At 40.4% G+C, this 69,442-nt stretch overlaps 7 protein-coding genes and 1 pseudogene across 7 annotated transcripts in view; 2 read left to right on the plus strand and 6 right to left on the minus strand.

Moving 5' to 3' along the window:
- The window catches only part of tmem14a (transmembrane protein 14A), a 1,675-nt gene extending 936 nt beyond the window's left edge, over window positions 1–739 (plus strand). Inside the window, exons 3-5 of the mRNA XM_085369346.1 lie at window positions 1–94; window positions 191–278; window positions 386–739. The exon at window positions 1–94 is cut by the window's left edge and continues 8 nt beyond it. Of these exons, the coding sequence (XP_085225472.1) occupies window positions 1–94; window positions 191–278; window positions 386–425 (222 nt within the window). The 3' untranslated portion in view covers window positions 426–739. The remainder of the gene's footprint in view (window positions 95–190; window positions 279–385) is intronic.
- Window positions 740–798: 59 nt separating this feature from the next.
- LOC146620066 (glutathione S-transferase 3-like) lies at window positions 799–2,645 on the minus strand. Its single transcript, XM_085369348.1, has 7 exons — window positions 2,560–2,645; window positions 2,345–2,474; window positions 2,217–2,268; window positions 1,710–1,842; window positions 1,489–1,624; window positions 1,289–1,414; window positions 799–1,189 (listed from the first exon to the last, which is right to left on the minus strand). The coding sequence occupies exons 2-7, from the start codon at window positions 2,429–2,431 to the stop codon at window positions 1,055–1,057; spliced, it is 669 nt and encodes a 222-aa protein (XP_085225474.1). The 5' UTR covers window positions 2,432–2,474; window positions 2,560–2,645; the 3' UTR covers window positions 799–1,054.
- Window positions 2,646–4,957: 2,312 nt separating this feature from the next.
- On the minus strand, window positions 4,958–6,682 carry LOC146620067 (glutathione S-transferase A4-like; annotated as a pseudogene).
- A 5,192-nt stretch (window positions 6,683–11,874) lies between these two features.
- Window positions 11,875–13,790, minus strand: LOC146620068 (glutathione S-transferase A2-like). Its single transcript, XM_085369349.1, has 7 exons — window positions 13,741–13,790; window positions 13,530–13,656; window positions 13,323–13,374; window positions 12,954–13,086; window positions 12,701–12,836; window positions 12,484–12,609; window positions 11,875–12,174 (listed from the first exon to the last, which is right to left on the minus strand). The coding sequence occupies exons 2-7, from the start codon at window positions 13,614–13,616 to the stop codon at window positions 12,046–12,048; spliced, it is 663 nt and encodes a 220-aa protein (XP_085225475.1). The 5' UTR covers window positions 13,617–13,656; window positions 13,741–13,790; the 3' UTR covers window positions 11,875–12,045.
- A 1,777-nt stretch (window positions 13,791–15,567) lies between these two features.
- LOC146620069 (serine/threonine-protein kinase ICK-like) lies at window positions 15,568–24,474 on the minus strand. The gene is made up of 14 exons (XM_085369350.1): window positions 24,352–24,474; window positions 21,807–22,075; window positions 21,590–21,644; window positions 19,004–19,125; window positions 18,825–18,904; window positions 18,574–18,706; window positions 18,302–18,473; window positions 17,755–17,922; window positions 17,290–17,673; window positions 16,932–17,146; window positions 16,704–16,846; window positions 16,417–16,533; window positions 16,221–16,328; window positions 15,568–16,105 (listed from the first exon to the last, which is right to left on the minus strand). The coding sequence occupies exons 2-14, from the start codon at window positions 21,905–21,907 to the stop codon at window positions 15,954–15,956; spliced, it is 1,950 nt and encodes a 649-aa protein (XP_085225476.1). The 5' UTR covers window positions 21,908–22,075; window positions 24,352–24,474; the 3' UTR covers window positions 15,568–15,953.
- A 1,569-nt stretch (window positions 24,475–26,043) lies between these two features.
- Window positions 26,044–34,884, plus strand: fbxo9 (F-box protein 9). The gene is made up of 13 exons (XM_085369351.1): window positions 26,044–26,188; window positions 26,942–27,013; window positions 27,964–28,095; window positions 28,193–28,250; window positions 28,412–28,511; window positions 30,363–30,493; window positions 30,583–30,697; window positions 30,851–30,969; window positions 31,977–32,067; window positions 33,172–33,267; window positions 33,354–33,447; window positions 34,241–34,395; window positions 34,483–34,884. Exons 1-13 carry the CDS (start codon window positions 26,186–26,188, stop codon window positions 34,589–34,591), a joined length of 1,275 nt encoding a protein of 424 aa, XP_085225477.1. The 5' UTR covers window positions 26,044–26,185; the 3' UTR covers window positions 34,592–34,884.
- Window positions 34,885–38,967: 4,083 nt separating this feature from the next.
- Window positions 38,968–53,310, minus strand: elovl5 (ELOVL fatty acid elongase 5). Its single transcript, XM_085369960.1, has 8 exons — window positions 53,174–53,310; window positions 48,042–48,106; window positions 47,547–47,734; window positions 44,442–44,519; window positions 43,771–43,942; window positions 43,281–43,405; window positions 42,034–42,168; window positions 38,968–40,761 (listed from the first exon to the last, which is right to left on the minus strand). The coding sequence occupies exons 2-8, from the start codon at window positions 48,097–48,099 to the stop codon at window positions 40,633–40,635; spliced, it is 885 nt and encodes a 294-aa protein (XP_085226086.1). The 5' UTR covers window positions 48,100–48,106; window positions 53,174–53,310; the 3' UTR covers window positions 38,968–40,632.
- A 4,287-nt stretch (window positions 53,311–57,597) lies between these two features.
- On the minus strand, window positions 57,598–69,231 carry gclc (glutamate-cysteine ligase, catalytic subunit). Its single transcript, XM_085369352.1, has 16 exons — window positions 68,625–69,231; window positions 67,232–67,344; window positions 63,617–63,799; window positions 63,360–63,473; window positions 63,036–63,094; window positions 62,689–62,825; window positions 62,500–62,574; window positions 61,844–61,960; window positions 60,565–60,703; window positions 60,354–60,466; window positions 60,159–60,251; window positions 59,938–60,042; window positions 59,750–59,831; window positions 59,557–59,666; window positions 58,102–58,222; window positions 57,598–58,002 (listed from the first exon to the last, which is right to left on the minus strand). Exons 1-16 carry the CDS (start codon window positions 68,772–68,774, stop codon window positions 57,821–57,823), a joined length of 1,893 nt encoding a protein of 630 aa, XP_085225478.1. The 5' UTR covers window positions 68,775–69,231; the 3' UTR covers window positions 57,598–57,820.
- Between the last annotated feature and the right edge of the window lie 211 nt (window positions 69,232–69,442).

Here is a 69,442-nt window from a genome sequence, read left to right on the forward strand (position 1 = left end):
ATGTCCCTGATGGCTGGTCTAGTTTTTGGCGGATTATCCGCTTTCGGTGCCTACAACATAACGAGTGACCCAAAGGACATCAAGGTGTCACTGCGTGAGTATGGCTCTCTATATGCAGCCCGGCTACAATCAAGAGTGTAGAGGTTCAGTGTCCAGCTAGTGTCATAACAGGGTGTTTTCTTTCTTTCAGTGTCCTCGGGAGTTCTCGCAGTCATCATGGGAATGAGATACAAGAACTCTGGGAAATTAATGCCAGCTGGAATAATGACAGGGCTAAGGTCAGAGTCAGACGTGCTACCAGACAGTACAAATTGTTGCACAAATCAGGGATTGGGACATTTATTTGTTAAACTCGCTGATGCAGTTGCTTTTGTCTGTCTTACAGCTTGTTGATGGTGTTTCGCCTCTTACTTCTGATCGTCTGACCGGGAGAACATCAACCTTTACCCTGGAAACAGGAAACATTCCCACTAAGCCGACTAAATCAAATTTTACTGCAGTATTATTTTTTAATACATGCATATGAGCAAGTGTATGAATGGGAACTTCCATGATTTCTTAACCCACACTACAGGAGACGACTGTGAGCTCTGGGTGCTGTTAGGGCTCGGATTTATTTCTAGAACTTGAGAAAAAGAACAAGTTGAAGCATTTTCATTTGTATTCTTGTCCGTCTATGATGGGGAAAGAGTTTTTGTGATTTTTTTCTAATAACAGCAAATTAAAACAAGTTTAATTCATTAAAAACTGTTGTGTTTTATCTAGAAGAAAAACAGCAGCTTCGAGTGTTTTTGTCAAATGTATTTATTGCTAAAGAAGATTACAGAAGTTCTTTCCATGTTGTTGTGTTGGTGCCTCGTCTATCTTCACGTATTTACTTGCCTCTTAACAATAAGAGTTAAGAGGCTGGTAAATGATTATCTGCCTCTTAACTCTTATTGTGTTGTTTGTCCTTTAAACTAATTAAGATTTTAGATGTAACTGATTTTTGATGTAACTGATCATAATCACGCTGCCTAATGAGGAATGTAATAGATCTTTTGTAGTGTTTTTTTTAAGGTGGCAACTTGAGGTTTAAGACTTCCACAACATTCTTCAAGTATTTTTCATCTGGCGGCGGCTTCCTCTTGCTGCCCGGCTGCAGAAACCTGCTGATGGCGGGGATTTGTGTCATCCTGCCCTGAAAGGACTGGAAGGAATAACAGAAAGATGAGCGTTTCACAGCACTGGGCTTTGGCTTTCTCATTGAACTTGTTGTTGATTTATTTTTTTGTTGAAACACGTTTACCTTGACATTGGGGAAGTCTTTCAAAATGTCTGGAAATTTCTCCTCCAGCATCAGGGTGCATTCAAGAAGCAGCACATCAGCAAGGCTTAGTTTACCTCCCACCAGGTACACGGGTCCAGTCAGAGCCTATTTTATGACACCTATTTTAGCAATGATCAGCAGAAACTCAGGTTTTTAAACCAAACAATCAGTTATTTTACCTTTTCATACACAGGAAGGTAGCGCTCCTTTGCTTTGCTTTGAATGTTGTCCAATTTGGGTTTGGGATCTGGGGTGAAGGGGAGGATCATAATCATTTCCATGAGGTCTGTCAATCCCTCAGAATACATGTTGATCCTGAAGGAAAGCATAATAACCTATTTAAATACAGCTATGATGTAAGACAAAAACTTTATTACACTTTTTTTTTTAAGGACCATACATGACTCGTTCTTTGGGATCCTTTGCATGCAGATTGTACTTCTCTGCGATGTAATTCAGGATTGCTTTTGTCTGAATGAGCTTCATGCCATCCATTTCCACCAAAGGGACCTGTTGAAACATGAGCGCCCCATCTTTGGAGCAAGCACAACAGCAGCAGGTAAAGCAGGTTTGCACTCCCAGTGGAAAAGACCAACACAATTTGTTTTAACGTGCATCTTTGACTGTAGATGAGAAGATATTAAGAGATGTTTGCATACAAGCTGCTGTCTCAATCTAGATTACATAACGTGGCTCTAAGACCATGGGGTGGATGGGAGGGGGAGTTAAAGCATGACTTGGAGGCAAACCACAAAAACTCCACCCACAGTCATGAGTTCAATTTTAAACGATTTAACAGATTTAAAAAAAAAACCCAAAACTTTTAACCTTCCTTGTTTGAACCTTTAGTTTAATGTTTACCCAGAATAATCCTATCTCTTGCATTCCCTGCATGCACCCATCTCACCATCAAGGAGTTTTTCATACTGCTCCCGAGTTGTCAGAAGCACTTCATCGAACTGCAAAGAAAGTATTTCAAATCAGATTTGCACAAAAGCCTGCAGTTCTTCAAAAACTCACACCTCCTTCACTTACCTCGACTTCTGCAACAGTTAAAAGCCAGCGGATTGACTCCATCTTCCCTCTCCCATTAAAATAGTACACCACAGGTTTTTCGGACATGGCTGTTGTCGGTGTTTTCTTTTTGTTTTTCAGGGCCTAAAATCTGTGAAGCAAAGTGAAATCACAGTAAATTCGCAAGCAGCTGCATAAATGTGGAAGCTGTTCCCCTGCGTGTGTAGTTTTCATACCTGTGCGCACTCAACCTCTACGCAGAAATGCAAAAGAGTGGAAGTAAAAGTTAATCTTACGTAACATTCACAGCGCTCAGGGTTGTTGAAGGGGTGGAGTAGGCGGGGAAAATGCGTGAAGGCGCTGATTGGGCAGCTTCAGCCAATGCAAGCATGCTTATTTGCATTTTGTCGCTAACCATCATGGGTAAAACAGATACAGTTTTCTGTTTTACTGTTTAAAATAATTTTACCGATGCAGCTTCTATTTATAAGATGAACCAGACAAACTGTACGGATCCCGACCAGGACTCTGAGTCTTTAAACCCTCATTGTGAACAGGTTTGTTATGCAGGGCTATAAAATATGCTAAACGACCGAGCGTTTCTGGATGTGAGGGCGATCTGGCTGCGACATCTGTCACCCCATTGATCGCTAGGGTTGATTCGGCTGATCTGGCTGGCTAGGCGGGTGTCCCCTTCCTCCCTCACCGGTCCATGTGTGTCCCTCCCGACGCCCAGCGCTCGGTGGCAGCGGACGATGTCCCCCCCCGGCGGACGACCATCCATCGGTATACCAGTAGCTGCGCTCCCCTGCTAGAACCTCCAAACAAGCTCAAGGCCCATTTGTAGGAGAAACGTAGGGAAGTCAAGCTCCAAGCTTCAGACACATCCAAATGCGGCGCTGCACGTGGCAGTCTGCCTTCCTTTTTTAGTTTTTGTTGAAAAAACAAACTTTTTATGATCTTTTTTTCTTAAAAGTTTAATCATTTTATTAATAATTTCTACTTATTTAAAAGGTTATTTGTTTTGTTATTGTTTTTTTAATCACTGTTGTATATGTTAAATATACAGTATGAGGGCCTCACTATGCACCTGTGGCACTTTTACTTTATCTATCTATTCAATTTTCATAAAAGCATTTAATCCAACAAACAAATAACTGAGTGTATTTGTGTGTGCACTCATCCATGCTTGGGCTGGTCTTTATGTGATATTGCATGTTTGTGTGTGTTTAAGATAAGATAACTCTTTATTGCAAATGAATTTAAATGTGTGGAACTTTATAAAACAGAGCTGGGTGTCATTTCTGTCATTTGCCTTTTGGACTACCATCCCGGTACCTTCCAGCTCCCTTCATAAAGCCCCCTTCCAGCTCCCAACACAGGCACACATCATCATTCATATACACACACACTATTGGTTACCCACACACTTGTACATGAACATGTGTGTCCTTTAACTGACCCTTAATCTCCTAACTGTTCCTCAAACCTAATTCTCACTTTCATCTAGTTCACTTTCCTCACTGAGGGAATGACCCCCAACTGTCCAATCACATTTTTTCCTCCCATAAAAAGTTCTTGTGCCTATTTCCTGCAATTTGGTACAAGTTCAGTTGGTTTGGCTGCTTATGTATCACTCAGTGCTCTCAAATCATTTCCCCAGAGGTTCTCCCTGTGACCCAAGTCCCTGCAGTTATCCCCATAAAAACCTTTCAACAAACCTAAAACAGAGTCACCAGGATCAGAGTTCAGAAGCACTGCTTTAGCGTTGCTGCCCTAAGAAAGGCAGCCTAACTGCATAACATTGCTCTGAGGCAACAAACTAAAAAGTGTTGTGTTAGAAGACAAAATTCAATCAAAATGTGTCTTTAAACAACCAGCGACACTTCTTCAGATGTTCATATAAGTGCACATAATGGTTTTAGATCTCACCCGGGCGATCGTGGCTCAAGAGTTGGGAGTTCGCCTTGTAATCGGAAGGTTGGCGGTTCGAGCCCCGGCTTGGACAGTCTCGGTCGTTGTGTCCTTGGGCAAGACACTTCACCCGTTGCCTACTGGTGGTGGTCAGAGGGCCCGGTGGCGCCAGTGTCCGGCAGCCTCGCCTCTGTCAGTGCGCCCCAGGGTGGCTGTGGCTACAATGTAGCTTGCCATCACCAGTGTGTGAATGTGTGTGTGTGAATGGGTGGATGACTGGATATGTAAAGCGCTTTGGGGTCCTTAGGGACTAGTAAAGCGCTATATAAATACAGGCCATTTACTATTTACCATTACCCTGTTTCAACACACCTGAATCGAATGATTAGTTCATTACCAGGCCTCTGGAGAACTTCAAGATATGTTGGGGAGGTCATTTAGCCATTTGGTCTAGAACCATCTGTAACACAAGGTGGTCTCACAGTTTGGGGCTGCATTTGAGACAGTGGCGTTGGGGATGATGTCAAAACACAGAAAAGGACTGTTAGATTTTGATCCACCAAGCATCTGAATGAGTCCTTTAATATCAACATTTATTTAGTTCACATTGTTAGAAAAGCTCACATACCTTCTCATCTATCCTGTTAGTGCAGCATTTATCGACACGTAGGCCTGCAGATATAAATGATCACAAACATGCTGCATGATAAGGAACAGATTTTACTGAGATGGTAATTTGGACTGGGAGACTTCCATGATAGCCTTTGCATAGTTTTGTATCCGGCGGTGGCTTCCTCTTACTGCCTGGCTGCAGAAACCTGTTGATGGCAGGGATTTGGATCATCCTGCCCTGGAAAGACTGGGAGGAAAGACTGGGAACTGACTAAGCGTTTCACAGTACTGAGTTTTAATAACAATAATAATATGAGTCATTCAATATGAAATTCATCAAATCTTAAAAAAGCTTCCACCTGAATCCCTGAGAACCAGCTGACGTTTTTTTAACCTCTGCAATTGTGTTTGTGTCCTTCTGTCATGTTAACCACCCATTAAAATTTGGGTTACATCCACCAAGGTCTTCAAAGTGTACTTAATGGTATATTAGTGGAAAGCCCTATAACCTAGAAACATTAAATATTACAACTGTGGCATGTACTGTCAACATATAGAAAATACCACATAAAGATTTAAGATATCATGTCACACTTGACCTCTGACTTTTTAACATCAACAGAGTGATCTGAAAGGTCAAAGTGATAATAATCCTATATAGAGCTATTTAAAACATGTTTCTTACTTCCATTGTTTTTATTGACAGCATATAGAGAATAGTTTAAGGGAATTTTAACTATCACATTACTTTGGATTTCTGACCATTTCAAGGTCAAATAAGGTCCAATTTCTATCTTCAAAACTGCACTTAAAAGTCTGCTGCTTTTGTTTGTATTGGCAACATTTAACAAATACCTGACCTTTGATCTCACTTTTACATTTCACCAAATGCATTATGTCTTTAATGAGCTGTACATTTTTTTCTTTTAAAAGTACATTTTAAAAGAAAAAAACCAAAATGATTGCATACAAAATACAATACGACTCACTTAAAAGTAAATATTGCCCACTGAGTGAGCTGCTTTGGCAGAGGTTTGCGCTCTGGGAGTGCTTCTCATTGTAACTTTGGTTTATTTAATGAAAATATGCAAAATTTGACATTTATATTCTGACATAGCAGAGGGTAACCACCTCGGTGTAGTTAAACGGTCTGTAACTTATTAAGTATTCATAAAATAGAGATACAAATTCTCATGACGTCTCTAAATATACTAAAGTTATTGTAGAAGTTGATTTTGAGAGGACGGGGTGGGAGGCACTGATTTTTCTTGGAATGCCCTGTATGTGCTTCAGTTTCACAAGGACAGGTGATTCGTTGTTTTGTTGAATCATATCCAGCTCTGTCACTGTTACCTTAATGTTGGGAAAGTCTTTGTAAATTCCTGGAAATCTCTCTTCCAGCTCCAGGGTCCATTCAGCCAGCAGCATCTGCGAGGCTTAGTTTACCTCCCACCAGGTAAACGGTCCAGTCAGAGCCTGAGAAATTTGTCCAAAAAAATGCATAATGGCCATTTTGGCAACAATCATGTTTTTCTAAACAAAAAGAGTCAGTTATTTTACCTTTTCATGCACAGGAAGGTAGCGCTCATTTGCTCTGCTTTGAATGTTTTCCAGTTTAGGTTTGGGGTCTGCACAGAACGGCAGTGACAGAGTACATGTTGATCCTAAGGAAAAGCTTAATAATGTATTTAAATACAGCCACGATATAGTATCAGAAGTTCTCTCTTTATTATTCCATGATTATTGAAGTGGAGCATACATAACTCGATCTTTGAGGTCCTTTCTGTGCAGGTTGTGCTTCTCAGCGAGATGGCTAAGGAGCACAGATAACATGACCAAGAAAGTAGACTCTGTGCATTATAATAAATCCTCAAGCGATAATCCCCCCTTGGACTGTCTTGGTGCAAAACCAAGACATAAATCATGTCTCCTGGAAGGGGGAGGACGTATCACAGGCAGGACACAGCGAGCTGAAATCTCTGAAACCGACTGGCCTTCACTTCCTACGAGACAGGGAGGAGGTCAGCGCCCTGACCCACTGGTGTCAAGACAACCATCTCACCCTCAACGTTGCAAAGACAAAGGAGTTGATAGTGGACTTCCGGAGGTGCAGAGAAGTACACACCCCCATCACCATCAACGGCGCTGCTGTGGAGAGAGTGAGCAGCTTCCGGTTCCTTGGAGTACATCTGGCTGAGGATCTTACGTGGTCAGTACACATAAACAAAACAGTGAAGAAGGCGCAGCAGCGCCTCTTCTTTCTCAGGAGACTGAAAAGATTCGGCATGAGCCCCCGCATCCTCAGGACCTTCTATCACTGTGCCATTGAGAGCATCCTCACTGGATGCATCACCACCTGGTATGGCAACAGCACCGCCTACAACCGCAAAGCTCTCCAGCGAGTAGTGCGGTGCTCTGAACGGATAATTGGAGGTGAGCTTCCCTCCCTCCAAGACATCTACAGGAAGCGGTGCCTGAAGAAAGCGGGGAGGATCATCAAGGACTCCAGTCACCCCAGCCATAAACTGTTCAGACTACTTCGCTGCAAAGGGGGATCACGCTTTTCAAACCCTGGCTCCAATACTGTGGAACGGTTTACCCTCCTCACTACGCACCATCGACATCTGTTTAGACAGGCATTTGGGTAATGTTAATGCGTAATATGTTGTTTTATTTTATATTTATATTGTACTATTGCTTGTTTGATATGCTTTTATATTTCCTCTATGTTGCTATATTGTTTGTTTGACATGTCTTCATGTGAAGCACTTTGTAACAGCGTTTTTGTCTTAAAAAGTGCCATATAAATAAATTTTACTTACTTACTTACTTACTTCCATCAGGAAGGAGGTTCTGCAGCATCCGGTCCCGAACGAGCAGACTGAGAGACAGCTTCTTCCACCAGGCCATCAGACTGCTGAACACGTCATAGACACCTCACCTCCACTACTGGAACTTCAACATTATGCACTCCATACTGTACAGTAATGCCACTGTTTTGCACATGTCTCAACTCTGTATATTTTTATATATTTTATTTATTGTTTACTCTATTTAATTTGTAAAATATGTGTATACACACACACACGTAGAAAAACATTTAGTATACACATCCAGAAATATTTTTTTTTGCATATACTATTATATATTGTACATATATTTATTAGTTTCAGATTTAGCCATTCGTATATTTTGCCTGTTTATGTTATTGTATTTTGCACAACTCTGTTGCTTGTGAAGCTCGCACACAAGAATTTCACTCACATGTGCTGTACCAATGTACCTGCACATGTGATGTGACAATAAAAGTGATTTGATTTGATTTGATTTGATTTGATTTGATTTGATTTGACAGAGAAGCTCTTCTACCCCTGTACACGGGAGGAAACAGGACTGGACAACCGTGAATAGGAAGGTTAACAACAAACCTCCAAAACAACTGAATGTGAAACTGCAGAACAGATTTGCTCCACTATCAAAGGACCCTGGATCTATATCGGACAACCATCCATCTAAAAGCAGCGAAGTAAGGTCTGAAAATCTGTTGAAAAGTAAAAGGCCACAGGGAAAGCTAAAGGCTAGGCCTGAAACTCTGATTGTGGGTGACTCTGCTGTAAAGGATGTACAAAGGATGTGCGGTAAGAACACTAAAGTCATCTGCTTTCCTAGGGATATGGTCAACAACCTGAAGGAGAGAATTCTTCAAATTGCAGATGAATATCCAACTGTGACAAACATTGTTCTGCATACAGGGTCAAACGATGTGTCCAAACAACAGTCGGAGGTTCTGAAACGGGACTTTACTGGATTATTAAATACTGTAAACTCTCTGAATGCAGCTGTATTCATCAGTGGACCTGTACCGCCTGTCAGAGGAGGAGACGAGAGATTCAGCAGGTTGTTTGCACTGAATAAATCAGCATGTGCGGACCACTCAGTGCATTTTATCAACAATTTTAATATTTCTTGGGAACGCAGGCATCTGTTTAAAGCAAATGGATTTAATTTTAACAAGTCAGGGGTGAAACTGTTCACCTCCAACTTGTTTTATTCCATACGTCATCCATCTGTGCTTGGTGCCAAGGCTGAGATAAACGAGGAGTTATCTCATAAAGAGGAACAAACAGTACTCCAAGAACAGACAAAACCCAGCAGAAACCTTGAGGAGGAGCTCCATCTGCCCCCACCTGGGATGAGCAAGAAGAGGGGTCCCTATTTGCCTCCAACTCTCTCAACAACACCAACGACCAGGACCAGGACCAGGGACCACGACCTTCCCCAGTCCCCCAAACCCCTGACAAGCCAACACCCTCCTCCCCCTCCCTTTCTCCCTCCTCGCCACACCTGAAATTCACTGAGGAGATGATGGAGCTGGTCAATGTTGGGCTCAGATCTACCCCCCGGCCCAATCCCTTTTTGTCCCCCATAAACCCCCCCACCAGAGCAGTTAAAGGTTCGCCATCGAGCCCCGTCCTCAACAGAGCAATCGAAGTTACATTGCCCAGCCTCGTCCCCCTTAGCTCCTCCTTACCACCTTCATGCTCTGTCTCCGCAGTCTGATGTGTGATGTGTGGAGGGTCCGGGCTGCGAGGATTATGGCAGTGATGACTTTTCCCAGGAGAAGCTGGGACCCTGTTTACTAGAAGGTTTTAAAATTTCTGTACTTTTAGGTGACAGGAGACATGTGGCCTGGTCAAAACACAGAGAGCTGCACTCTAAAAGATCTTTAAACATAGTAAACATACCTTGTGTGCCACAGACTGCTCCCAAACAGGAGGGGACAAGTAATACCTCTAAAACACTTAAGTTGGCTTTATTAAACGTTAGATCTTTAGCTGGGAAAACGTTTTTAATTAATGATTTAATCACTGAGCACAGCCTTGATTTTATGTTTTTAACTGAAACTTGGTTGGACCAAAGTAACAGTGGAGCTGTTCTCATCGAGACGACCCCTCCTAACTACAGTTTTATCAGTGAGGTCAGGGCGAGCAGGAGAGGAGGGGGGGTCGCTGTCTTATTTAATGAATCATTTCAATGTAAGCAGCTATCTCCTGGAAGTTTTCAGTCTTTTGAATATGTGGCTTTACAGCTGAAGGCCCCATCCAAAGTTGTGTTTCTTAATGTTTACAGGCCTCCCAAATACTGCACAGACTTTTTTAATGACCTCAGTGAACTGCTGTCTGTGATCTGTGTTGATTTTGACTGTGTAATTATTGCTGGGGATTTTAACATTCATGTGGACAACCCTCAGGACAAAGGGACTAAAGACCTGAGTAACACTCCGGGCAACTTTGGGCTGACTCAGCATGTAACAGAGGCCACACATAATAGAGGACACACTCTTGACCTGCTGATCTCCAAGGGCCTGAACATTTCGAAGGTTACTGTGTCTGATGTGGGCTTATCTGATCTTTACTGTGTTTTCTTTGAAAGTAAAAGTTCAGCCCACACAAATATATCAACAGCGGTGATCACAAAACGGTGTATAACTGAACACAGTTGTGAGATATTTACCAGGTCTTCCCATTAACACCTGACCTGTCCAGAGGTTCAGTCAATGAGCTCGTCAATAGCTTCAATGCTAAAATGTTAAATGTAATGGACACTTTTGCTCCTGTCAATGGAAAATTGTACTTAGTAGTCAGTATAATCTTTCAGTGATATAAGTTTGCATATGGTAGAATACTGCATGTAATCACTTGTGTGTAGAAGTATATAGTTTGTGGCATATTGAAAGATTGTCTCATCCTAGGAGGTCTGTAACATTCTAGGGTGTTCACCCCCACATCCTAGGAGCATGGGAGAGGTCGTACCTTGTCTTATTGTTTTACGGTAGGATTAACGTAGTTATGTCAGTTTTAGTCTAAGTGCCTTTTGTTTAGATGAACTGCTGGACTTCTTCACTGTGTTATCTAGGGTGAACCATCTAGGGTGAGGGGGAGACTACCCTCTTTATGACCAAGGCTGTTCCTTTTGTGCTGTTATATGACCCTTTGATCAGCAGGACCCCCCCCACACACACACACACACTGAAGTATAAATAAAGACCGGGGCAGTTTCTCAGCGCGAGTCTCTCAGTCTGGAGGCTGCCCTTGCTAGCAAGAAGTTCTGTGTGTTTCTCTTCTCTGAGTCTTTACTGAAGAAGTGTTTTAGAATATATTCCTTAACAGCTCCCATTAAGGTGAAGGTTATCTCTGGAAGGAAAAAGTCTTCCTGGAGAAACTCCACACTGGTGAAAAATGAAAAAAGAGAGTGTAGGAAAGCTGAGCGCAGATGGCGAAAAACAAACCTCCAGGTTCAATTACTTCTTAAAACAGAATAACTGCTATGATGCCTTCCAGTCAGGTTTTAGACAGAACCACAGCACTGAAACCGCTCTGACCAAAGTGTTTAATGACATATGTCTGAACACAGACAGTGGAAAAATGTCAGTCTTAGTTTTGCTGGATCTCAGTGCAGCATTTGATACAGTTGACCACAACATATTACTCAAACGAGTAATGTGGGCAGCATTGTTTGACTTTGTTGTGCATGTTCTTCAACCCTCCTGCTTTAAACCAGCTGCTTGCTCAGTGATGAGAAAATTACACTTCCCTTTTTCTTGCGTTCATGGCGCAGATGTCACTGAAGCAGTACTCGCCACCTATAGCTAGCACTACAGAAGGGTTACAGACTAGTGAACGCCACACTCACTTCCACTAACATCTCTTGGGGCCTCATATTTAAAAGTACAGTGAGAAGCAGTAAGATTTAAGAATCAACTTGAAATGTCTGCAACATTTGACATGAAACAAAAGAACAGGAAATATTGGTTTCTGGCCATAAAGTGCCAGTCAGTCAATTGTCCACTTAATTTTCAGCTCCTGAAAAAGGGAACGGTCTACTGCTCAGTGAGGTGGTTTAGTCAGATTACTAAGAAATGTTTTCCCATTCTTTATTTCTTTGACACAAATTTATTATAATTATTATCTTTTTTTTTTTAAAAAAATCAGAACAAAAACACAGTAGCTTCAAATATTTTTGGAAGATCAACATTTATTTATTTCACATTGTTAGGAAAGATCACACATCAAGATTCATATGCTTTCCATAGTGTTAGTGCAGCATTTGTTTCCACGTAGGCCTGCAGATATAACTGATCCCAGTCATGCAGCCTAATGAGGAATGTAGCAGGAATGTAATGGGTTTTACTGAGGTTATATTTTGATCTGGAAGATTTCTATGACAGCCTTTGCATAGTTTTCACCCGGGGGTGGCTTCCTCTTACTGCCTGGCTGCAGAAACCTGTTGATGGCAGGGATTTGGATCATCCTGCCCTGGAAAGACTGTGAGGAAACACAGAAAGCTGACTGAGCATTTCACGGTACTTGGTTTAATAATAACTGCCATTCCATGTATAAAATAAAGAAAAAACAAAATCTAAAAAGAGAACCTCTTACCTGATTTTTTTTTTTAAACCAAAACTTTATTTATTAAAGATTGAAAAATTGGACCTTTATACCCTGAAATAGCATGCATGTCCCAGAAAAAACCCTGTAAAGGGCCTGTAACTTTAAAGGTAAATACAAACTTTCATGGTGTCATTAAAAAAAACCAAGTGTTATGATAGAAGAAGGTGTTTCTGTCAACGTTACCTTAACAGCAGAGAAGTCTTTGAGAATCCCAGCGCATTTCTCCTCTAGCATCAGGGTGCATTCAACCAGCAGCACATCTGCGAGGCTTAGTTTGCCTCCCACCAGGTACACGGGTCCGGTCAGAGCCTAAGACGTTTGTCCAAAAACACATAGCACATACTTTAGTTGTCAGAAACCATTATAATCATCAACAACTCATTTTATTCTGTTTTTCTACCTTTTCAAACACAGGAAAGTAGCGTTCCTTTGCTTTTTTCTCAATCTCTTCCAGTTTGGCTGTGGGGTCTGGATTGAAGGGCAGCACCATAATCATTTCCATGAGGTCCATCAGTCCCTCGGAGTACATGTTGATCCTAAAAAACAAAAACAACAACAGCAAAAAAAAAAAAAAAAAAAAAAAAATTCTTCAATTACAAGATGGACTATCTTTATTATGTCTGATAAATAAATAAACAAATAAAAGACCATACATGACACGGTCTTTGAGGTCCTTTCCATGCATGTTGTACTTCTCGGCGAGGTAATTTAAGATGGCTTTTGTCTGAACGAGCTTCATGCCATCGATTTCCACCAATGGCACCTGTTGAAACATGAGCTTTCCATCTGCAGGGTAAACACAGAAGCTAGTAAAGCAGGGTGGCACTCCCAGGCATAATAATTCATCTTAGGCTACATCTTTGTAGGTCATGACACTCCTGAAACCTTTTGCCCACAAAAACTGCTGATTCACTTTAGTTAAAAGATGAACATGATTTTAGCTTAAATCCCCCCTTTAATTCATGTCCGTTTCATTCAGTTTTTCATATTTTAGTTACGGGTTTTGTTTTTATTAAACTCACCATTTACGAGTTTTAAATACTCTTCGCGGGTGTCCAAAAACTTCTCATCAAACTGTGAATATAAACATTTAGATCAGTTTCTGGGACAGTAATAATATGTAAAGCCTGAACTTTGAGTGCATTTTCATTATTCAGCTGTAACGTTTACCATGAAATGACAAATGTTACAGCTGATCAAGTCTGCAGGTCTTCAAAAAAAGCACTTACCTCGACTTCTGCGACTGTTAAAAGCCAGCGAATAGACTCCATCTTCCCTCTCCCATTGAAATAGTGCAGCACAACTCTTTCACCCATGATTGTTGGTTATTTTTTCCTAAACTGATAACCCGTGAACCTACAAGCAACAATGCAATCACAGTGAAATATGAGCTGCTGAATAAAGATGGAAGTGATACTACTGGATGTGAAGCTGCGATACCTGCGATCCTTCCGGCACTCGTGGAGAAGTGACTGAAGCGAAGGGAGAAGTGCAAATAAAAGTTCAGCTGTTATATAACACTTATTGAAGTCCAAGGTTTGGGCGGCTGGAGGATGAAGGCGGGGAAACATGTGAAGTCTGTGACTGGTCAGTGCCCACCAACACAGGCTGTGAATGTGCTTTGGTAGCAAAAAAAGAAAAAATTCCCAAGATGTTAAGATTAGTTCCTCCCTGTTAGCGGTCCATAAAATATTGCGTGAACTCTTAGTCAGCTTTTTTTCTTTCCAGTTTCTTTAAGTAGTCATCAGGAATAGTTCTCCAGGCTTCTTCTTCCTCATTCAAAGCTCTTCTTTGGATGTTGGCTGCCTTTTCTTTGGATCTCTGTCAAGATGAGCCCATCACTGCTGTTGAGGTCTGGGCTTTGGGGAGTCCAATGCATGACTCATAGTGCTCCAATGTGTGTTTTTCTTTGGTGTCAGTCTCCACATTAATGCTGGTTGTAGCAGTGCATGCTGATGATGAGTTCCAGTCCAGCTCTTCTGTAATTTGGCACACTTCAGCTTTTTCTTCCCGTTTTCTTTCCTGAGAAAGGCTTCTTGCCACCCTTCCACTGAGACCATTTCTGATGAAGCTTCATTGATTAAAAATTGGCTTTTTACAGAGTTGTCTGTTATATGTAGACAGAAATCTGGCTTATCCCTCAGCTATGTCCCTTTTTTGATGCTTTAATGATTCATAGGTCAGTGTTAAAGTGGCTTGAGAAAAAGAACATTCTTGTTAAAAATAAAATAAATAATAATAATCAGCCAAATCCCAAAGAAAAATTTGGAAATGCCTCCAGAAAGCCTGGAGAACTATTTCTCAAGACCACAATAAAATAATAATAACATCTGGCTCCTTGTAAGAAAATTATAAAGAAATGAAGGATGTTGCAAGACGTTTGCACAACACCGTACTACTTGCTATTAAGCCGTTTGCCAAAATATATTCAAGTTACAGCTGAATAATGAAAATGGGCTCAAAGTGCAGAATGTCTACTTTAACATGAGGCTATTCACATGTAGACTGGAGCAAAGGTTTAGGACATGCAGTTCTTCAATATCCCGCCTTCTTCCTTTTAAAGCAAGAAAACAGAATTTGACAGGTACAGCTGTGAGCTGTCATACGTTGAATAGGCTGACGATCTGAAACAACAAGGAGTCAGAGGAGCTCTCTGTGCAAGCGAAACAGGTCATCCTTAGGCTGGAAAAATAAAGCAAATCCATCTAAGAAGGTAGGAGTATAAACTAGTTACACCAACTGATGGAATATTTTAGTTAAACCCCTTGAAAGCTTCAAGCAGAATCCAATTTTGAGTTAAAATGATGAAAACTGTGTCACTTTCCAAATATTTCCCAACCTATCTGCTTTAGTATTAATAGCTGGATTAATCCCTGACAGAGTAATCCAGCAGCCAAGCTGTGCTCATCCTGCAGCAGCTGTGGGCCTGACATGGAAACTGGGCTGACAGGTAATAGTTCCATTTAAAAGAAATAACAATAAAACGTTTCAATCGACTACAATTGCTTCATAAAAGAATAAACTGTGCGAATACCAGTACCCAGTCAAAAAGTTTAATTGTACTTGATAACCTGCATTTCAATAATTACACTCAGTTTGGCCGAGAGGGGTTAAATGTGTTACTGAACAGAAACGGATCTATACAATGTCACAACCCCTTGAATTGCATTAAAATTCAGTGACATAAAAAAGGAGATAACACATAAATGACAGCTACCTGATTGGAAATGCAATCACTGTAAAACAAAAGAATAATCATGTAAAAAGAAAAACATTACTACTGTACAGAGGCAAAGTAACTTGTCAGCCAAAAAATGTCACAGTGAATAGTTACAGTATGCATATAAAGTGTACATGTGGTAAACAACAGATATGATACAAAACTGCGAATGCAACCTCCGCAGGGCATACGTTCAGCTCCAGAAATACAAAATAAAACACTGATGAGCAAATCTGGGCTCACATTTTGGCAGGTTGCATTCTACCTGTTTACTTAAATATTTTACATATCACAACATCCATGGTGCGCACGACAAAACTGAATTTATTGCTGTGTAAGATTTATGTACACATTTTGATTATAAAACGACTATGCCTACTCTTTGGAGAGAAACAGTTCTTAGGGCACAGATCGGAGCTCAGGGGCGAGGCCACTAGCGGTGTCCGTATTTGGCAGACCAGTCCGTTCGCCCATGAATAGTCTGCAGCGGCGGGCGAGGCAGCAGACCCGGGGTGCTTTTGTTGGTCGATGGCATGTTGGCAGACGTGTTCATCTGGCTCCGGCCAGACCGCCATGTTGCATAATCTGAAACGGCAACAAAGAAACACGAAAAGCGGGTTTTGAAGGCAGTGTTTTTTTCCCCTTTATAAATTCCTTTTTTAAGAACTGGGTATCAAAGAAAGCTCAGATCTGTGCTCACTTGATGCTGTTGTCTCCACTGAAGGACCCTGATGCCCTCTGTGACCGGCAGAGCCGCTGTCTTTTTTGTAAAAAGATGGCATGTATCCACCTGGGACTGTATTTGTGCCTGATAGTTAAAAGCAAAAGCCCATTACTTTGAACCTCTTTAACAACAACAACAACAACAAAGAGTCTAAAGGTTACAGTGAAGTTACCGTGAGCGCCTCTACTCGGCAGAGTCCCTCCGAATGGAATACTACTGCTGCCCCAAAGATGGCTTCCAGTGAAGTCTTTACTGGCATTTATGGCCACGTTCTTCTTTGTACTAATGCCTGAAATGAACAGAAAGGCAATCATAAATATTAGACTCTTAAATGGGCAACATTTAAGAATAACAGAGCTAGGTAAACCTATTAACTGAGACCCAACATTATAGATTTTTTTTTTTTAAATAAAGCCCATCCCTTACTTCTGCTATGTATAAAAATACACTGTTTATTACCAGGTAAATATCTCGACTGCCTCAAGTAATGTTGCTTAGCAGAGGCAGTTCTTGATGGCTCTTGATAGGATGCAGTCTTGTTCAGGTTTAAAGGTGCATCTTCATTTCCAGTGGGTCGGCTAAAATCCAGAATATTTCCATATCTGTGAGACAAAAAAGTGGAGGGATCTGAATAACCAGCATGCACATAACTAATGTGCAAATGTCACAAACAGATCAGAGCCTCACCTGCTCGGCGTGCCCTCTCCCTGCCTCGACTTCTGTGTGGAGAAGTTACTTTTCCCAAGAATACTTATAGACGTCAGATCAGTTTCTTCGTAGTCGTCCCAGTCGTCACCCTTGAGGTGCCCTGTGCCGTGGCCCCACCGCCGCCGCCCTCCTCCTCCTTTAGGTTTCAACTGATAGCTCAGCAGGTTTGCATTTTCTGGCTCCTGCCTCGTTTGCTACACCAAGATTGGCCAAGAATATAAAGACAATGCAACAACTTGTCTCTTTAGCCTTTCACTGATTCATTTTTTCTGTGCTCTACATTTGCGCTACTCAGATGTGGATTACACAGATTTTTCAAAGCATTTAGGAGCCTCACCTTGCACTGGAGAGTCTTGTCAACGATGTAAGGAAGATGGCTCTGCGGCGTTCCCTCAGTCTGCTCCTGCTTCAGGATGTGCTTTGGCTGCTGCTGCTCTCGCACCAGCTCTGTGTGCCGCTGGTACGCTGCAGCCTGGGCGGCTGCCGATGCAGGGGAGTGCTGGACCTGCTGAAGAGGCCTGGAGGGCGAGCAGTGTTGGTTGGGAGGAGGAGGCTGGGAGGGGGGCACAGGCTTAAGCAGCAGAGGCTGCTGCTGCAACATCTGTTGAGACTGTAAAGGAGTCTGCATTGGCACACGGCTCGGCTGAGGCCTGCCCTGCTCCAAGATCTGCTGAGGCGTCCCCAAAGCTTGGCCAACATGGAAGTACGAATACCTGAGAGCCTGTGAAAAAAAAAAGTATTTGTTCTCTTCGCTAAGCTGCACAGAGTAATGGAAATACCAGGACATCAAATCAGACACTACCTGGGCAGACGCTGGTCTCTTCTTGGGATCCCACTGCAGCAGGTCGGTCATCAGATGGATGGCTTCAGGACTTGCATTTGGGATCAGTGTCTTCAGATTACTGGGAACACACTGAGGCCAACGGAAATTCATAGCACTGGCCAGCTGATATCCCTCGGGCCAATCATTCTAGAAGGAGGAGTCAGTCCACGGTTCACGTTTTGAGACTTGAAAAACTCAGAAAGCTTCACATTCTCGCTGCGTTGCCAACAGTAGACATGATCGCGCCCACTCAAGCCTGTCCTTATGATTCCACCATATGCACCGTAGCATGTTTCTAAAGGATCACAAGCAGTTCTCAACACTAATAAGCACTTAGTTTGACAGAAGTCGACTCAAACTGCACACAGCAAATAAGGAGGACTCAAAGAGTCTTTTTAAAAGACCCTTTTTTAAAGATGGCTCCTCACACTATAGAGTTTCAGTGAGGTGGACACCAACTCTTATTAAGTAACACCTTGTTTCTCCCAAACTCAAAATGTTTTTGGCTCTGTGTGTGAATAACTACCTTCTTTGGTGTACCCAAGACTTGGCAAATCTTGAATATGGTGTCTACTTCACTGGATCCTGGGAAAAGAGGCCTGAGGGTATACAGCTCTGCCATAATGCAGCCAACTGCCCACTGGTCTATAGGTGAACTGTAGGATGTGGATCTGAGGAGCACCTCTGGAGCTCGGTACCTGGTACAAAAAGAAGAGTAAGAGGACTTAGGCATCCTTCAAGTACATGAGAACTACGTTTGCTCGAAAACAAACAAACAAAAAAAAAAAATCAAATCACCATCTAGTTGAAACATAATCCGTGTAAGGCGGTCGAGATCTGATCTCTCGGGCAAGCCCAAAGTCAGCTATTTTCACCAGCTCTGGGCCCATGCACAGAAGATTCTCTGGCTTCATATCCCTGTGGAAAAAACCTAACCAGAGACGCGTGCATGAGCATCTCGCCAGATTGAAATGGCAGGGATGCAACATTTAATGAACACCCTGGAGTAAAAACAACAAAAAAAACAAACCAAACCAAACCAGACGTACCATGTTTATGAATGAAGGCGAGCCCCTGAAGTATCTGAAACATGATATTTCTTACAGTAGATTCAGGAAATAACCGGGTCCTGCACAAAGAAACCATTCAAAGCTGGATGAGTACAGAAACAGCAAACCTTACTCAAATACACTTTCAAATATGGAAATACCTAAATCACTGCACACACCTGTCTTTCATGAGCTGGTACAAATTCTCCTTCATGTACTCAAATATAAAGTAGAGGTGATCATTTTCCCGAATTACCTCCTTAAGCTTGATCACGTTAGCATGGTTCAGCTTCTTTAAGGACTGCAAGAATAGACACAAGCATTAACACAATGTGGACTCCATAAAGCCGAAGCAGAGGGAGAAATAAATGAATCTAAACATGCTGGACAACACACAGAGGTCACTGCAGCACATTCAGAAGCACACCCTACAACTACCAAAAACCCTTGTAGGTATAGGTAGGGTGTAGTTTGGAGGGTGAAATGCTGCAAAGGTGGGATTTATGCTTACAATTTAAAAAAAAAAAAGGTGTGGGGGGGGGGGGAAGAGATATGGAATAAATAGAAAGCAGAATGGAGAAATATACACTTTCCCATGCACTGGGATGGTATAGGTTTAACCATGCTATATTTTAGTAAGGGGGAGGAAAGCCATAATGGGTCTCAGATTTCATGATAGCATGCTGTAATTATAAATCTACTCAGCAGGACTCAAAGGAGCAGCATGTTCTACTCGTGTCTGCTGTATCAAGGTTAAGCGCTAGAAAGGGGTGTGTGTAGGCCGGGGTGGGGAACAGAGCTCAAAACCAACAGCACACAAGAATCACCTTCTGCTCTTAGAGCTGGTGTGTGACTGTTGCACTGTGAGGAAATTTAGACAGTAAAATACTGAAACGGTGTGAAAAACAAACAGAAAGGCATTCATTGATTTCCCAAATGGCCTAGCATGTAAATCATCACTACATTACCCATAAAGCAATAGCATATATACACAATAGCATTAAGAGCATTATGAGCTTTCTAAACAAAATAATGAAAAATAATCAACCCAAACTGAAACATTGGCCTTATGTGATAATGCTTTTCCTTATTTTGTGTCATATATGTGCTGGATGTTGTTATTCATACCATAATTTGATAATAATGAGATTTGAAAGTAATCCTAATATGTTTGATTTTAGTTGTTTTTTTTACTCTTGGCTGTACATGACGTCAGAGTGACTGCATTTCCTAATATGGTTCTCTCAGACACACAGCAACCCAAACAACTGCTGTTCAAAGGTTTTTCATGTGGAGCAGCCAATCAGAAGGAGAGTGTCCATAAAAGGGAAGGACAGTAGATGCATTATCGTGGGAGACTGCACTAAAGCCCAGTATGTGGTAAATATGGTTAATTTTTAACTGTAAATCCTGAAGAGCTAGTCACGTGTAATAACATCATACTTTATGGTCACGTTTCCTGTTGCAATCAGTGTTTATTGATGTACCTGCCTGTAGTGCAGAATGTCTGTCTCAACATCATGAATTCAAAAATATTATCATGTTGAATTTCATGAGTGATATACACCCAACTGATACTTTATTAGGTAATCTTATCAACTGCTTATTAACACAAATACCCCTTTGATTCTCAGTAGGATATGGTGGCAATTTATTTAATGCGTTCAGACATGTAGACACAGTTGAGACAATCTGAGCATCAAAGTTACAGTAAGACAAATAACAGCAACTGAGGAACGCAGAAGAGAGTCTCTGAATGCACAAACAGATGCGCTACAGCAGCAGAAGACCACACTGGGTGCCACTCCTCAGGTAAGAGCATGAAACTGACGCAACAGTTCTCATTGGCTCACCAACCTTGAACAACGGCAGCTTGGAAAAATGTTGCCTTGTCTGATAAGTCTTGAATTTTGCTGCAACATTCAGATGGTAAGGTTTGAATTTGGTGTAAACACCATGAAAGCATGGATCCATCCTGCTTTGTACCATAGGTTCAGGCTGGTGTTGTTGGTGTAATGGCGTGGGCGAATCTATACCATGAGTAGTTCTGAGGTTTCAACCTGGTACTGGGAAGGTGTAACTAGTGAAGCCAGTGAGTGCATGTAAGTAATATTTAGACAGTGAAGTAACTTACAGTGAGGTGACAGTTTTAAGTTTTGTTAAGGATAAAGGCAAATGTTTCTTGCTGTGAAAGGGACAACATATATTTTCTCTGAGTATGTTAAATTCTTCAGGACTACTTTGGATGGCACAAGCATGACAGGGGTCAAATGACGTGTTCTAATGCACATCGAGCCAGAACCAGCTGGCCACTTTGGTTTGGCTGACTATTCCTGTGTAGTACAGCATAAATCAGTTTCTGCTGAGAGTCTTCAGTGTGCAAAGCTACCTCTTTCCCTCATCTGCCAAGGAGGACTAGTAGAATAAAAACAAAAATCTTCAGGACAAGCACATTTACATGTTTTAAAATCATAAAAATGACATCTTGTGTCACATATAAATATAATTCTGTGTATTTCATTCAGAAAACAAGGTACTATGTTAAAGCACAACAATGCTGATCAATTCAAGCCTGGATACAACTGAAGAGGCTGCAAGATATCCTTTAAGGATTAAGTGTTTAAAGTAAATGTGGTAGGTTGATTAAATCATTTTTCCCCACCAAGAATGAAGAATTGTGTTAACAGATTCAATGTTAAATTTGGGTTGATTTATTTTCCATCACTCACTTTAAAATGTTAAACTTTTAGAAAATGTAAGCTCACCTTCACTTCACGGAGGTTCATGCATTCTTCCCAGGAGTAGAACTTCCTTTTCATTCTGAAATAACATAACAGAAAAAAATAAAAAAAACAAAACAGCCTGTGTCTTGGCTTACAGTTAGCTTTTTAAGTCGAGACCAAATGAAATCATACTATAGCTAAACCCAAGAAGGAAAAACATCTATCAGATTACAGAGAAACACAATTTTGTGATACTCACTTCTTAATGGCAACTAGTTCCCCCGACTCCAGACTGCGGCCGAGGATGACTGAGCCGTAGGTGCCATCCCCGAGCTGTCTGATGGTAGTGTATCTATTCATTATGCTTGTTCTTCCGTAGCATTGTCAGGGGACAGATAATAACGGGGTGGAAAACAGAGATGTGTTCGCCTCCTACTGCTGAATGCAACCAGATTTTCCTGTGACAACAGCAGAAGACTACAGGCAGAGGTGGAGGACTCATTGTGTCATGGACTTCTGTCCTTTGAGCTGAGAAAGAAAAAAAAAATAAAGAGACCAAGCATGAGTTCACTCAGCAAAGGATCCACAAACTAACCACTGAGTGGGACATTATTTCTTTAAGCCTTTAAATCTTATCAGTCAGAAAGATTTAATATTGTCTCCCATCACTAAGTATATGTTTCCACAATATATCCAGGTACAGATATACTAACCAAAAAGTCACACAGATAGTTAAGAGCCTTGATTGGTTAGTTCTGCAGTAGAGTCTGAACTCTGGAACAATGCTAAAAGGTCGTGCGATCTGATGAATGCTCCAGAGTGATGGATGTGATGCATCGAGGTAAGAAGAGAGGCAGGTGAAGTGATGCGCCCACCATGCATAGTTCATACCGTCGAGTTTTTCAGGTGACCAAAAACTGAGGCCAGCTAACTACTTGAATATATGGATTAAAAAACAAAAAACATGAATTATTATTTTTTCCCTTTCCTGATAGTGCACCATTTTCGGAGATGATAATACTAGGATTTTGAGTAGTTCAGGGGGGAAATTTTGGGATGTGCTGGAGAAGACATTATACAACTGTCCGCCTCTCCCATCATAAACGCAACATCATGGTGAAAAAGTAATGCAACTCTGCATGGAAATAATTACGACACAGCGGAAGTTTGTAGAAACATAAACACACCAGCTCACTCATATCATATCTTTTATTGAATGCATGCAATTTATAGTCACCCTTCCATCCCTTATTTAATAGAATACAGGATTTGGAATAAAATAAAATAAAAAAAATCATAACCCTCGAGGTCAATGTGTTATTACACAGAAAATTTAAGTCCACCTCCATCAAGATGGGACTGAAAGACTTGCATGCTTTGCATAGTGAGTTTCAGTTTCTTACTTCTACACAAAGGCTTTTAGTGCCAAAGTACAGCATAACAAGGTTTAAAAATAGCTTTCTTCCAGCAGCCATCACTCATAGTTTTGCTATCCTAGATGATGCTGTGCAGATTCTCAATATCAGCATCAGAGAACATTAGAGGGACAGCTCAAGTTGAGATGGAGACAAAGTTAGAGTGGCAAGGCTGAGATGGTTTACACATGGGCAGAGGAGGGAGAGTGGATATATTACATAAAGGATGCTGAATATGTAGCTGCCAGGAAGGTGGAAAAGAGGAAGACCATGGAAGGAGTAATGAATGTAGTGAAGCATGACGTGAAGAGGGTTAGTGCTGGGGTGGTAGAGATAGGATAAGGCGGAGGCAGATGATCTGTCATGGTGACCGCGCTAAAGGGTGCAGCTGAAAGAAAAATTTGGGCAAAATATTCTTTGGACTGAAGTAAAACTAACAAAAAAAATTCATAAAAATAACGTCATACCAACAGTCAAACATAATGGTCACAGTGTGATGGTCTGGGGCTGCTTTGCTGCTTCAGGACCTGGAAGACTTGCTGTAATTGATGAGACCATGAATTTCTGATATCTATCAGAAAATCCTGAAGGAGACTGTCCGTCTGTTTTGGAGTGGCCCAGTCATGGTCTGGTGTGAAATCAGATTAAGATCATGCATTTCAAGCATCTCAAATAGGCTGTTCATGCCGGAAAACTCTCCAATGTGGCCAAACTAATGGAAGAGGGGCCAAAATTCCTAGACAGTGATGTGACAGACTCATTGCCACTTATCACAAACACTTGATTCCAGTTCTTGCAGCCAAGGGTGGCACAACCAGTTATTAGGTTCAGGGGGGCAATCACTTTTTCCACACAGTCATGTGGGTTTGGATAGCTGTGCTGTTTTACCCTAAATAAATGAACTCATATTTAAAAACTGCATTTTGCATTTACTCAGGTTATGTTTGTCTAACATCAAGCTTTATTCATGACCTAAAACGTTTAAAATGATAATAAATAGAATACAAATTAAGAAGGAGGCAATATCTTTTTCTTTCTTTGTAACAGCACAGTATCAGGAAACTGATTATATTGGCCAATTTATCACCAATCATTTCAAAAGAGGGGTTCACATTATGTTAACCTACTGGCAAGAGCTAGCAAACCAGCTACTGTTTACTGCTTTGTTCACTGACGTTGTTCAGACTGACTGGATTTAATACTACAACAACCCCCTGTGAGTTTGTGGTTACATTTTAGCCAGCCCTCTATCAGCTAGCGTGGTAGAAATAAACATTGACCGCATTGTGATGCTGCTGGTGGCCCAGCTGCTGACAAGCCATCAGAGAAACAGTGGACAGAATGGGCTTCTTACTCAAAATAAAACGACGAGCAGCACACAGCACTTACCCTCCTCGCGTCAAACCGCCAACAGTTCATAGCCAGTCATTCGTAGTCGATGGTAAACAAATGGCTTACTCCATTAGCCCGCTAACTGTTACCGTTACACTCCGAATAGCCGCAACCAGTGTGCCCAACACACACCGTAAATAAATCTCCAGCTAGGCCCCTTCCTCCCTTCCTTCCCTCCTTCCTTCCCTCCTTCCTTCCTCACAGAGATTACCAAGATCTCGCGTTGCTGTGAAAAGACCCTGCGGTTTAATTTCAACAAATCACAGCAGTCCTCCTCTCATCCCGTCGTAAAGATGCTGGAGCGTAAACACCAGCTTTTATGTATCTATATCGCTTTTAAGGAGTGCGGACTATTTAAAGAAGGGCTTTTACTGTGTTTAGTCCACGCATTGCTAGAGAAGATAAACATGAAGCAGTGCAGTCATTTAAAGTTATCGACATTTTATGACATAATCGTGAAGGGCGAATGGCGAGGTGTAAAGACCAGCCAGTAACATAAAAAATACGCAAAGAGTGGAAAAGATGTTTAGGTGCAGAGCAAAAGCGAAAGTGAGCAACATTTAGTGCTCTTGTTTCGCACTCTTCTTTGATTAAAGAAAAAAAAAAAGAGCCCTTATTATGAATGTGAGGTCATCATCGTTTTCCCTACTCCCTAAATTGTTAGTCCGCATTCTTTTTTACATGTATAAAGTGCCTTTCAGAGACTGCTGTTGCCATTTGGTGCTATATTATAATGAATTGCAAAAATAAATAAGTAAATTAAAAAAAAAGAAAAAAGAATGACATATGTTGACTGTGGAGGCCAATTGAGTACAGGGAACTCACTGACATGTTCAAGGAGTCAGTTTGAGATTATCTGAACTTTCTGACATAGTGTGTTATCCAGCTGGAAGAAGCCATCAGAAGATGGGTACACTGTGACCAAAACTGAGGTAGGCTCTGGCATTTAAATGATTGGTTGGTACTAAGTTGCCCAAAGTTTGCCAAGAAAATATACCTAACACCATTACACCATCACAACCCTGAACCATGGATACAAGGCAGGATGGATTCATGCTTTCATGTTGTTTATGCTAACCATCTGAATGTTGCAGCAGAATTCAAGACTCATCAGACTAGACAGCATTTTTCCAATCTTCTATCATCCAATTATGGTGACCCTGTGCAAACTGTAGCCTCTATTTCCCCTTAGCTGATGGGAGTTGCATTTAGTGTGGTCTTCTGCTGCTGCAGCCCATCTGCTTCAAGGTTCCACATGTTGTGCATTCAGAGATGCTCTTCTGCGGTTGTGATGAGTGGTTAATTGGAATCTAGTTTTAATCAACAACCATGCTACATTCAAAGCCACTTAAATAACCTTTCTTCCTCATTCTGATGCTCAGGTTTAGCTTCAGTGGGTCATCTTGATCATGCTTAAATGTGCCATGTGATTGGCTGGTTCCACCAGCAGTGGAACAGGTGCACCTGTCAGAGTATTTAATGTCCCATAATTAACATGCCAACAATTTGGTCACTAAAGACAGTTGTTGTTATAATATAACACACACATACAGGCCACTCATAAATGACAGCTGCTAGTCGCTGCCCCACACAGGGATGTTTATTTTTCAGCTGATATTGAAGAGCCGGAGTGACACAGGGCGCTTCTCGAGTCTCACAGCGCCTCCTGACTTCCTGTGCCATTGAGGCTCCGGGCTACTCAGCGAAATGGCTGCGTTCCTGCGAGCTCGTAAATATGTCCGTTGTGTTGTCCGTTTCTCCGACCGTGAACTGTAAACGGTAATACTGACCGCCTGTGAAGATAACAAGGAGACTTACTGGCCAGGTTGTCATGGTGGGTCACCGTGTTTTTGGCAGTTATGCAGCGAAAAGTGTTAGCGAGCTAGCGAGCTAATGTAGCTAACGTCACCTGGCTTCTTTTAATGCTACCTGCAGCTCAGCCGAGCTGTAAGCTAACTAGTTTACTAACTAGTTACGAAAGTAGTTGATTTACAACACTTGGCGCCTACATTTAGATGCAAGACCCTCAAATCAACGATATGCAGATTAATTCACAGTATTATACACCGAGGTTAGCATCGCAGACTGTTAAGCTAAATATGGTTGTGTTACCTGAGTTGCTTCTAAATCAGGCCCACAGCAGAACTTTATAGTTTCTATTTTTTGCAACAAGTTTGACCACTTTGACAGTTTGTATGTTAAAGAAAAATGAAACTTATTTACCGCAACATGAACAGGGAAGTGTGCTGTAATAACAAGGAGCATCAAACTGTCAACAAAAAACGGTGTGCAATGCATATAAAGTAACGTGTACTTACAATATTGTTGTTTATTACGTATTTCATATGCATTTTAAATCGATTTTGTTTAGGGAGTAGCAGTGTAATTAACTTCAACCCAAAGTGAGCTAAATGCATATATTAATGTTTATGTGTATTAAGTTTGGTTACATGAGGCTTGCTATTCTAGTCTCTAAATTTATCACCTTATTGACTGCTATATACAGGATGTCTGATAATCTGTTTTTTATATAAATAGTTAACCGTAAATTAATTTTTTTAAATTATAACTTCGGTTTCGTGTGCAGGCTGACGAAAATGCAGATATTGAAAGTACAGTAGAGGATGAAGATGAAAGTTCAGATGATCCAGATCTTCAGGTGAGCAGCATAAATTATGGTTTGTGCAACACTCTAGGGCTGTGCTTCATTAAATTTTACTTCCAAGGAGCCACATTTTCTTGCAATTTATTTATTTAGTCATAAAAGCACACAGTGGTGTTAGTGAAAGGTAAGCGTGGTAAGAAGACATTCTTGAGGGGACACAGGGAGAAAAGACTGAGATGTGTCAGATTACACAAAACTTGCACTGACAATCAGTGACAGCAGGTCTGATGGAGTGATGGGTCTAATTTGAAATTCTTCTTTTAAATTGTCATCAATATGTACAGTTGAAGCCAGGAGAGTGGTACAACAGTGGGTGTCTGCTGCCGTCTATATAACATGGTGGAGGTGCTGTTATTTTGATCCATCATGCAAAACCATCTATAAAGCTTCTGATTGTCAACAGCTTCATTTTTCAGCATAACAATGATCCCAAACACACTACCAATGTAGTAAAAACATACCTGCAGAGAAAAACACACTATGCTATCAGTCAGGGCTGGGGCCTCCCCAGAGCCTGGAGCAGTACATCTAACTTATCTTCTGAAAATAAAACAAAAACTGCAGTGTCATTAATGCATAAAGGTCAAGAAAACTACAATATTCCTAAAAGCGAACCTGTACTGTGCATCAGTGTATCCTTCGAGCTAGCACTGAAATCACTAACAAAAACATTTCTTTTGGCCAAAGATAAGATATGTTATCCCCTCATGTACTTATTTGTTTAAAGTGGCAAAACATGGCAGCCAAATTAATTCTCATATGTTAGGCAGGTACAATGAAAGACGAGGAGGACTTAATTTTGTTTGTTTGCAACGATTATAGCCTGTTATAGCCTATTTGTAAACCAAATAGGCTATAACAGCAGTGTTAAAGTTCAACTAAGCATGGATAAGCTGAAACCTTTCTTTGGCACTCACTCTATTAATGTTGTAATCGAATTCCAGCTGGAGCTCAATGTGTTCAGAGCTCAGTGGATGTCTGAGCTCAAACCGAGCTCTGGAGCGAGTGGAACGAGCAACCGACTGCTCCAAGCCAAAGGTCTGAGGAAGGCTCAAGAAATTGCTAGAGAGGAAAAGGCAAGTTGGGGAATAATTTTTTTTCTAGCTGTAAGCTTGCATGTGTTGTCGATTATTATCAGCTGTTAAATGACTGACGAGAGTCACCTTCCCTCAGGCCACAGAGCTGTTCTTGAGAGCTGCTCAGGAGGAGCAGAATGGAGCTGTCTATGAAGGTATGCGCTACATAGGATACAGATGGCACTTTACCACAAATAAAAATAACTCTTTAGAAGTTAACAACTCTTTATCCTTACCCGCCGTCCATTTAGTTCTGTAATTTCTCTGAGGTTGTTTGATTTGTTTCTCATGTCTAATCTGATGTTTTTACTTGCAGCTATCAAATTTTATCGCATGGCTATGCAGCTTGTTCCTGACATTGAGTTTAAAATCAACTACAGCCGTCCTCCTGATGCAGACAGAGGTGGAGGGAACTAGTAAGCTACTTTATTTTGTTTAATCTTACCGCAGGTCTATTTTGTGACAGCATGTTTTCAGACATTAAGTTGTTCTAAAATTATAGTCTTATGCAAATCGCTTTCTTTTCGGGGATCATTTTCCCCTGTGAGGTAATTAAGATGCTAAACAGAGAGCTGCTATATTAATTATTATTGAAATTATACTAGTAGTATAAAGGCTGAACTACGGCTGCTCAATCGAATTTTAATCACGATTACGATCTGGGCTTTCAACGATCATTAAAAATGACTGAGCCGATTATTAGCCCCTCCCTCGTGCTTTACTCTCGCGCTGCTCCGTGTGGCAAATCGAGCGCACCTCTCTGCATTTCGAACACGTGCCACAACAATTACCGGTAAGAAGACCCAAGGGAAGCTCGGAAAGCTAAGCAGAAGTTACTTGGGGAGGAGAGTGACTGCCGTTGGTTGAAAAGAGAGGTAAAAAAAAAAAAAACTTCAGTGGTGTGGAAACATTATGGGTTCTACTTGTCGTGGATCAAGTAGACATAGTGTGTAAACTTTGCTACGGTGTCGTAGCTGCACCACAGAGCAACACTGCAAAGTTCACTAAACATAGATGTTTACATTTTTCATTTATTTTTTATATTGCAAACATTTGCCCTGTTATCAGTATTTGCACACTATTTTATATTATTTTTTAAAGTCATTATTCAATACATTGTTATTGTTAACCCTTTAAATCCCTGTAGAACCGGAACTGCGTAAGCTAGCGCAATAATTTGTTTTGCATATGAAACCGGAGGAGTTGTACTTATATCTTATGCCATCAGCTTGTCCTCGGTCACGGTTTCCTTCCACATAAAGCTTTGCAAAAATTGCATAAAAAGCGCTTGCAGGAACAAAAACATAATATTCCAGAAACAGCTGTTCGTAACACTTCCCACAATGAAAAAGACGTCAACGCGAGCTATCGTATGTCCGCCATTTCCTGTCCGAAACCGGAAGTGACGTCATTTTCGCGGAAAATGTAGTTTTTTACTTGTAGGCCTTAAAAGCCTATACTGGTGTTTTTATAAGTCATGTTTGACTTTTCTGAATAGTTTCTGGGATGCTTAGAACTCGAATTGCACTGCTGGAAATAGTTTATTTTGATGCACATGCTGTTTTCTTTGCAAATTTGCATCATAGGATTGTTTTTTGTTTTCCCTGCAGTATATAAAAATTGCTATATCCCCAAAATAAAACTATGAAGACACTCAAAATAAATTTCCTGTTCTTCTAAACTATTTTTTGCAACTTTTTTGTATTTAAAGTTTTGAGGGATAAGCCTCTTAAATTTCCCCAAGTAGAAATATATGTAAAAAAAAAACGATTTTCAATTTTTTTGTAGTTTATTGCACTTTTTTGTAATTAATGTAATTACTATGGACTTAATGCATACATATTATTAAAATATGGGCTATAACAGTTGTATTGATGTATAGCAACTTGAAATGCTCCCAAAAATGGCACTACAGCATGTAAAAAAAAAAAAAAAAAAGCTCTGGCGGACTTGGTTCTATGGTAGGTCTTAAAGGGTTAAATAAATATCGTCAAATAATCGAGATCTCAATTTCAGTGAAAATAATTGTGATTATCATTTTTGCCATAATCGAGCAGCCCTAGGCTGAACTTATAATGAGGGTGTGAGGAGGATCACTCAGCTGGATTAAAACTTAAGCTGCCCCATTTACAACAACAACAAAAGCAACTTTTCTTTCTTTGCTTTAGTTTGGTAGGTGAATAATATAGTGTGCTGGCTTGTATGAGAGCAGTGCATAGTCTAATTTCTTAAACTGAGCATACTGTGTTTATTTTTCTTTTTTGCAGCATGGAGGATAGTGATGCTGATGGGGAGATCGAGGATCTACTTGCCTACTTCGAGCAGCAGCTATCTGTGGAAGGCTCATTTCCAAAGATCTGCACTCCTGAGGTTGAAATGACTCAGGTGCACATTTCAGGTAAAAAACTCTAATGTAATTTCATTGTAAACCTCTCGAGTCATAATAAACACATAGCCATTATCATTCTTTTCTTTTTTTGATTGCAGCTTTGCCACGGGAAATCCTGATGTACATATTTCGGTGGGTTGTATCAAGCGATCTGGACATGCGCGCTCTGGAGCAGCTGTCTTTGGTTTGCCGTGGGTTTTACATTTGTGCAAGGTCAGCCTCGCTTTCAAAGAAATCAGCTGGATGACAAATTATTTGTCAGCAAGCTCAGCTTTTGACAAAATTGCCAATTTTATATCAGGCAATAAAGGATCTCATGGTGCTGTGAGCTCTTAATTTTTTGTTTCGCTTTCATTCTCTCTCCAGAGACCCTGAGATTTGGCGCTTGGCTTGTTTAAGAGTTTGGGGACGGAAGTGCACTAAACTTGTACCCTTCACATCTTGGAGGGAGATGTTCCTGCAAAGGCCCAGAGTCCGTTTTGATGGTAATTACTACTGACACCTCAGGTTTCTAAACCCACATTAGTGCAGGAAAATACCAAAGGTACTGTTTTGTAACAGATACAAAATGATTTAAGAGCTAGAGTGTCATAGAAATTTTTTTTTTTTTTTTATCAAGACAGATACCACAAGCGTGCTTATCAAGTAAAATTTTCCACGTAATGTTTTTTTAAATTTTTTTATAGCAGTTTATTTCAAATCACGTTGGCCTAGAGACCTGGCAGCGACCATCTCCCAACCACTGTTGAAGAGGGAAAAGAGCAGTTGCTAGCAATTGCTAACTTGAAATTTGTCACAGAGAAATATGGTGCTGTCGAAAACCACCTCGTGATTGCAATCTTCAGTAGTTTGCATGGAGGCTGATCTGCAAGCATATGTCAGCTACTCGGTGGAGATCATTCACCTTCAAAATAAAAATTTCAGATTTTTAAACGTGTGGTTACAGTGGTAAAACCCAAGTTTTACTGTGAAGGGGAATGTTTTTTCACTACATCATGGAGTGTAACTGTACAGTGTTTGCAGACGAGTCTGTGTCTTCCATGTAAACTATGGGGAATCTGCTAGTGACCCGAAGCAAACGAAAGGAGGTTTTTGGGGCAGAAATTTCTTTGTGACTAATTTCATTTGGTGGGAAATTCATATTTGTGTCGCCAACTGGTCTCTAGGTATAAGGACTTCATGAAAGTTTGCCACCCACGTTTGCATACCTGCTCTTAACTTGCAGTTCACTGTTGCCCCCTGCAGTGTGAGGCAGCTGCTGGAAGGGTACTGAGTTTCAGTACATAAAAAGACCGCAGGAATAATGTTACGGGTGTAATACTTCTTTATGCTGCAAACTTTTAGATGATTGTTACATGCAGCTAACAACAGTTGAGAGCTAAATGCCTCAAATTACCAGCCACTAGTGTTGTTTTTTGCTGATGCTTTTAGAAGTTATTGCTGCCATATTCAATGTAAACGAATTACTGGATGATTCATTTTCTTTCCACAGGTGTGTATATCAGCAAAACATCGTACATTCGCCAAGGAGAGGAATCACTGGATGGATTTTACAGGGCTTGGCACCATGTTGAATACTACAGGTAAATATTTGAGTGTAGTCTTTATTTATTGTGAGTTGTAACGAAACCACAGATGACATTTTTGACAGTGACGACCAGAGATGGGCAGTAACGCGTTACTGTAATCCGATTACTTTTTTCAAGTAACGAGTAAAGTAAGGGATTACTATTGCAAAAACGGTAATTAGATTACCGTTACTTTCCCGTAGGAACACTGCGTTACTAAAACCGTGATTTTTTTTTTTTTTTTTTTTTTTGCAAGAATGTCTCATGACAGTGACGTAAGCAAGTGCAACGTTGGTGACAACAGCTGTGTGCAGATCAACAATGGATAATATATCGAGTGCGGGAGAGAGTATGAGCGTGCAGCGTTTAAAGTGTGGAAGTACCGACCTTACTTTGAATTTGATTCCATAAAAAGTGACAAAAACATTAGCGTCCATCGTGCGTGGGAAGAAAACTTATTTTTACAGCGGAAAAAACCCCTAAACTTCCAAGCAAGCACCAAGTGTGCTACGACGTAATGGGAAAGTCACAGAGAAACTCGCGGATTCTTCCACTGACCGCTGCGGCACACCTGCACCAGGGTAAACCTCCGCCCACCCTACTCCTGCTTTACAGGTGAAAATAGAGCAAAAGGACCGCTAGACCAAAGGACTTTATTTATTTTCTGCTGTGTTTTACTTGCATCTATTTGAAAGAGTGAGTGTAAACACAAAAAATATTTTATTTTATGTGCTGGAATGTGCAGAAAATAGGTTTAAATGTTAAACTAATTTCTTCCAGTCAGAGAATGTTGCATATAATAAAATTTTTGCTTGATGCATAAAGTTAAAAGATTAAAACTAATAAAACAAGTTTTAAAAAGATGCTTTTCCATTTGGTTACATTTTGTATGATTGATTATGTAGAAAAAGTAGAATTGGGCTGAAAGATCTATGGCTTTATCACCTATTCAGGTTGTAAATCGTGTTTTTAAAAAGTAACTAAGTAATTAATTACTTTTGAAAGTAAGTAATCAGTAAAGTAACGGGATTACTTTTTGGGGGAAGTAATCAGTAATTAGTTACTGATTACTTTTTTCACGTAACTTGACCAACACTGGTGATGACATTGTTACCTCAGGTACCTCCGCTTCTTCCCTGATGGCCACGTCATCATGCTGACCACCCCTGAGGAGCCTTTGTCCGTTGTTCCCCGTTTGCGTACCAGGAACACCAGGTACACCTCATCTTTTCTCTAAACTCAGCTGGACCCATAGAGAGTATAAAGGATTGACAATTGTTTAATTGTGCTTCATTTCTCAGAATGGATTCAGTTCTGCTCGGTCACTTCCGTCTCTCACAGGAGACAGGCAATCAAACCAAAGTTTTTGCTGTTGTCTGCAAGAAAAAAGATGAGGTAAGGAAATGTTTGAGGCATTTGAGGGGTGGGAGATGAATAGATAACCATATATGTATAATAAGGCCAGCTCATTGAGTAAATGAAACCTCAATAAATGGAAGTGGTTAAAAAAAGTCATGTTTAAAACAGTGCAAATACAGTTGCAGTTACACAATTTGGGGAATTTTCCCCTTGAAAAAAATTACATAGTTTAATCCTAGTACCTCATTCATCAGTGTGTTAGCATGTCTGTTTCTTTTCATGGAAGAAGTTGGCCTCTTATTGGCCTCTACTCGAACACAAATAAGTTATTTAGCGTGCAGTACATGGCTGCACCAGCGTTGTGCTTGTCAAAAACATTCCTGCATAACATTACATTGCATTACATAAACACAACACTGTTAAATGTATTGTTATAGTTTACTAGGTCTAAAATGATTTCCCCCTACACAAGTTATACTTCTACTAATGTGTGAGGGTGCTAAAGACTGCAGCATTGACCCACGGGTGCTGACAGAATCTATGCCTCTGTTCGAAGCACCCAGAGCCCGGGAAAAAAACGCTTTATTTATGTTACGGATACAGTTAGAAACAAAATCTGAAATAACTGAATCTCAGCTGTGAGTTTGGCTTAATCTCTTCTGGTTGATTGCCAGCTTTGTAGTTATCACATTTCTGGCAGGTTTACAGTATATTCGGCATTCTTAGGTGCCATGTCTCTGAGAGCATCTGCTGTGAATTCCAGTTTTCCATAATATTTCACCTAACCTGTCGGATTACGTCTGAACTTGTAAACCGCATCTGTTGACAGAAAGCGACCGACTTCCAAAGGAATCGGTTCTGCAGGCGGAACCCAGCTCCGGAGGCTGAACACAGCTTTCACGTGGGACTGGCTCTGTCCTCTGGGGGGCATCAGAGTTTTAGTAAGCTTGTGTGGATCCACCATTCCTGCCACATCACTTACAAGTAAGTCACAGGACTGCTAATAGAAGTGACCAAGAAGGGAAAAAATGTCAATTTCTGTTCTAAACCTGACCGTGATTATGCTTTTAGGTTGACTGGGGAAACGGTCATTACTACTTTTGACCTGGACAGGATGTACACACCCTTCTTCTTTGCACGTGTGAAGAGTTACACTGCTTTCTCTGAGCAGCCTCTCTAAGCAGACCCTGCACATGATCTCACGAAGACCACAGCAGAGATTGAGTCATCGTTGCATCAAAAACTCACGTACTTCTCAGCCTGTTTTAATTTGTGCTGCAGCTGCTTTATGGTGTTGCTGTTTGAACCCTCACGTTTTCTAAATGAAAGCATGTCATTCTTTCAGGTACACTTTAGAGAAAAATACTTATTTTCTGATTTCAGAAATTGTGGTAATATGCTGAGAGCTAAAATAATTAGCAGAATTTCCCACCTGTTCCAAGCAATGAATGTTCATACTGTTTTTGTTTTGTTGTGCACTTTCTTCCTCAAATAAACAGTGATGAACAAAACAGCCTCGCTGCTGTGTTGGGGCTTTCTTTTACTCAAAATTGATAGATTACAGAAAACCTACAATAGAAAACCTATTACACAACATGAGTTCAACAGAAAGCATTGCAGATTTAATTTCATGCTTCTACATCATTTGTCTCTTTGAGGACACGTGGGTTTAATCCACACATTACATTTTCTCTGAACTGAGCAGATCAAACAGGATTTACAGGAAAAAAACCCAAAAACAATAAATGTGAAAGTTGTTTGGGTTAGTCTGAAATCATTTGTAGCTTTACTAGAGCTGGTGGCTGATCTAAAACTCTATGAAAATGGCAAGTAAATATTTAAATTGTTTGCTGTTGCCAGTTTTTTGGTGGTTCACAGTAAACTGAAGGAAAAGGTCAATAAACGGCTTCTTTTACAGCAATCCTGAATCACTGCGATGAAGCCATCGTTTGGTCATTTAGCCGGCACTGATTTATGGGAAAAGCAGTGGGAGGATAATGAGGAAATTGCCTAATAATACCTCCAGAAAACCACACCAGTAAGCAGTTATTGTTTCTGACTCATGCTGGACACAATATCATTTTCCCATAGCAAGAGTTTGAGAAATTAGTTTGAGGCAAATTACCTGAACGGCCACTTGAACGTTTGTCTGTTTCACAAGTCTTTAAAATATCTCTGTTTGCATGTTTACATTTCAATGACATGTTCGAGTTTGTTTACCATTTATGTAACAGTGTAAAAATGTACAGTTATTGCTATTAATGTGGGTTTCCCTGTCTGCATCCCCTAATCCCAACCGGGCGCTCCTCCCTGAGCCTGTTTCTGCTGGAGTTTTCTTCCTGTTAAAAGGGAGTTTTTGTTTTCATTTCTTTCAGACTTTTTGCTTTTCATTCAGTTAACTTTCCAACATTAGTTTGTTAATTTTACTTTAGTTTTTATTTATTGAAAATGTTTAATTTCCATTGGTTTTAGTCGTAGTTTTAGCCTTTAATATGTCAAAGGTAAGATAAAAAGAAATAAATCAGCACATGTATTGCAAAAAATATGAATATGTCTATCAAAGCCTCATGAGGTATTTTTTTCCCCAAACACTAAATCTAAACATGCATTTACTTTGTTTTAGTTGGTTTTCCAAGTTAAAAGAGGATTTGTTTTATTTTTTCAGAGGTCTAATTGTTATTTGTATTTCAGTTTACTTTTTTTTTTTTTACATCTAGTTTTACAGGGTTTTTTTTGTTTACTTTCAGTTACCTATAATAACTCTGTTATTGATGGAGCAGCAGGAGATCTGATAACCAAACCTTGTTTTTACCTGTGCTTATGTTAGAGAGACTGTGGGGGGGGGGGGGGCGAATCTAAACATTGCATACTGTACTGCTGATTTTATAAACGTCAATAATGTACTCTGACCTCTGGATGTCCTCAGGCCGTGGCCTCTAAAAATCAGTGAGTAAGTCATTGTTTGAATAGTGGCTGGCCAGCAGATACGCCACCAAAGCTCACAAACAGTGGCTCTGTCCTCCAAACGCGACCTCAGTGTGACTCACGGCTCTCCAGTGCATCAAGTTTGCATGCAGTGCTCGTGAGGAGGAGAACAGGGCAAATGGAAAAAACTTTGGGGTGAGGGTGGGTCATTGTCTCAACATATACTGTGTAGACTGAGTCGAAACGACGCTGACTGACCTCGGTAACAGAGGGGAAGAGACTTTTTTTCTGTCCCCACACCATTAAATAAAAACTTTGTAAGACAAAGCTCCCAAAGAGCTAGTTGGAATAGTTTCATGTGTAAGTGAGAAAGCTGTGCAGGGTGTGACCCCCTCACTCTGGCCTCATGTCTGCTTTCTGAGGTCAGACATTTGGTCACAACATCCTGATTAAATCCACAGTGAGCGAGCACAGACAGAGAGACATAGAAATTGATAATCTCCTGAGAATCATAAAAAATCACACCGAATACAAGTTTTATTTTGAAAAGGTTAAAATTACTATTCTGAACTAAACTGAATTTAGGAATCTCACACTGAGAAGAAAAAAAGATTATCAATCAAAACATTATTAAAAATGAATAATTTAACATCCTTTCTTGCTATAAAATGTGGAAACTGCAATGCTTATGACTTTGAAAATAAAGTCTATGTTGTCTATCAAATCCCTACAAATGTGGCATCACTAGAAAGTCGAGGATGTCCTCTTGACTGTACACCAGGACTCAAATAGATGCATTAATGTTGTTTGGTATAGAGCTCTCAGACTCATGTCCAATAATATATTGCTGGGTCTGGATCATATTTAAAAACCAAATAAAAGCACAATGCCCTGATATGCAGATCATTCAAAACTATAACTACAAGAGCTATAACTTATTTGGAAGCTTTAATGCAAACAAGAAGTTTTCAAAAAGTTGGGTACAGGGAGAACAAGAATTCTGCCGATGTTACGTAATGGGGAAAAACCCACAGCTGGTGAAGCTTCTCAAAACTAATATGATTATTCAGTAAAATGCTTGGGTGTGGGGAAAAAAATCCCAGAGAGGTTGTTTCATGTCTCAAATTAAAGCTGGAAAGAATTTCAGGATTTCATAAACTAAAGGAAAATATCATTAAAGATTCAGACAGTCCAGACTCACATCTGCACACATGGGACAAGACTGAAAGCTAATATTGGAAGGTTATTTTGGAGCCCTGCATTAAACACAGGCGTGATTCTGTAGTGGGAATCGATCATTGCTCGGGTTCAGGATCACTTCTGAAAGACAGTCAGTGAACACTGACATGCTAAAAAAGAGAAATGTTTACAAAAGACACAGAAATGCTTCTGCCTCCTTTGGGCCTGAGGGCTGCGGAGAAGAAGTAAAGCATATTGGGATTTGGCCAGTAAATTAATTTAAGAAAATGTGAGTGCCACGTCATAGCTTAAAGAGAAGAGGGAACATGCAGCTTGTGTCCCCAAAAACTAGGTGCGTTAATATGGTATAGAAATTTATGAAGGCACCTGTATTGTTCAACGATTCAAATTTCTGACTAACGTATGCTGCCATTCTTTTTTCCCCAATGCAACAGGCCTCACTTATCTTCAAAACTGATAGCAAACTGCATGTATTCCAAATGCACGGCTGTGTAGCAGCAGTGAAAAACACTGAAAACATGCATATTTTTTAATGTCGTTATATAAAATGACAATTAAAATGATTGGTTCATTGATGTGTAAATCATTTAATGTTGCAGCGGTTTACTTAAATTACTTTTGCACTGCTTGATCAATAATAACTTCACCTATAATAATGCAGTTTATCTGGAAAATGATTCAACTAAATGTTATTTATACAGCATATAAATGTTATTTATACGCTGCAAGATAAAAACCCTACAACTTTAGAAAGAAAACCCCAGGAATCGGATGACGCTGGATGAGCAAGCACTCGGTGATGGCGACAAGGAAAAACTCCCTTTTTACAGGAAGAAGCCAGAAACAGAAACAGTCACAAAAATATTTGTAAATAACTTCTTTTTTTAAATACATAGAAATTGTAAATCTTTTTATTCATGCAGCCAGTCGTGCTAACATGCTCACATGGCAGCATGTTCGCATACCAACAGTTACTAACTATACATAATACAACTGATAAACTAGTTTTGCTATTAGCAACGGCTAGTAAATGTTTTGCAAACTCAAAAATAATTAAGAGTCTGTTCTCTTTCGTTATTGTCAGTGTGATTAATTTTCAAGACAAACACAACAAACATGTTCATAGTCTTTTTTTTAATGTGTTACAGTGAATAAACAAATTCTAACACATTAATTTGGATTCATGACCTGATTTCAGAAAATATATCTATCGATTTAACAATCTAGAAAATCTTTGATCTCAGTGCATCTTATTACATGTCATTACATGCCTGTATGATTTCATGGGTACAGTGTCAGAAATTAATTTAAGATTCATCCTTTAGCCACCCTTATACATTTCTTCTTCCATACCAGCATTTACTACCGCCTCTGCTTGGAAATTAAATAAAATTAAATAGTTTAATCACTAAAATCTTTTTCCCTCGTTATTTATTTATTTATTTATTTATTTTTGGGTGGGTGGGGGGGTGGGGTGGATATGAGAGGAATAGAGAAAATACTCATTTGCTGATATATGTGTGCCAAACATGTAGCTACAGCCAGTAGTTTAGCATGAAGGCTGAGAACCAGGAGAAAAGCTACTTTGGCTATTTTCACGTATATTATGATCCAAAGTGAGCTTTCGAGGGTTTAAGTGGATGTAGTTACTTTTGAATAGAAAAAGGTCGGTCTTTTTTTTTGCTGTTGTTTTTTTGCTATTCTGTTTTATCGACATCAAATTATGATTAGAAGTTGTTAGAAATAATAATTTGTTGAAATTCTCAAATCCCACAAAGGAAATGTAGATTCAGGCACAAGATTCAGACATGAAGTTGGACACATATTTGTCTGACGTGAACAAACATTAAGAAAAATGGGAAAATGCTACATTAGAAACCAAATCAACTGGTCCAGAAGGCACAGAAGACCCTATTTCAATAAAGATATAATTAAAAAGAATTGTAATGATATTAATAATAAACTGTCCTAACTGAGCTTTTAATGTAAAGCTCCTCAGCAATGGGATTCGTCCAGTTGTCATAATCTTTCCAGTTTTTGAATGTTTAGTCACGTGTTCAGGCAGATCATAGATGTTCTAACTGGTTTACCTACGGGAGGTAAGATTGCCTTTCAACAACTTGATCTAAAGATAACAGATCTTTCATAGTCAACTATAAAATTTGTCTGAATACAACATATTTACTTACTTAGCCAAAAACACTATGATTATCTTTACCATCTAAATAGTTTAAAAATAAACATTTATGCTGCAGTGCTAATGGCATAGGTTCATTTAATCAAATTATATTTAAGGTCTTAAAAGCTCAGTGGACAAGGGAAGACTAAATTTTCTGAATTAAGCAGAACTGAATTTAAACTACTCTCATGAAACACCACAGCTGCCCTGTCACGCTGTCTTAAATGCTTTTTAAATAGAAATCCTACAATGCGCAGAACACTATACTTTGGTTATGCTTTGTTAGATTGCTAAATATTCCAAATTTGAGACCCTGCACTGAATATTTTTCTGTAAATGTGCAATTTCAGGTGTTACAGCCTCTCAGTAAGTATGCATTACAGTATTACAGAGAGCAACATTTAAGATGATGCAACTGCTGAGGCAGGAATAAGATAAAGCAAGACGCGAGATGCGTATTCTGGTTACACATTAAGGACCACAGTAAGCATCGTGTACATGTGCATGTTTTCAGTCCCTCAAGTTGACGTCACTGAGTGTGAGAAGAACCTTCAGCTGCCAACACACTCGGTGCAGCTTTCATTTTTAGATCTTGCGGGTGTAAAGCGTTACTGAATGTGTGCTTGTTTGCTGGTAGCAAGAACAACATGTTTGCTTTGGATTATCATTACCTCTAGAAGGTGGGGAAGGCAATATTGTACAGTCTCAACCTTACTACAAAATATTAATTTTCTTCATTAAGTCAATAATTCAGTACAGTAAGTAGCAATATGTGCAAAAACATGGAAAGTCTCTGGCTATACTGTATGTGGCTATGGCTTATTTCATCTGAAGTAAGTGCTAGGCTATTCTAGGTAAGAAGACACATCTAGCAGCATTAGCTAACATGCTACATTGAGAAATAGGTTTCTCAAATGTCAATCCACCCTCAGTTTCTTGGGTGCGGTGAAGTCCGTTGATGGCGTCCCGTTAGCATGTCCATTTGTTGATAGCAGGGAGCTGTTCTGTGGATGCTTCCTCTGAGAACCGCTCTTCTTCTTGTAAGTCTTGAGTGAGACAAAAGAGGGAAAAATAAATCACTACATATAATTTTATAGATGAAAATTCACTCTTCCTCTCAGCCTTCCTGGTTATTATAGTATAGCCCCGAACGACATATAGGAGAACAGGGCTCCACTCCTTGAGGCGGTAGTAATGTTTCCATGGTATTTCTCGATTCCTGGCTCCTCTAGTCGCATAACACAGTAACCTTGGGCTGGATACTGAACTCTGAGGAATCCATCAGAGTGTGAATGTTAGCTTGAGAACAGAACCCGTCTGTGAATCGGGCATATTTCATTTTATATAAAAACAAATGTAAGTTTGCTTGAGAAATAATAACTGCTGGCCACTGCTCTAATGACTCAAAGGTGCAAAGGGTACGTTTGCAGCAGACTACAGTCAGCTGTAGATAAAGGTTTGTGTTGGTGCTTTCACAAGTTCAGGTATTTTAAGGAGCAAGTTATTGTAGGACTGCGGATGTCATCCACTCCAGTGAATGGCTCTCTAAATTTTAATGGGTTTTGTGTAAAGGCAGAGGGCTGTAGCACAAAGGAACAAGAAGCACATCCGTGATAAAGAAAGTTTTCATAGGGAAAACTAAGCACACGTTCACTGCTTCCTTATGATTTAAAAAGGGTCCAAGTAGCAGCCAGGTATTCCTGATAAAATGCAATCAATTTAAATGATCATCAGAAAGAGTGCATGCTAAATGTTCACAACATTAAAATGAGAAAGACTGAACAAGTATGGCTCGTTTGCAAAGGTTTCCAACAGAAAGCCTCTTCTCTCTAAAAGAATGCAATGTTGCATCTGAGCAAACCACAAGGCATCTGGAAAAATGTCCTTCGGACAGATGTAACCAAAGTGGAAATGTTCAGCATTAAAACACAGCATAATGAAACAAACTGCTTATATGAACTGTCAAGTTAGATGGACCTGAATCATGAACTTTAAAGGCCATCTGTGTGACATCTAGGACTTAGTCAAAATCAGCTTAAACAACATGACAATGATCCCAAGCACCGTAACAGACTGGGCGAAAAAGAAAAGAATCAAGATGTTGCAATGGCTAAGTTAAGGTGTTACTAAGTCCAGATCTCATTTGCACTGAGACCTGGACTTTGAGAGCTGTGCCTGCAACATTCAATGAACTGAATCAACATTGTAAGACAGAGAGGGACAAAATTCCACCATAACAATGTGACACGCTAATAAAGTCATGCATAAAACAATTACTTCCTTTGAATGTTTTACCTTCTTGCAAAGAAAAAACTCACCTGAATGTAGAAGTTCATGAAAAGGATAATGAGTGTGAACATGTAACTTATTTGGAAGTACAACCATCCCATCGGGAAGCCGCATGGCCATATGACTGCCAAAGTTGTCTGGGTCACAGTTAAAAAGAACTGGATCTGTGGAGAAAAACAAACAAACACATCACACACCACAGAGTGAGAGGGTGACAGAGAGCCCCCCCCCCCAATGTTCCATACTACTTTATATTTCTGCAACACTACAGGCAAAGGAAATATTGCTCTTTTTATGCCACTACGTGCACGTTTTCATACAATACACACAAAGTGCTTATAAAATATACAGTTCAGTGTGTCAATCAGCCTTAAGTTATTTGACCTTGTAACGGAGTCTGTATTTCCTTTAAATGTTCTTTAAAAGAAATAAATTTAAAGGAGAATTACAGCAAACAGATTTAAAACTAGGAAGCACTTTGAGACACTGTTTAAACCCAAAGTAAACCTTTTTTTAACAATACATTTTCATAACTGCTTATTTAAACAGGATTACAAGGGATAGTAGCAATCTGAGCTGACATAAGACTGTTCTGCAAAGAAGAATGGGCAAGGATTTCAGTCGCTAGATGTGCAAAGCTGGTAGAGACACACCCTAAAAGACTGGCAGCTGTAATTGCAGCAAAAGATGGTTCTAAAAAGTATTGACTCAGGGGGCTGAATAATTACGCACACCCCACTTTGCAGTTATTTATTTGTAAAAAAATTTTGGAATCATGTATGATTTTCGTTCCACTTCTCACGTGTACACCACTTTGTATTGGTCTTTCATGTGGAATTCCAATAAAATTGATTCATGTTTGTGGCTGTAATGTGACAAAATGTGGAAAAGTTCAAGGGGGTCAAATACTTTTGCAAGCCACTGTATATGAGTTTAAATACCTGGTTGACCCCACGTATTTAAACTCATCCACCTTCACTACCTGTCCTTCTTGCATCTTCACCTTTCCACCCGCCTCCTTCCCTTTCACATATATGTTTTCTCTTGCATCTCCTGACTTTCATTCATCTTCCACACGCACGCTAATCTAGCTACAAATCACAGAGTCATCTGCAGAAACTAAAGTCCATGGAGTTTCCAGTACTTTTGGATTTTAATTATGCATTTAATTGCACTTTTATTTGAAACAAACCACGTATTTTTTACTAAAATGCCGCTATTTTTACTTAAGAATCTGAATATTGTTTCTAGCACTGGAGGAAGAATGTGAACCCACCAGCTGTAACTGCGTGATGTACTTCTTCCACCAAAGGTATGGCCGGATGGCTGGAATGGCTGAGAGGCCATAGTACGAATACATCACGACGTGAATGAAGCTGTTTAGTGAGGCACCGAAGTACGCTGGAGCGGCACAAAAGAAAGAGACAGGATGATATTAACAAAGAGAGAGCAGGGATAATAAACTTGTTATTAGTCTGTTGTGTTTGGAGAATTTACTACAGATTTTATGTTAAAATAAAAAATAAAAACACTAGAAACCATTAACAGTAAAGTAATGCAGAAGTAATATGGTTTATGTGAGCAGTAAAAAGCGCAAAGTTAGTTACACATTGTAGCAGCGTGTGGGTCAATAAGTGTCACTTTAAGAGACTAGAATGAGCTGCTTTCAAGGCTAATGGGTTAGAGCACTTGAATTATTTAGCTGAACTGTGATGCCAGACTGTTTCTGTGGTTACTGGAGGGTGAAGCTGTGTAAAAACACTCACAATGCCCACAAGGTATCCAGTTCATAACAAACCACCAGATATTCAGCATGCTAGCATGGTGGTAAAGGTGCAGGAACGTGATCTGGTGATTATTTTTTCGTAGTATGAAGAAGAAGGTGTCCATGAACTCGATGAGCTTGGAGAAGTAGTACCACCAGAGGACATTTATAATCTGGGTGGGGGTGGGGGAGGAGAGAGAGAGAAACCTTCATAGCAAACAAAATATATACACACAAAAAAAAAAAAAAAAAAAATGTTGGCAAAATTGGAATGGGTTCCCAAAGGCACCCAAAGGTCTGGGAGGAATCTGTTTAACTGTAGGACTGACAAACTGATAAACCTTTTAATTTAATCGCTGCAGAACTGCAGAGCCAAGCACATTTCAGTGAGAGGCTTGTTTTCACTGATGCTGAAGACAGCCATCATGATGTCGAAAACTGGATTAAATGCACTGTCTCTGCAGCTTATCTGACTGGATTTATAGCTACCTGCCCACAGAAATCAAAGCAGATCAGTGGATACACATTTTAAGTAAAATGCCTAAATATGCTCTCTCTCTCGTATAGACTCTCTTACAATTTCACTATAAAGCCCATCAGTGTATCAAAGAAGCAATCAAAAGACAGAGGAACACCCACACAAAAAGAGTGCACAGTGTAAAGGTGACTGACCTTAATATCCGCTTCCTCTGCACTGTGAGTGTTCTGGCAGTAGAAGTTGTAGCCTCCGTGCCACGCAGCGCTAATGAGCTGTAGATAAAAAGACATTAAATGTAAAATTAATTTATTTTGTACCAAAAAAAAAAAAAACTAAACACAAAGAATGTGCAGTGCACAAATAGAAGTGCATGATTTGTGTTTTTAAATATGACTCAATCCTTCCAGCAACTAACAAACGTGTGCAAATACACGCACAAATAGCAAGTAAGATAACTATTTTCTCCTGTTAATACATGTTGTGTCAGATTGTGATGAACCATCTTTAGCTGATAACAATTAATGACAACAAAGATGATACAGTTTAAAAGGCATCAAGCTCATTGTTTATTATCACACAACGTGCGGGAAGTCGTTTAATCTAGGAAAGGCTAATTGCAGTACTCTAGGACAGCGGTCCCCAACCCCCGGGCCTCGGACCAGTACCGGTCCGTGAGTCGTTTGGTACCAGGCCGCGAGAGTTGAGGCTCAGGTGTGAAATGTGTGGTTTTCAGGGTTTTTATCGGTTTTCAGCGTTATTTTGTTATCGTTTTTATCGTTAACTCGCTTTTCCTGGGTCTTTTCACGTGTTTTATGTATAACTCTTCTATTTTTCAGTACCGGTACTAGTTTTATTTTGTTGTATTTTTCTGCGACACCTTAAAGGCCGGTCCGTGAAAATATTGTCGGGCATAAACCGGTCCGTGGTATTCAGCAAAGGACACCATGTACTCACCTTTAGTCTACATTAACTCCCTTTTGTTTGCACTGATTTTTGTGTGTGTATGTCAAAGGTTTCATTGGAATGTTTGCAAAGCTCCGAACACTTTCTGACCGGCTGCTACGTTCCTTAAAATCCAGACTCTCAGACCATCTGCAACATGTTAGCTTCAACAATAAACATGCAGCAGCAGCAGCAGCAGCCTGTAATCTCTGTGGACTACATAAGAGGAGGAAACTTACAGAAACTGGATTATTCAGCCTATTTGTTGCCATTTCTAGTAAATCTTGTTAGAGGCATTGAAAGGGCACATTAAAGAATAATTATTCAAATACACGTGGATGACTTAGCTGATTGCTGAGTCACCACTTCCATATAGATGCACTTTGTCTGCTGCTGTAAAAGGCTTCACTTACACAGCTTAGAGCCAAGAAACCGCCAGCAGAATGAGGTTTGTATTTTATCTTGTGGGCACAGATATTAGCCTGTCTCTAACTTAATATACAGCTTTGATTGATTGATTTTTTTCAGACTTACAGATGCATTATAGTCAAACAAAACTGATCACAATTACAGTTGTGCTCTGGAAAGTTGACAAAGATCAAAAGTGGCCTGTACTTTGATTCACATCAGGTGGCCTTGATTGATTTTGCACTGCCAAAAGTTCACCCCGTGGCTGCGGCATTACCAAACTGGAGTGCTTAATGAATCAAAGCAGGCAACAGTCCACTGGGGCCTTACGCAATGCAGCGGGACAGACAAGATTGGTCTGCCAGCTGTGATGGGGAGGAGACTAAAGATACTTTAGACTTACACGTCCTCAGAAATGCTATGTCTGGTTCTGACATCCTGGTGTTCACAGTACGCATAACAGCAGATGCTGTCACTGATAAGAGAACTCTGCACTATTGCCACATCCCAGTGCACTGAGCTCAGACTGACTGAGCCTCCCTGCCAAATAAGAATGCTCTTCCATGTTTGTTTACATTAGTGCGTCTCTCAATTGCAGTCACTTAGTCAGCCCGTTTATAAAAAAGCAGTTTTCCAGCAAACAATAGTGTCCTGTGCTAAAAGCTGGCACAATGAGCCTGTCAGCATCCAGCTGCGTCCCTCTCTCCCCCCCGGGGGCTTTGTCTCTTGGTGCAGCTTTCAGCCACAGATGCAGGCAGCCAATTCCTCGCAAAAGAGTGATGGCGCACTGATATCTGTTAAAAATGAAGCTATAATTAATTTTACACTCAATTTTTGTACTAATCTAGCATGATAACTCATGTTAGAGGCAGATGTGGGAGGTAACAAAGTATAAATACTTCGTTACTATAGGTATCAGTACTTTTTCTGACAGCTTTTTACTTTTACCTGCTACATTTTCAAATCTGTACTTTCTACTCCTTACATTTTCAAAACTTTTTGAGGGGAGTTATTATTTCGTCACTGTGTCTTCAAACGTGAAACTGATTTAAGCCTGAAGAGTAACAAATGGAATCACCGGAGGACGTCGCATAAAAAGAGATGAAAGAGGAAAACCGTGTGCCAAATTGGGCGGGTGTTTTTTGGCACACCGGAACGATTGCAGGTGTCTATAAGTTGCGGTGTCTGAAGTTCAGCATCTTCAGCGAGCATCTTGATGAATTCATTTGTGTACATCCACAAAGAGCAGTGGGTCAGCTGATCACAGCCTGTACACTAAGAAGATCTACTGGAGCTCTAAACGGTAATAATTGTGAGTTGTGATTCTTTTCCCCATGCTGAGCCATTACCGCTGATTTTAGGATTCCCCCACCTGCTAAATTAGTCTTTAACCTCTTCCCAACTCATTTTCCTGTTTAGAGGCAAAGTCACCCTCTACAGAAAATAGAGCTATTTTTTAATTTTCTGTCTTTTTCTCTGCTCATGTCCTACTTCCCTGATTCAAGCCCAGTACCTTTGTAAGAATTAAAATGTAAACTGAAATAAAATCAGTATTTCTATCTACTAATATTATTTTATCATTACATTAATATAGGACAAGGTTCGGTTAGCTTTGCATTGCAAAAGTGGTAGAAATGTTCTTCAAGGAGGTACTTTTACTTTCTTTAAGTAGGTGAGATGCCTGCTGTTGTGATTTAGCACTATATAAATGAAACTGATTTGAATTTTCAACACATTAACTTAAACAACCGTCACACTTACTGCCTTGTATAACCTGCCTCTTGATAGTTGCCACAGTAACAACACAATCAATGGCCAATTGGTGTATATCTAGTTCTGGGTCATTTTAGTTTCCTCCTCTTTATTTTATAATCTATTTGCAGTGCGACTCTGCTGTGTTTGCTTTGGCCCAGTTTAGCTCATCTCTCAGCGCTGAGCAGTTCGTTTACCTCATAGAACATATAAAAGGACAAGAGCGTCAGGCCCAGATTGTAGAACACCATGACGGCTCTGCAGGAGTACGGCTGCCTGTGTTTCATGTACTTGGGCCCCATCCAAACGATCAGAAGGTACATGACTGTGAGTGCAAAGGTTGGTGGGTAGTTGTCGAGCAGCAGCATTCCCCGAACCCGCTGATCTGAAATATGGAGATAAAGAGGTGAGGAGAGGAGGATGGACAATAAGGTGGCCTGACTGCCAGCAGCAAATGAATGAAGAGAGCTGAAAAGAAATCACCAGCAAAAGGAATATTGCTCAACACCTAGAAAGTTAGCAGGCGGAAAAGCACAAGACGATCCACAGAGCAGTGTCGAGCATGTAACGTACGACTTGGGTCAAAGGTTTTAAGTAATGTTTACCTTATATAACATTTTCTCACAGGGTACTTGTAGAGTTGTGAATGATTTGCACCGTTCAGTGAATTAGTGCAATTTGCATCATCTTACCTCTTGGACCCATCCATGAGTCGATATACGCGTTCAGTTTATGATTGAAGGTCTCCATTTTTCACCTAGAAAAAGAACAGAGTGTTGTTAGACGTTATTACAAAATAATTATTCAAAAGCTTAAAAAAAGAATAATAAATGTAAAGGAGTATGTGCTACAGTAAGGTAATCGAACTACTCTGTATCATCTACAATTAAGACTTTTAGCAGCATGAGCATCACGGCGACTGTGGTTAGCACCGTTTCCTCACAGCAAGAAGCTTCTGGGTTCAGACCTTGGTGGGGCACTACTGTGTGGAGTTCGCAGGTTCACTGGGAGCTCTGGTTTCTTGCAGGATTAAAAGATATGTTATGTTAATGCTGCCTATGTATGCCCAGGGTAAACTTGAGTTCTGTGCATTCAGGAGAGGATGACTCATCACACCACGATTTTATATGCAACATACCAGGTTGAACCCCATTTTCCTTCACAACTTCATTAATCCTTCATATTCAACATAGATTCAAGGTGCTGGAAACACTCCTGGGAAAGCCTTGTTCATATTGACATGATGACACCACGCAGTTACTGCAGATTTGTCAGCTGCAGATCCAAGTGTAGCCCTGTTGGATTGTGATCTGGAGATTGTAGAGGACCTTTGAGCACACTAAACTCATTGTCATGTTCAAGAAACAGGTTTAAGATGATTTGAGCTTCGTGACATGCCGCATTATTCCCCCAGAAGCAACCATCAGTAGGTATACTGCTGCCATAAAGGGACCCGGACATAGTCAGCAACAATACTCAGGTAGGCTGTGGTGTTTAACCAGTGCTCAGTTGTTATCAAAGGGCTCAACATGTGCCAAGAAAACACCCCAATAAACTAATATACCAACACCAGCAGCCTGAACACACTTTCATTTTACCTGGACCAAATTCAGACCTTCAACATCCAAATGTTACCAATGTTTCCAGTCTTGTATTGACCAAACTTGGTGGGCCTGTGCAAGTGGTAGCATCAGTTTCCTGTTGTTAGCTGCCCATCTTCTTTGAGATTCAATGTGTTATGCGTTCAGAGATGCTCTTCTGCATACCATGGCTGTAACGACTGGTTGTTTGTATAGTTACTATTGTCTTCTCATCAGCTTGAAGCACTCCGGCCATTCTCCTCTGACTTTTGGCATCAATGAGGCTTTTTCAGCCAAAGAAATGCTGCTCTTCAGGATATCTTACCAGTCTGTGTAAACCCTGAAGATGGTCATGTGAGAAAATCCAGGTAGATGAGCAGTTTCTGAAATTTCTAACCGATTGTGTTGCTTAATCAGTCATTTCAAATGTGAGTTGAGAGACTGAGCTAACGCCACTGGATGTCTCTGTGCGTCTCTCTCTCTCTCACACACACACACACACACACACACACACACACACACACACACACACACACACACACACACACACACACACACACAAAATACTAGGTTATAACCTAAATTTAATACCACGGTACCTAAATAAGTCTAATGAAGAACATGACGCCCAAAACCACCTCTCCCAATATGGTTGTCATTTGGAATTAGTAACAACAGTCACTTATGAGAGCAAGTACAATTTCAGGGAGTAAAACAAAACCAGCACAATGAAAAGATGTTAAGTCTATAGAGTGTGGTGGAAACCAACCATAGTTTTATCACTACAAGTAGACATAGAGATGAATGCAGTGGTAATCAATCCTTGTGAAAGATGTCTTTATTAGTGATCAAAACCACAGCCTTTTAAAAAATATGATCAACTCTAAGCAGCGTTTAAACACCATGACATAACTCCAAGAAATCAATTCTGATATATGCCTATCAGCAGCTGAAAGCATCTGTGCCTGCCTGCCTTTTTAAGTCTCCATACTTCAGTCCATAGATTCTCTCCACCTAACACATCCCATAAACCTAGCAGTGATCCTTCACATCCCTCTTGTTTCCATCAACACATCAAATATATCCAGTTCTCACTCTGGGATGCAAATGAAGTGCAGAGGCCAGGAGGCAGGTGTACTCAGAGGATAACCACGACTCTATCCCATTACTACCAATGTGTATTGATCCTCTGGCTCTCAGATTGTTGAAGATGATGAACGTGTCAGAATGTGCAGATTCATTAGCCCTTTATGTGTATATTTCCTAAACCTTGTGGATGTTCTGCTGCCAAAGCTGTCATATTGTGGTGGTGGTTGTGGCCCTGTGTCTGCTGATAGTTCAGCCCTTTGTGACCGTTTCAAACCCACAGTTTGTAATGTCCCCCTCCTGATTTAAACAGCTGCCTGAGGAGCTGTCAAGAAGAGCGTGAAAGCAAATTATTGCTCTGTCAGTAGATATACCACTATATAACTGTCATACAGCAAAAAGTTAGGTTTTACTGCTATACTTCAGAAAGTCAGATCGGCCCAGTGATATGAAGCAGAAGGCCATGTACAGGCCAGTATGAACGTCTGGATGTGCACCACTGGATATTTTTTCCATATAAGTCTAATAAGTTACTACTGCCAGGTTCTGTTCACAAGCCTGTCTCCTACTATGATTTACAGCAGCAGGAAGCACATTCATCACGACACGCAGGCCTGGATAAACGCATCATGTTTTTAACAATACAGGACATTTTCAAAAACCAGTGCTTCTACACAATAACAGCACTGCTTCCACATACAGTCTTAACAATACTCTCACTTCAGAAGTGCATGAATCCCTGCGTTAAGATTTTCTTACTCCCAATCTGATAAGTCTCATGATCACATGCTTTATTCATTATCACCCCAGAGGTGTTTACACATTCCTGCAGGCCTTTATATTGTTTGCAAAAGCCTGCTGTATCACTTCAGCCTTTGCAAACAGAAATAGTACGACTGCCTTCTTTATATCCTCTGACATGTTTCCCCAGCTATTGAGTCAATGCAGCAGTCTGTGATCTAACCGACTGCTGCACCGCTGGACTGTCGCTACACCTGCCCCCTGAGAGCATGAAGACAAATCCCATTCTCCTGCAAGCTGAGAGATACTGTAGCTCTTCTACCACATATGAAAACACTTTTTTGACTCTTACATTGACAGTAAATCGCACCGTTTTTCAGAATAACCTTGGCCACTAAAGACAGAAATGTGAGCAGATCTATCAAATTTAACCAAAGCATCTCAATTCAACCTGCACACGCCTCTTAGACACAGTCATATGATACTGAAATGCAACTAACAGAACTGAGAGGACACACTAATGACTTTGTTTACATGCATTCAGAAAGTCTTTTAATCTATGTAAAGAAATTCTTATTTAAACTGACTAAAGCCCATAAATACAGAGTATATATAAGTAAAAGTTAAACACCTATTTGAATCGCTGCTCAGGGAACACATAGCATGTAATCATTTATCTGTCGGCACTGAATATGGCTTATTCTGATCGACCCCAGTTTGGTAATATCCTCGCTGATTATCTGAGATGCATTAGGCTGCACCAAAACATGATAATCTGCAGGGCCTTAATCAGAGCAGGCTGAGCCTCAACAGGGGAGCAGGTTAGCAGCCAGTCAGTGAGTCTTTGCTGGGTACAAGCTGCATGCAGCCCTGCAAAATATGTCTAAACAGTCAGAGCTGAAGCTTCTATTTAGTGTTGTTTTATTTATATAGCACTAAATCACAACAACAGTTGCCTCAGGGTGCTTTATATTGTAAGATAAAGATCCTACAATAATGCACATATGACCCCCTATGAGCAAGGGCTTTGGTGACAGTAGGAAGGAAAAATTCCCTTTTTAACAGGAAGAAAACCTCCAGCAGAATCAGGGTCAGAAAGGGACGGCCATCTCCTGCAACTGGTTCTTCTTGAAGAGAGGAAGACTCTCTAATAGTATTCATCACTGCAGTATGTGCCACTTTAAAGGCTCTCTGTTTCTTTCAGGCTACTCTGGGAATGGTTTGTAATAATTTCTCCACTACTGTGGCGATTTTCACTTTATTTACCAGGTGTTTGTCAAAAATCAGAGAGTCCTCTTATTAGAGTTCTCCTCAAACATCACCACACAAAGATAAGACTATCAAACCAATCCATGCACATCTGTTTTGCTAACCTGCACAAGAATAAACACAACCTTAGCTTTTTAAACTCATTTCATTGTCTTCACATTCATTACTGGTACTTTCTTGGACACTTTTATCTTCTCAATTTTTTTATGACTGCTGTGTGAAGGTTGTCTGGCAAACTAAGATTTCCGTTGTACAGTATAAACCTGTCTGTGCTTATTTGCATGTGTATATGACACTTACAAAACTTTATGGACATTTCCCACCTCTGGTAACACATGTAACTAATTCTCAACAAAAATTAAACTACAACTAAAAACCAGCATCATGTTTTCACTCTAAGCATCTGTCATGTCTTATTAATTACATGGAAATAGTCGATATAAGGCTAGCTTATTCTCTCTAGTGCCCTGCTTTAAATGCTAATGTACTCATTAACTGCATGGGTGACCACCAAGAATAAAGTGGCTCTACAGATGATGATGATGATGATGAAGAAACCCAATTCAGTTCCCGAGAGCACATAAAAATGCACACTTTCACTCCTGGGTTTGTCACATTATCTACAGCCATCACTTACAAACATGTATTAAGCGCACAAAAACACGTTGCAGTACTCGGTGGCTACTTCCAAAGAGTTTTGACGTGATGATCGCGACAGGTTCACGGGACTGCTACACAAAACCGCCTCCCCCCCCCCCCAACACACACACAGTATTATTGTATAATAGCAACTATTCTGCATGGAGGGGGGGTCACACGTGTAACCCTAAGCTGCACTTTACGCACTATCCTGTTCAGCAGCAGCCCCGTTAACCTAAAGATGTGAGCTGCTGCCGACGACGTTAACCCCGTTAATTTCAAAGCGGAAACTTCCAGAGAGGAATTCATTAACATGCCGAGCAGCAAACTTCGCATCCCGTCGATCGCAACCTACAACCCACAGTAACAGCAGAGGTCACCGCTTCGGGAGCATCAGTCAAAACTGGTCGCTTTCACTGCAGACGCCATGAAGGCAGCATCATTAATAATAATTATAATTTTTTAAAAAGAAGAAATAAAACGTAGAAGAAGACAGAGAAAGCGCCTACCGTACAGCCACGGAGCTGGGCCGGCGCCTTATTTAGACGGAGGAAGAAGCCCTGAGAGTGGATCAGGAGAGAGTGGATGCAGCTGTGAGCAGCGGACTGCCTACCTTTGGAGGCGGAGTGAGAAAAAAGGAGAAAAAAAGCCCGCCTGTGTAACCTTGGCTTGGCCGGGTCTGGGCACAATGTGCAGCCTTGTCGCTCACAGTGGAAAATAGTGGGAGGAACACGCAGATTGGCCCATTGCCCCGCAGGAGGGCTACAGCCACGAGGTGACCCGATGCGTTGCAACTGCACACGCAGGAAAAAGGGAAAGAAGATGACATGCAGGTTTTCTGTACCTTCCTGTAACTTTATTACAAAGTCACATTCATTAGAAGGAAGAATTGGGTCGTTGCAGATTTTATTTCTCATCAGTGGGAAACATATTTGAAGTAGAAATGAAGTAGAAATAATTGAAGCCACACGTGACGTTTATGGTTTAAAGACACGAGTTATGTCACAGGTTTTTACTGCTGGTCAAAGGGGCGCTCGTTCGTGCATCGTGATTTTTTTTTTAAGCTTTGCACTATGCCAAGGAGTCAGGCTTCTGATCAGGCATCATTTAATCTGTATCAAAGATCACTTCTGATGTAGAAAAAAAATCCTCCTGTCGCAGGAGACTTAAAAAAAAATCTTTTCTTTAAGTGTCTAAATCAGGGGAGTTAAACATAAGGTTTGGGGGCCAGAATCAGCCCAGCAAAGACTCGAGTTTGGCCCACTGGAAGGCTGTGGAAATATGACAGATGGCATTATATTTAGATTTTTGTTGTATTTTCATAGCTTTTTACAGCTTTTCCTAAGTAATAGATAAAATAATATCAGTTAAAACACAGAAAATCCCCGTTTTTTACATTTCTTTCTTCTTCTTTTGTTTTTTTCCAGTGAGTCCACGGGAAAAGGGGACATTTTTTGCGAATTAATGTGAATTACTCTCATGCTCACTTGAAATCAAAGTGAGTTGACGTGGCCCACTATGTAAAATGAGTTTGATATCCCTGGTCTAGTTTACAACTGTTTTTATGACCTGTCATAATAAAGACACTCTTTCATTGTCTTTCTCTCTCTTTTGAAATGAAATATTTTGCAAATATATAATCAGTGTGTTTAGTGATGGTGTACAGTTTCCTGAAAGTTTCCTTGATTTGTACAGAGCTAGCTGCAGTACATGCTACACTCAGAGGTAATTCTTGCTGAATGACATTTAATATTGTGCATGTGGCTGCTGAGCTAAGCGTACTTGAAGTATGGCTGTGTGCTCACTATGCATTTTTAATAAAAAACAGCTTTTTCTTTCTTTCTTTTTTCTCCTTACAGTTATGACTGGATGCTTGCAGGGTAAACAGGATATTTATGCATACCTCACACCCATCTCTTTTAAGAGACCAGTAGGTCCATAAAGCACAGACACAGTCCCAAACAATCCCACATGTTTAGCCACATCTAAATGGGTTGAGAGAAAAACCTTTGGTGAGCATCACTTATGAGGAGTTTACAGCACAGCACAACATAAACCACAGTGGTGCTGTGGTTTATGTTGGATTTTGAACTTTTTTGACTCAGTTATTAGTTTTTATATTGTTTAATTACTTTTATAATTCACCAGTAACACTTTCCAGGTCATACTTTAATTTTTTTTTCTTAATTTTTTTAAAAGAAAAAGAAAACACATTTATCCAATTTGTCATTAATAAGTACTCAGTTCACACTGATACAGACACACTCGCAGAAACACCCTTTGGCCATTGAACGTTCCCCCAGAATTTAAAATCCTTCTCCTCACATACAAGGTCTTGAATAATCAGGCCCCACCTTATCTTAGAGACCTCACAGTATCATATCACCCCAACAGAGCTTGTCACTCTCAGACTGTGGGCTTACTTATGGTTTCTTGGGTATTTAAAAGTAGAATGTGAGGCAGAGCCTTCAGCTTTTAGGTCCCTCCTTATGGAACCAGCTTCCAGTCCTCCCTTAGTTACACTGGAAAAGGCCTAGGCTGCTGGGGACTTCCCATGATGCACTGAGCTTCACTCACCTCTTTTCACTCTCTGTGTCTATATACGCCACTCTGGATTTAATCATACATTATTATTAATCTCTGGCTCACTTGTGTGCCCTTTGTCCTGCCTCTGTCCCCTCATCCCCAACTGATCGTGGCAGATGGATGCCCCTCCCTGAGCCTGGCTCTTCCAGAGGTATCTTCCTGTTAAAAGGATGTTTTTCTTTCCCACTGTTGCCAAGTGCTTGTTACTGTAGATATAAAGCACTATGAGGTGACTGTTGTTGTGATTTGATGCCATATAAATAAAAGTGAACTGAATCAGTGATGATTATGTGGGCTTTTTTTCCTGCTTATTGATAAAGCTTGTGTCATACTGCCCAAAGTGAGACAACAGAAAGAAGCTGTAAGCATACAACTAACAGATTTATCTGATATAGCATGCATGTTAACAACCAGAAAAACTAAAAATTAGTTGAAGTTAAGTTTCTGATCTGATCAACATCAAAACTCATTTTTAATCTGTTTTTGGTCTTCGTATAATCCTAAAGGAAACAATGGTGTCTTTGTCTAAACGCTCCGGTAATTTTCCACTAATTTTTTGTAAGCATCCATGCTTTCCTTTTTCCTTTTAAATTTATAAATAAAGAAGTTTCTTTCCCTGAATTTGACCCTTCCCAATGGTTTGGAAAAGGGTGTGTACACGTCTGCCTTCTGCTGATAGAAACCCTGCTGATCAGAGTGGGGGTGGAGACTATAACCCCCCCCCCAAAAAAAAACAAAAACAAAAAAAACAACCCATGATTAGTATGCCTTTAAGAAAAGCCTTACTCTTTGTTGTTACAATCACAGGATAGAATGTTGTTGTATTATCACAACAGGAAGGCTAGAAAAGCTGCAGTTCAACCGATGGCCACTATGATTACAGCTTAAAACATCTTTCGTCATCATTATGGTCCCTTTTAATTTAATCCCCCCTAATAATCATTTTAGAAGTTTTTCTGTATAATCACTGGTCAACCTGTAATATTTTGAAGACCTGCTACTGGTTACTGAACGACCGCTGTTTCCACAAAGAGACCTAACATTGATTGCAGCACATCATCATGCCAACAGCACATTAGCTGCAGATTACTGTCAGAAGAGCATGATTGTCCTCTTGTTATGAGTACACAGTGTGAACCTGATATTTGTGCACAGCCTATAATCATGCATCAATTCAGACCAGGGCATTTTATTTTAAAGAGAACATTGGGTCCTAGGGCTTTGATTTCTTTTGCAGGATAAGTAGGCCTGTACCAACCACAATCGTTATCTTTATCCTGGAGGTCAAACCGAGGTAATGCTCTCATCTGTCACTGTTGTGTGAAACGCTGGTTCAATACCACCATCTTGTGGGTGACAAGGTTCAGGACTTCTACAACAGAAGGTGACCAAAACAGAAAAAATATTGAAACACGCACTATTCCTTAAAAGGTCAACTCTAGAGCCGTTATTAATTCACTGCAAAGTGTAGGTTGGTTCCAAGGCTTCTGCATCATATTTGAGCAAAATGAAATGGGACTCCATTAAATAGAAACCCATGAGCTTACTGTTGCACAGATTTATTTTAAAACAGCATCAGATTGCAAACAATTGTTTACCACTTGAATGCAACACCAAATTTAAAGGTCCCACTACAACGTCAGCCAGTTCATTCTCATTCCACGGGGGGAATCTGATAATGAGGTTTTTGTCAAAGTTGGCGGTGTGTCACATGAGACAGGTCAGTCACATCCAGTCCATCTTTTTTTTAAATTTGCCTCCACATTGCAGGATTACCACTGCAAAGGGATTCACGTCCTCCCAACACAAAAACAGTTTTTAATGCCCGCATATGATCAAGTAGTTTCACTTTAGTGCCTATATGCGACAGAGTACTGATTGGTTCTCACTCAAACACATCCCCCAACCAACAAGTGATAGTAAACAAAACAAAAACAGAAACAAGTGAAAACAAAGTAATCTGAGTGGGGGGGAAGAAAGTGAACTTCATGATCTCCAGGCTGACAAACCTGCCCCAGATGTTGTAGATCTCACGGTCCTCTCACATTGAGTACCACCACCAAACAATACATTGTGCGTTACTATGACTGGCAGTCAACGGTATCTGATTTATGACCTCCCCGGGATGAGAACGCATTGGGTCAGCAGCGCAAAGCAAACATGTCATATAAATGTATTTTAAAAAGGCAAAAAGAAAAAGTTGTGTTAATGTTTTAAAGAGCTGAAGTACAGTATTTACAGGAGATTAAAAGCAGACTACTGTACAACTCTTTGCTACATTTACATTCTCACAGATAGGCTTAATTTCCAGATAAAAATAAATACACATCTGATTTCTATTACCCTTTGCATGTCTTATTGCTCATCTATTAAAATAACATTGTAATCATAAAAATCTCATACAGTATATACACACACATATGTCTGAAGCAGGTGCATTTCTTTACATTACACACATGCCGGTTTGCATTCTCATATGATTGGACCTCTTCTGTTCCGAGCCACACCTTTGGTCTTTCTTTACATGCATGTTTGTATCATCTACAATATTTTTTGCCCTCCTCTCTCGTTTACTGGGATCTGTTAACTGGGTTGCCAATGAGCTCAGGGCACTGCTCCTCTCCTTTAGCAATCCTGTCGCACTTTCTGAGCAGGTCGTAGTTGATCTTGTCGGTTATGATGCTGTCCTGCTTGTAGTCGGGGTGCTTCGCGACAAATTCCCTCATCCACTTGGCCATGGTCATCAGTTCACCTATTTAACATCAGGAGAAGTCGTTTAGGGAGCGTTACAAGGAGAAAAATGCTTTTGCTTATGAGACTACTCAGTATTAACCTTTTAATGACACTTTACCTGAGGCACGTTTCTTTATGAGCTTCAGATAATTCAAGATGGTGCACCTGGTGTCCACATCCACCTCCATGTTTTCCAGGTAGCAGTTAAGTATTGGGATAAGCCCTTGAAATACTCCCTCCTGATGATTGAAAAAAGAAAAGAAAAAAAGAAACAAAATGCTGAAGTCTCCTCAGCAGGATAGAAAAAGAAAACTTAAACTACTGCAACTACAAACCCTTCCAGATTATTTCAAGAGATTTAAAAACAGATACCCTTGCGGCCAAAACTTTTAATATTGTAAATGTCTCTCTTTTATTTGTATAACAAAGCTCCTTTAAAATTGGATAACTCAAGTCTGCGGGTTTCATTTCATCTACATGCATCTGCAAACAATGTTTTCTTCACAGGCAGAAATATTGTTCCTCCATCTCCATCCCAGAGTTTGGCTACTAAAATACATCTGCATGTTAGTTTTAATCAATACGATGATAACTGAGGGCAGCTTTATTGTCTTATCACTTGTATAGTGCTCCATCCAAAAGCTGGTTCATGAATAATGACAACTTATAGTTGAGAACATCATCAGGTTTTAAAATCAATAAAATTCAACTCTGTTCAATTCATTTTTATTTGTGTAATAGTCAAATCAGTGCTCTGTATACTCTAAGGTAAAGACCCTATCAGAAAGAAAACCCCAATAATCCTCTAGCACTTGGCGACAGTGGGAAGGAAAAACTCCCTTTAACAGGAAAAAACCCCTCTGGCAAGACCAGGTCATGGAAGGGACAGTCATCTGCCATGACCAGACCAAGGTGAGGGGAAAGAAGAGAAAAGGAGAGCAGACGGGAGTGTACATCTGCTTCTGCCAAATATTTCTTATGTTAAAAGATTCCCAACACACCACTGCCAACTGCTGCTGGATGAAGATCGTTAGGTTTCTATTTGTTAAATTGCATGGCCTGACAATATTAAGTGCCTTGCAATAACTGCTATTGGAGTTTGGCATCATAAATCTAGGAATCCCTTTTCTAATCTTCTGAATCAACTTCTCAGGGAAATGGCTAATTTACTGGGTTTGTTGTTGAAGCAGTGGTTATCGAAGCAAAAATGAACTCTTCTCTCTGCAGGTCCTCATTTTTGTCTAGAGATACAATCCCCCCCAGCTCAGTCACGGTCTGATGAAAGTCAGTTGTCGTCTAATGCATTTTTGCTCTTCACAGCAACGGTTAACCTGCATGCAACTAATGCCTCAAACGTGACTGGCCTATACTTGCACTACAAGTATAAATCTGTCATTACAGACTGAAAACAGGATTTAAAAAAAAATAAGTTAAAAATAAAAAGAAAGAAGGGATCGTGACTTAAAAAAGGTGAACTGAAATAAAATGACAGATACGGTCGTTCAACATCATTTTCCTATTGAGTCATTACTACCAGCATAGCTCACACGTCATGTGCAGGAGAATAACTCACCTTTCCATTGATGATTGTGTCAATGCTCATCAGTGTGTACTCCTCATTGGCACCATCAGACTCCAAGCCGTTTTGAGCAGACGCGGTGCCATCGAGCACCGGGTTGCAGCCTGCAAAATAAATATATCAGCTGCTTCAGTCTGAGGCCTTGACAACAAGCGCAGATCCAAAGATAAACTGTTTTTTTAAGCACCTTTAAAGATGTCCTTGCGGAAGTAAAACATGCCTTCCTGGACAGCGTTTCTCTTCTGCGCGACCTTCATGTTTTCATCCACCTAATAAAAGACACTTCCTGTATCAGATCACTGTGTACAAAAATTCACAACCCTACTCACTGGTTAATTTCCTTTTTTAGAAAAAGAACTGTGGGGTTGTTATCACCTTTGACAGCGGGATTATGAAGTCCAGTTTGTAGGACAGGATCACACGGGTCAGCAGGACCACAAACACCACATATGCAGCGTTTTCAAAGTCAGTGAGCTGCACCTGGAAAGAAAGGGCAAAAATAAAAATAAAAAATAAAAAAGAATAATAAGACAACTCACCACATCACTGAATTTGAAAGCAGATTACAACAAAACAGTCAAAGAGGTGAGCAGTACCTCCATGGGGCGGAACTCGACTCTCCAGCCGATATCAGAGTTTGGAGGGGGAGGTTTGAACCTCATCGTCTGCCAGTTGGTTGATTGGAGGTTCTGCAAGAAGTCTGAATGAATATTCGTGTACACTGCAGCCATGTGTATACTGCATTTTTACATGCAGGTGGCCCTCTTCTAAAAAATCATTTAAATTCTCACCTCAAAGTGATCGGACTCGTTCTCGTCATCCAAGTGTATTTTCTCCTCAAAGACAGAGAGTGGGTCTCGTATAAAAAGATGCGCTATGTGCTGGGCCAGGAGCTTGTCGATGCCTATTCACACAGAATGCATTATTCATTTCATTACTGCGCGATCATCTCGTTTAGAATTTCCCCCGTGGCTAAAACGTTTGTATTTTCAGAATCAGTACCTGCACTCAGCAGCTGCTTGTAGATCTCCTCGTCTATCGTCAAATCAATGTCATTGTACTTTTCCCCACAGCAGGACAGGTAGCTGTCAATGGAATCATACCTCGACTTGAAGATCCTGTATTTGTTGTTTTTTAAAGGCTGCAAGGAAAGAAAAACATTTCGTTACTGCTTCACTTTCACTTCAACAAACTATAATAAAAAGTAACTTAGTAATGAAAATAAAAAGTTGGCTCTTTACAAGGTTAGATGAGAAGCATCATAAGCATAAGAAAAAGGGGGGGAAAAAAGCAGTTAGTAAAGTAGTAGTTGATGACAAGAAATTTACGGCAGAAATTTGTGTTTGACTAAAACCTATTTTAAATCCACTACTGCCACTTGATAGGACTCAGCACAACACTCAAACTGCATAGACCATCAGTGGTCCTCTGGCCATTTTACTATACATATTTATCATTTAAGTTACAACAGCCATCATTACAAATTATTTTTAAACACATGTAAGAAAGTCTGTATAATCTGAAATCTGAGCATACTCAGTCACTGCAGTGGTTATAATACAACTTCCAGTGTTTTGTTCCTTGCACCTTTATGCAAAAGCATTATGCAAAAGCAGAAATGCATCTTAGTTTGGCCTCTACACACAGATGTGACACTGCACTTCATTATAGGAGGAACGACGAGAGATTAGTTTCCAGGAAGCATGAAAGCACATGATGCAACACATGACTGACATAAACTTTACAAATAAAAGGGTCAAGCCATGATGTAGAGTGCCTACTGTCACTACTGACACCGGCTGGACTAGAAATACTAGAAATACAGTGAGTAAATAAAGCTACTCACTTTCATTCGAGGTTTTTAAATCTGATCAGTACCCTGAACTAAAATGACGGCCTGAACTGGGTTTTCTGAGCTCAGCTCATCTGGCATCATCAAGCATGAAAAGGTTATGCTGACCTGCAGCTCACGCACTCTTTGCAGTTAGTTTCACAGTCTCATATCATATTAAACTGCTTGAAAGCACTGTCAGAAAACTGCACTCAAAAGAAAAAAAACATTCAAACTTTGTTGGGAAATCTCCCTAGTAACTTAGTTTCACCATTGCACTCGGGTTACTTCCGTGGATCTCAAGAGCTAATGACTTTAGATGTCAGAAACAGGAACACAAAAAGCCCCTTTTAAATCCAACAACTCACCAGAAGTCTGCCTCTACAAATGAATAAAACACATTTATAAAGTCATGGCTACTCCTGGCCGTTTTCAGGTCCACCTGCTCACCTTTAGCCCGCGCTCCTCCTGCGTCCTGTCGTCCACCGAAGCAGAAATAACTCCCCAGCGACAGTCGATGTCTGACACATGGCCTCTGTAGAAGGGTGAGGCTGCACTCAGTGCCATCTGGTAAAGAGTGAAAACTCTCTTTAGTGCGTTTAAAGGAAATGTGGGTTCAAATAAATAAAATCGATGCAAATTTGTTAAAAAAAAACAAAAACAAAACAACCCAACAAAAAACGAGCAACCTCCTTAAATAGCTGTTAAGAACCCAACAGCGCTTCAGAGCTTCTAACAAATCAAATGAATGCATATCAAAGAGGTGACTGCATCAACAAAATACCAAAAATTTGCATAAATATGTATTTATAACACTTGGTTTGTTTGCAGGTTTTACTATTTGCATTCCCCTGCATGGAGTGTGCATCTACTGTAGAGCCACAGACAGTGTTTATTTACAGCATCCATTATGTCAGTGTGGTCTGTTTTTGGCTTCTTAGACGTCACATCTACTATAGCACAGCAAAAACTGCAGGTTCTAAAGCTGCTACAGCATCAAGCGCATAAATAGCTTGATAAGCAGTTGAAACAGTCCTGCTGAGAATGAGGTCAGTTACAGAAACATAATATATGACAGGAAGCAAGTGTTTTGTTTATCCACTCACCACAATGGGGCAGAATGTTGCTAGTTGGTCATAAAGATACCTTGCCTCATCAATGCTGCAAGCCTGGAATGTCACCTGCAAAAGCATCGTAAAAATAGGATGAAGTACACTTATAAGTTACTTATTAGGAATGTGAAGCTGACAAAGACAACCAGACGTGGCACGCTGCTCGGTCAGTTCATTCACTACCTGCAGACAGCAGTTGCCCATGCCGAAGCCCATGGCATCCATGTAGATATGGTCAGGCAGAGCCGCCCTCGCCGCTTCGCCATCATCCTCAGGAAACTCTTCCACAAACGGAGATGGAGTGCACTTGTCTTTGAAAACTAAAGAAATTTGGTCACATGCATTTATTCCACAATGTCTTAAAGGCAAATGAATCACATAAAAAAACAAAAAAAACCCAACACAACTTTAACTCCATTTACAGTAGCTTACAGATGTGTTCGACTCTGACCACATCTACAGGTCGCAATTGTTGCTTATCACAAAAAAAAACAAGAATATAAAAATATCCTCAATTCAGTCAGACTTACTTGGCACATTTATTACAACTTTTTCTCCCCTTCTGTGACGTATGTTTCTGGTTAGAGTGCTGAAAAAAACCCGTAAAAAATGCAAGTAAAATGTATTTATTTATACAGCACTTTTCACAGATTAAAAAAATAATAATAAAGTGCTACACAATAAAAACACAAGAAGCTAAAGTATGACATCACAATCTAAAAGGTAATAAAAATCACATGTAACCATGTGGATATTTCCTGCCCATCAGTTTCTGATCCATTTTGCTCAACTAACTCCAAAATTTCTAATTAAACACATCTAAACTGTACTGACATTACAACCATGAAGCCTACCTGAATCTCGGGTGTCTGTTGATGGCTTCATCGGGGAAAAACAGCGACTTGGACACTCCTGTTTCAACAGGAGTTGGTCGGTACTCTGGTTTGGTGAAACCCGGGCAGCCTAACCTGAACAAAACCATCACATAACGCAACATTAAAAAGCTGCGGCTGACATTTATTAGAACAATCCCATATCAGCTTATAGATTCACATTTGTATTGACTTCCTTTATGAGGGTAAAAACCTTTGATCAGTATAAACTGAAGCACCTTGGAAATGCGGTGACGGTGCAGAGCGTTTCTCTGGGGTTCAGGACAGACGACGCCTCGCGCCGCCTCTTCCTCATGTTGCCCTCAACAGTGTTGAACTCTGACATTGTCCCGCCGTATGGCTGACCTGGAGTTCCCTCGATCATGTAGCTACCATACTCTGGTCTCCACAGTGTGGGGTGACTGCAAAAACACACAAAGTGTATTATTAAGCTACAACACTTAGAGGTCAGGCTGGAAAAAAAGCCCCTGGTTTCAGTATCACGATGACCTTTCTGATTAAATAAACGGACCGCTCTCCCTTTATCATACGTCGGGCGTAATCCTGGCAGGGGCAAATGAACGCGACACATTTGTGCTTCTGAGCCTGCTCTTTGGTGTGTGCGACAGAGGGGCAGTAATGAGGAATGCATCGGCTCTACTATTCCCACTGTCACTGGTATTTCCCCTGGGTGAAGTTGGCTACACAGATTTAGACCGATGTCATGGGCTGCAAGCAAACATAACACTCAGGAGCCTGTACAAACACATTTACAGCGACTGCAGAGATGGCACTACAGATTAGACATGCAAACAGTATTCCCAGGAGGAGCTCATCAGGGGGGAAATACCTTGGCATCACCTTGGAGATGTCAGTCAGTCATCAACAAAACTTTTGTAACAGATTAATTTCCGCGTCACATATTTTTAAAGCCACCTAAACGACGCTAAAAAAGGGCACATCACAGAAACACTGTGCTGTACATTTTTTTGTTTTTAACAAGTGTGCTACGCACCCTTTTCTTGTGCTGCAATATTAATTGAACTATTGAGCAGAAAGACTGGAAGATTCAAGCTTTGGTACCATGTGCAGGGAGCCTGTGGGGCTGTGCCAAAATCAAACAGAATAACTCAAAGCTCTGAGTCGGGGAGATGTGTCTCTTCCAGTTAACTGCTTGTGCAAAGACAATGTGATCAACAGAGAGTCTCTGTGCATGTTCTGTATGGACACTTTTTTTTTTTTATAACCTTAGGTTAAAAACTTCTGATGAGATAAAACAAGACAACCATGTTTGACTGTTTAAGACTGTAGTTTTTAGAGTGTATAGTAAAAAAAAAAAGAAAAAAAAAAAAAGTTAATCTGAGATCATATTAGTAAAAAAAAAAACAAAAAAAAAACAACTACTGATCTCAGGAGCGTTTCACAGCAAAAATACTCAAGATTTCTGTTAATGGCACCAACTTGTGTGATTTGAGGAAAAACAAAAACAAACAAATACTCAAATACAGTGAATGGAAACAGCTGATTGAGAGTGAAAAACAGGATGAGACAGGAGGGTCTGACTCCTGCCTGCACACTCAGAATGGGACATTCAACTCAACTGCACTTCTCAGGTGCTTTTGTTTAAGTGTGTGTGTATACATGTAAATAAAAAACATGTAAAAAACGTTTAGCATTTTATTTTTGTGGGAATAAGCTGCCACAGAACTCTGTTGAACATTGCACATTAAACTAAATGTTCTGCAACAGCTGGAGGAATAGGGAGCTAGAGCAGGGCGATATGGCCAAAAATATTTATCACGATATAGATTTGAAAATTTGCGATAACGATATAACTGACGATATAATTGATGCGAGACAAAATACAACTCCACAACATTACTAGCGCAAAAAGACAACCTTCCATTTATTTTCACTTAAATAAGAAGCTGGTTTTTATGTACATTAAAGCTTTATAAAAATGTAACAGTGCAAATGCAAATTCCTTGCTGAAAGTTTAACCAAAAGGCATTTCCAGTAGAAACGGGCTGACATATCCTGAGCATAACCATGTATAATATCCACTGAAGTTAAAAAGAGGTGCTTTGCAACATTAAACTGCAGTGTGCAGTACGTATTTTTCGGACCATAAGGTGCACGGGATTATAAGGCACATTAAGCGAAACAAAGCAGTCAGATAAATCAAACTTTATTAAACTCATTCTTCTTGCTTCCTCCACTTCTGTACCATTGATTCATTAATGTTGAATTCTCTGGCAGCTGCTCTGTTCCCATGTTGTTGCAGTATATTAATGACTAACCTCGTATTGTGGATGGATTATCTCAGTTGTTCTCCTGACTGAAATTTGGTCCGTTTACAGCATCCTGCCATGCGATTGCATTTGTCTCTAACCATGAGGAACCTTCACGTTAACTTTTATAAGTGGAAAAGTGTTAAGTGTTCGTCCTCCAGCTTCACTGTTTATGTTATGCTAACATAGCTGTGTCGCTAGCGATTACGTAGCACATCATTATATACCAGCTAGCCCAACTTCAGTAACCCTACAAACGTCACTGCTGTTTAGTTTCCTGTCTTCATTTATGTTGGAAGTGATAGCAGAGCTGAACGTTTGAATTTTTTCAGAAATCTCTCAGTCAGAACATGCAATATCATTCTTGGGTAACTAGCGAAACTAGCGAGCTAACTTCCGCTAGCTTCCTGTTAACTTCTAACTCCGTTAAATGTAATAAATTTTGTTTTAATGGATGCCTGGAAGTTAAACTTCATAGTTACACCTGGTAAAGCAGCAATGCTGATCGTTTTATTAAAGATGAAAGACTTTAGACAGTTTAACTCTCAGTGATGCTGCAGTGTTCGTTTGACCTGAAATATACGGAGTTTAGGACCCAGTTTACTCCCAGATTTAAGAGCATCTTAGTCCGACAAATACGACAATAACAACGGCCGCTTGCATGTTCTGCAAAAAAAATGTGCTTTGTCGTGTATCTGACGGACAAACACAAAACCAGTTCCACATCACTGAAGTTGCACCATTTGTACAAACCAATTCTGGTTCATCTGTTTCACTCAACAATCGGCCATGTGCGTATGAAAACAAAGGCACTGCGCATGCGCGTTTTACTCATATTCTATCGCGATATTTCATTTTCCTATCGTTGCCTAACATTATACCTGTATTACCGTGAACGGTATAATATGGCCCAACCCTATAGGGAGCTGTAATTTCTAATGCATAAGACCTCCACTGAGCAGCTATAGCATCTGTTACTTTAAGTCACATTGATGCATATCAAAAAGAAGTGTTTTCTCTTAACTGCTGCACTTCCAATTTAAGTTATAAAAAAGCCGCCATGCACCAACTCAGGAGCTTTCACTGAGGCTGATAACAAAACAAATACAAAAAGAAAGTGTCCACCTGCAAAGCATGCTGATTTAACCTTTATACAGCATCTCATCTCACTCCTCCTCTTCTTATTATCCCACTGTGTCATAAGCAAAGCAAAATCCGCCATTAATCTCTCAGCTTACATTTATTCAAAACAAACCGACAGCCTTTTTGTCACAGCTCCTGACATTTGAGGTGTGGCATTTATTCAAATGTTTTTCATATTCTAGTTTTGTGTGTTGCCATTTCAGTGCAACAACACAGTGTCTCCTCCACAGTGTAGTGGTTTACACATTCGCCTAACGAGTAAAAGATCCCCAGTTTAATATTGGGAGGAGACACAAAGGAGAAAACAACACTAGCCAAGTAAATTATGAGCATCTTTCATCTTTTAGTAGCATATGCAACTGAACACACACACACACACACACACACACACACACACACACACACACACAGTGTACCTACTTGGGGTTTATGTTTTCTCCCTGGTCCTGCAGAGTTGCTAAAACATCTCCACCATTCAGGACGAGGCGAACCTTCTCATCCTTGTCGTCAAACTCCACCAACATGTATTCAACCTAAAAGCAAAACGATCAAAGACAGAATTAGACAAATACTGTATTTAAAGTACTTGCCTGATTTTTTTTTATTTTTTTAAATAAACACCAGACTTTCCATCGGCGCTATAGATGCCATCACATCAATTCCAATTCATCAGTTACATTTCCTTGACTTTTGACTCTGCTACCCTGTAATCCCCTGTCTGAAAGAGGGATTAATCTATAACAACAGCATTCCACATGGTTTGAAATCAAAATACTTTGTTCAAGCTGTACAGATTTTTGTGGCTGGTGACGGATGAAGAGATGTGAAGTTTTGAATGAAAATGTAAGAAAACCACAGCGAGCAACAGACAAACCCACATACATTGCATAGTAGCCATTAAGTTACCATCCACACAATAAGGAGTGTCCTCATGTGGTAGCAGGCATGCCAGCAGTGTAAGCAGTAAGGGAAAATAAATGAGTGTTGGACCACCACCAGTGACAAAGCTGGACTTCTGTTTTGTCATGTTTTTTGCTCACGGCTCTCTTCAACTCTTATTCAACGCTCCCCAACACCTGACTTAAAAGTCAAAACTGGCTCCATGGTTACGGCCTTGTCATGTCAATAAACTCAAACATGCTGGGAATTACATTGCTTCACATATTGCAAGGAGGCCAAACTAGTTTTACATCGGGGCCCATATACAGCTGCCGGAGCGGTTGGTGCAAAGAAGCACGATTTCAACAAGCACATCTTGGTTTTTCTACACGATAAAGAAATGTCTAAAATTGCTGCCCATAAAGCAGGAAACCTTTTCTTTTAATTTACAGAAAATGTCCTGCTTTATTTATTTTATGGTGGACACATGAAAAACTGAAAATTCTATATCAGACAAACACGAACTTTTCTGTCATTTAATTGTTTATCTATTACTTAATTACTTGTGTGTAGGCAGAGTAGGGCAAGCTGTAATATATGTAAAAATACAGTTAAAAGTCCAAAACTTATGCCTTCCTTTGAAATTTTCCAAATATGGCCAGAGGGTCGGATTGGAGTCTTTGCCTGGCCAATTCTGGAACCCGGGCCTTATGTTTGCCACCGTTGGTATACAGTATCAAAGAGCTGCAGGATTTGTTGCAGTTACATGTGTATGTGCTGCAGTCGGTCAAGGTGCGCGCGCGCACACACACACACACACACTTAATTAGTCTATCAACACAGGACCACTGTTGCATCATGCCCAGCCGCATTACTAATAGATTAAAAGCATTAACAGACAACACCAGCATTAATATTATTCCACAATCCTTACCTCATCGCCCCACTTTAGCACATCTTTCTGACGATCCTTCAGTTTGTTGTAGATGTTGAGAAACTGGATGATACCGTGTTTTCTAATGTGGTCAGCATACTTTCGGGTTTCTTCCCAATTCAGTGGAGATCCCTGTGACAGTAGACCCATCGCACACGCTGACTGCAGGTATAAAGTGACCGCTGTTCGGCTCTTGCTGCCTGCTTTCTATTTAAACGGCACGCCGGGCGATAGCTAGCTAGCTCGTCTGTCCAGGTGGGAGAGCTCGCATGAAGCGTCGGTTAAAACAAGCGGCAGAGTATGGAGGGCTTTCAACAGAGCCGCGGGCTGAATGAAGGATCTCTTGGGGTTTCTAAGCAACAACGTGCCCTGTCGGTAACCTCAGCTGGACGTCCAAAAGAAACAGGCCCCTGCTCATCACTTGCTAATGCCTCGTTAGCTCGGTACCGTGAGTTAATAACTCCGCACCCGCTGCTAAACGGACGACTTAGTGCCTGGTGACACCAGCTCGGTAAACAGCTACGGACTGAAGCCAGTAAAAGCGCAGCTATATGGGGGGGGAATGACAGCGACGTGCGCCGGTAGAGAAGTCTGTGTTTCGGAACCACTCTGCCGCACGCAGTCGCTCAGTGTTGTTCATATGAACGCCCTCCTACTTCAACACATGTGACATCTTCAGGCGGAGCGTAGCGTGGAGTTGCGTCAGCAATCTTCGCTTCGAGTCTCCGCCCACCAAGCCGTCAATCATAGCGAGCACCAGGGCACGTTCAAGAGCGAGATGCCGTAGATATAACATTCGTCCATATTACAGTTTTTCG

Source organism: Diplotaxodon limnothrissa, linkage group LG13, assembly GCF_057381915.1.
Source record: "Diplotaxodon limnothrissa isolate DT_005_m linkage group LG13, D_limnothrissa_male_GT1.1, whole genome shotgun sequence".
Classification (NCBI taxonomy): Eukaryota; Metazoa; Chordata; class Actinopteri; order Cichliformes; family Cichlidae; genus Diplotaxodon; species Diplotaxodon limnothrissa.

Coding starts and splice junctions, on each gene's coding strand:
- LOC146620066 (XM_085369348.1), bottom strand. CDS start 2,431: ATGTCCGAAAAACCTGTGGTGTACTATTTTAATGGGAGAGGGAAGATG. Junction 2,269..2,344: donor TAACTGTTGCAGAAGTCGAG/GTAAGTGAAGGA, acceptor CTTTCTTTGCAG/TTCGATGAAGTGCTTCTGAC. Junction 1,625..1,709: donor GATCCCAAAGAACGAGTCAT/GTATGGTCCTTA, acceptor GCTTTCCTTCAG/GATCAACATGTATTCTGAGG.
- LOC146620068 (XM_085369349.1), bottom strand. CDS start 13,616: ATGGGTGAAAGAGTTGTGCTGCACTATTTCAATGGGAGAGGGAAGATG. Junction 12,837..12,953: donor GACCTCAAAGACCGTGTCAT/GTATGGTCTTTT, acceptor TTTGTTTTTTAG/GATCAACATGTACTCCGAGG. Junction 12,175..12,483: donor AAGACTTCTCTGCTGTTAAG/GTAACGTTGACA, acceptor GTTTCCTCACAG/TCTTTCCAGGGCAGGATGAT.
- LOC146620069 (XM_085369350.1), bottom strand. CDS start 21,907: ATGAATAGATACACTACCATCAGACAGCTCGGGGATGGCACCTACGGC. Junction 21,645..21,806: donor GAACTAGTTGCCATTAAGAA/GTGAGTATCACA, acceptor ATGTTATTTCAG/AATGAAAAGGAAGTTCTACT. Junction 17,147..17,289: donor ACAAGACTCTCCAGTGCAAG/GTGAGGCTCCTA, acceptor ATCTTGGTGTAG/CAAACGAGGCAGGAGCCAGA.
- fbxo9 (XM_085369351.1), top strand. Junction 30,494..30,582: donor GACTCAGGTGCACATTTCAG/GTAAAAAACTCT, acceptor TTTTGATTGCAG/CTTTGCCACGGGAAATCCTG. Junction 30,970..31,976: donor GCCCAGAGTCCGTTTTGATG/GTAATTACTACT, acceptor TTCTTTCCACAG/GTGTGTATATCAGCAAAACA.
- elovl5 (XM_085369960.1), bottom strand. CDS start 48,099: ATGGAGACCTTCAATCATAAACTGAACGCGTATATCGACTCATGGATG. Junction 43,943..44,441: donor CAGAGGAAGCGGATATTAAG/GTCAGTCACCTT, acceptor ACCCCCACCCAG/ATTATAAATGTCCTCTGGTG. Junction 42,169..43,280: donor ACATCACGCAGTTACAGCTG/GTGGGTTCACAT, acceptor TTTTCTCCACAG/ATCCAGTTCTTTTTAACTGT.
- gclc (XM_085369352.1), bottom strand. CDS start 68,774: ATGGGTCTACTGTCACAGGGATCTCCACTGAATTGGGAAGAAACCCGA. Junction 67,345..68,624: donor TGCTAAAGTGGGGCGATGAG/GTAAGGATTGTG, acceptor TTTTGCTTTTAG/GTTGAATACATGTTGGTGGA. Junction 60,704..61,843: donor AGGAGGAGCGCGGGCTAAAG/GTGAGCAGGTGG, acceptor CTTTCCTTGCAG/CCTTTAAAAAACAACAAATA.